The sequence below is a fragment of the Narcine bancroftii genome, chromosome 6, assembly GCF_036971445.1.
Source record: "Narcine bancroftii isolate sNarBan1 chromosome 6, sNarBan1.hap1, whole genome shotgun sequence".
In the NCBI taxonomy this organism is placed as follows: Eukaryota; Metazoa; Chordata; class Chondrichthyes; order Torpediniformes; family Narcinidae; genus Narcine; species Narcine bancroftii.
The window spans coordinates 154,827,604-154,899,692 of NC_091474.1; positions in this window are offsets into that span (position 1 = coordinate 154,827,604).

The following is a 72,089-nucleotide window of genomic DNA, read 5'->3' on the forward strand; positions in this document are numbered from 1 at the left end:
AAAAGGAAGGACTTTATCTAGAGAGCCAGAAGAGTTCAATAGAAACAACTTGCTTTTCTGAAGATTTAATTTATAACCTGGAAATTGACAAAATTGGTGGAGCAGTGACAGAATGGATGGGATCGAATTATTAGAGTCTAAAATATGCAGCAGAAGATCATCTGCATATAAAGAAACTTTATGAACACTCTCACCTTTTAAAATTCCAGAGATGTCATTAGATTGTCCAAAAGTTAAATAGTTACAGGCTAAGAGGACAACCTTGCCTAGTTCTGCAGTAAAGATTAAAGGGTTGGTAAAAATTGGGGCAACAGAAGATAAATATATTGATTTAATCCAATTAAGGGCCAAAATTAGTTTTTTCTAGTACTTTAAATAAAGAGTCCCATTCTACCCCATCAAAAATGTTTCCAGCATCTAATGAAATAACACAGTCGGAAGATAAGTTAGGAGAGTAAAAAATATTTAATAAGTGATGGATATTAAATTGTGAATAATGGTCCTTAAAGAAGGATCTTCAGTTTAAATCTTCAGTTTGATCTTCAGAAATATTAAGAGGCATCATGTTTTATAACCTACAAGCCAATATTTTAGACAAAATATGCATTTGAAAGAGAGAATGGCTTATAAGAGGAACAGTTGGATAAATCCTTATTTTTGGGGGGAATAACTAAATTGAGGCTTCATTAAAAAATAGCAGGTAATTTCTCAACTGCAAAAGATTCAGAGAGAACGGAGCTAAATGGAGAGCCTCCTGCTCCACTCACTTTGCACATATGATTGTGTCGCTCACTATGACAATTACACCATCTAAAAATTTGCTGACAATACCATGGTAGTGGGTTGTACAAAGGAGGGGGATGAGTCAGCATACAGGATGGAGATTGAAAACTTGGCTGAATGGTGCGCCAACAACAACCTTGCACTCAATATCACCAAAATTAAGGAGCTGATTGTTGAATTCAGGAAGGGAAAGCCAGAGGTGTACAATCCAGTGTTCGTTGGGGGATCAGAATTGGAGAGGGTAAGCAAATTTAATTTCTTGGGAATCACTATCTTGGAGGATTTTTCTTGGACTGAACACACGAAAGACTTTGCGAAGAAAGCACAACAGCACATCTACTTCCTCAGAAGTTTGCAGATGTTTAGTATGACACCAGAAACCCTGGCAAATTTCTACAGATGTGTGGTGGAAAGTGTGCTGACCAGCTGCATCACAGTCTGGATTGGGGATTCCAATACCCCTGAGCATGAAGCCCTGCCAAAGGAAGTGGACACAGCCTAGGACATCACAGGCAAAACCCTCTCCACTATCAAGAGCATCTACAGGGAATGCTGCCACCATAGAGCAGCAGTAATCATTAAAGATCCACACCAATCAGCACATGCTCTGCTCTCACTGCTGCCGTCAGGAAAGAGGTAATGTGCCACAAGACTCACATCATCAGGTTCAGGATCAGCTGTTACACCTCCACCATCAGACTCCTCAACAACAAACCCAATCAGGAACTCATTTAAGTACCCTTATTTGTGCACTTTATTGATTGTTTGTATTCCCTCTGTATTGCACAGTCACTTTGTTTACACTTAATATCTGTTTACAGTTCTTTATTTGTTTACATGTATACATTGTGCACTGTTTTTTGTACAACCAGTAAGTGGTAATTCTGGTGCACCCGCAGGAAAAAGGGATCCCATGGTGGTATGTGATGTCATGTATGTACTCTGACAATAAATCTGAAATCTAAATCCTGACTAATTGAAAACTGCTATGCTGTAAACCTTTACTTTTTACCTTCTTTACTGTGCTGGCAGGTTTTTGGAATTATGCACTAGTGAACTATGGACTTTGTTTCTCAGTACTTCAATAAATTATCAATCTCTGCCTTAAATACATGCAATGATTTGACCTCCAAAACCACCTGTGATAAGAAATTCTGCAGATTTACCTCCCTATGGGTAAAGACATTTCTCCACATCTTTGTTCTAAGTGGACACCCTCCAATCCTGAAGTTGGACATACTTGGCCTTAACTTTCCTACCATGGAAAACAACCTTTCTGCACCTACTCTGTCTATTCCTTTCAACATTCAAATGTATCAAAGAGATACTTGTTCATTCTCATAAATTCCATTAGGTACAGGCCAAGAGCTGTCAAACAGTCCTCATATAATAATCCTTTCATTCCCAGAAACATCCTTGTGAACCTCTTCTGAACCCTAATCTAGCACATCTTTTATTCCATGATGATTCCAAAATTGCTCTTAATAATCACTAATATAAATTTTGTTCCTCTTGAATTGAATGGCTGCATTGCATTTGCTTTCTTTCAATGACATAACCTGCAAGTTTACCTTTAGGGTATCTTGCAAGGACTCCCAAGTCCCTTTGCATCTGGGCAGTTTCAATTTTCTCCCCATTTAGCAAATAGTCTGCCATTTTATTTCTTCTAATAAAGTGAATGACCATACACTTTCTGACATTGTATTTCATTTGACACCTCTCTGCCCATTCTCCTAATCTGTACAAGTCTTTCTATGGCCTACGTTTCCTCAGCATTACCAGCTCCTCCACCTACCTTAGTATCATCTCCAAACTTGGCCCTAAAGTCATTCATTCCATAGTATGTGTGGCACCTTGTCGAAGGCCTTCTGAAAATCAAACAACATGACAACCATTGCTTCTCCTTGATCTAGCCTCCATGTCACTTAGTCAAAGAATTTCAATAGGTTTGTCAAATAAGAATTTCCCTCAAGATCTCCCAAACCTCATCCTTGCCTCCAACATCTTACCAAACACTGACATTAGGTTAACTAGTCTATCATTTCCTTTCTGATGCCTCCTCCAATTCTTGAATAGTGGAATGACATTTGCAATTTTCCATTTCTCTTGAAGCCCATCAGAATATGTTGATTCCTGAAAGATCATTACCAATGCCTCCACAATCTCTGCAGCTACTTGTTTGAAACAGAGGGTGCAATCCATCTGGTCCTTAAACCATTCAACTTTATGAAAACTATTTTCCTTGTAATTGTATCTGCACTCACTTCCTTTCCCAGATATCTTTGTACATTTGGTACACTACAAATGAAGAATGATGCAAAATACTCATTTAGCTCCTATGGCATCTCCTTGTCTCCCATTATTATTTCTCTAGTGTCATTTTCTAGTGGCCCTTTATCTACTCTGTCCTCTCTTGCTCTTTATTTTCTTAAAGCTTTTTGTATCTTCTTTGATATTATTTGCTAGCCTACTTTCATGCTTCAATCTCTTTCCTCCTTATAAGATTTCAATTACTTTTTGCAAATTTTTAAAAACTTCCCAATCCTCATCTTCCATGAGGTTTTTCTTCCTTGTACACTCTCTATTTTGCTTTTACATTGTTTTTGCATTCCATTGTCAGTCACAGCTGTGACATTTTTCCATTTAAATAGTTATTCTTTTTTGTCATGTATCTATCCTGCACCTTCCTCATTTCTCACAGAAACTCCACCTATTGCTGTTCTGCCATCCTCCCCATCAGTGCCCCCTTCTAATGCCACTGCCATTCCCCCTATATTCCTCCAAAATACTGAACATTTACTTTCTCCTTGTTACATTTCAAATTGAACTCAATCATATTGTGATCACTTGCCCCAAAGTTTTCCTTTACCCTCAGTTCTCTAATCACCTCTGGTGCATTGCACACACTCAATCCAGTCCAGACAATCGTCAATTGGGCTCATCAAGAAGCTTCTCTTTAAAAATAAAACACCTCATAATCATTCTCCAAATTCTCTCCCTTGAGTTCCAGTCCCAACTTAGTTAAATTCCCTGATGACTCCCACAATATTCCACATCCTGGTGCAGCATACTTCAACAGGGATTTTATCTGAAGGCTGCACCTGGCAATTGGAATCAAGGTGACTGGCAGTTGGATTTGAAAAGCTCAGATCAGCAGCAAGCTGATTGGGCAATAGAGATCAGTAATCCAGGGAATTTATGACACAGGGTGATATTAATTCACTTCAACTCAGTGGTCTAGAGAGAGATGGTACTATTGGCTGGAGTTCCACATAGTACATGCAGCAATGAGTAGGAAATTTACAACTAGCTAGTTTTTTTTTCTACATTGGCTATTCTTTTGATATTAGCCAATAATGTCCATTTGCCCTGGAAATTTCTTAACTCAGCTCATAATGACTCCATAATCTTCTGATCCCATATCACCTCCTGTGGTGGTACACCTCTGGCCTACTGCAGGGGGCAACACCTGTACCTGCAGGAATGTACCGTCGGCCTACTGCTGGGGGCAAGCTCTGTACCTGCAGGAGTGGAAGGGGATAGGACAACACCTGGCCGGCTGTCAACCAGTCGGCCTGAAGGGATCAAGCCCCACCTGGTTGGGTGTCAATCACCCTCTAGGATATAAGCCTGTGCCGGCCTCCCAAAGCTCACTTAGAGTTACTGCAGCTCCACCCAGCCTGGCTCTGTGGAAGTCTTTGTGGATTTAAGCCTGTTGTACAGTCTTTACCTTGTGTGTGTCTGATTCTGGTTAACAGCGACCACACCTTCTTCTCATGATTGATTCCTTACCAACCGGGCCACAGCACCCCCTTTGCTTACTTGCCTATTGTTTTGATATACAGTGTATCCCTGGACATTTAACTCTCAATGACATCCATTCTATGGCACAACTCTGTGATGGCTACAGCATTATACCTTTGAATCTGTAGCTACACTACAAGGTCATTCAGTTTATTTCTTATGCTACATGCATTTAAATATAAAACCTTCAATCCTGTATTTCTTACTTCTTTTGACTCTGTGTCCCTGTTGTATTGTAATGTATTCTACTAGCTACAATTTTTCCCTATCTGTCTGTCTTTGCACACAAACTCCCTCCCAGCTATCTCTACTTGTGTGCTGACTGCCTCTTCACTTTGGGTCCTACTCCACTATATGCATCTAACATGTGTAATTTAGTTGCTTGTGTCTATATGTTGAACATATTTATTGAAGAGAATGTGCTAGATTGCCTTTGACAGTGCTCAGGGTTATAAGAACAGAATTACTGTTTTCTCTGTGGAAGCATTGGTGGGTTTGACTTTATTTGTAGGACACTGAACATTTATTTGACTGTGAGCTAAAGAGGCAATCCACACATGAGCCACTGTTGGAATGGCCTGCTACTAATGCTGAATATAGAAACTTCCAGCATTACATTTAAAGCCTTCTGCTTTCTTTTAGTCTGGAAGAGAGGTGGCAACCTGAAACCTCTCTTGAGTGACCAGCTCACGCATCATGATGTACAATTCCACAGGGTGTCTGCTCTCATATTCATTCAGTCATACTTGGCAACAAATAATCTGTTTTGGACTCACCACTATTTGAAGGAGTATTTTTCATTGACCATTGATTGCAATATGTAACATTCTGTAAGCTGCTACAAGCTATAGCTCTGCAAAACCTATAACACAGGAGAAGTTATAGCTACAAGCAGATTAGCTCAGAAAGAACACGCTGTTCCCAGAAAGAATGATATGAACCCCAGTCGAGTGTAGTTAAGACATCTTTATTGGGCTCACAGCTCTGCTTTTATTCTCAAGCTGATGGGCGTAGTCAAAGCCCTCTCAGCACTGATGGGTGTGTTTGTGATCCGCTTTCCCTAATAGGCCAGTTAAGATCTTTTGGTGGTGGCCATTTGGAGGGCAGTGCTGCAGGCCTCGTGCAGCCTGCTGGATTGTCGCGTTCGTCCTTCATTTTCTGAGGCCCCGTGGGGGAACTGCGAAGGGCTGCCACAGTTCCATTATTTCCAGGATTTACACCATTTAAGTTCGTTTTTTTTCCTGCCATGCATGCAAGACTTTAACTCCTCATATTTTTACATTATATTAGAATTTTTAGCGCATTCGAATAACCTGCCATGAAGTCTCATTCACACTTGTGACATTTGTATCAAATTTCATGTTTCTTATAGCAGTAAGGCTATTATTCCATTGAATAATATATATATTAGAACCTGACAAGCCACTCCAGAAATGAAAATGTGTCTGTATATAATCAGAAAGATGGGTGTGGCCTTATAAAGGAGGGTAGTTGGTAGGAATAACAGCCAAGAATTTAAAGAATCCACATGCAATGGGCTTTGAATGGTCATGCCTTCTAATGCTGACCATCTGGCTTTGACCTGCTCCATTTCACAATTCTCACGCCATTCAAAGATCTCATGCATCTTGTGCACATCATATGCATACATGTGGAAGCCACATTTTTGCATGCTGCACAAAAACATTGAGCTAATATTTACAAAGTTTCTGCAAAGTTCATAGTCTATATCATGTGAATAATTGGAATGAAACATTGGTCTTGTAAAAATGACACCCTGTTTCATTTCTATAATTTTATTGAAAGCACCTGAGAAAATAATGAATAGGGAAACATCCCAATTCAGGTTGATCTAAAAACAATTGCAAGCCCTACTATTTGATACTAAAATGTTTTGTATCAACCAAAGTGGAATCCATTACCAGCTTGCAAAGTTTGGATTAGGCTTTCTTACAAGAATGAATTATGGTTCCAATGCAGAATTGTTTTTTTAAAATTCATATATTGTGCTAAATGTCCACATACTGAGATTGTAATGCTTATTAGGTATATGTAATGATATATTTCTGGAATAGAAATAAATCTGGTGGTGTACACATCAATAGAAAACAAAAATAAATGTATGTCTATCTGAAGACATTAAAATTATTCATGGTCAGCTTTTTAAATTCACCATGCATGTGGGTTTGGAATTCCTATTCAGAGAACAAATTTAGCCTCGATTCTTGTAACAATGTGATATTTTGCACATATTTACAAAGTATTGGTATAAATATTTAAAAGAAATTCTGACATTCCCATTCTCCTAATAGGTCTCCGCATATTATAAGATGTTTTGTAATATGGAGTATATAAAAATATATATATAATATGTGTGTGTTGGGGGTTAGGCGGGGAGGGAGATAATAGAGGGGTTCTTTTTTCTTTATATATTTCACATTTGAAACTGATTTGATAATAATTATAATTTCTTTTGTGGATTTAAAATTTATATTTAAAAAAAAATGTATGTACTCTGACAATAAATTTGAACTTAGAAAAAATATTATAAAGCAATAGGAAGTGTGACAGAATATAGATATATTTTTGGGAGATAAATTGGGAGAGGGCTTTTGGTGTAGCTCACATGCAAACATTTTAAAACAGATCTTATTTAAAATACTGGAGCTCTGCTCATGCTAGACATGATGGGGCCAACAGCCTTTGCAAAAGCTTTGGAGAGTGCCCAAGAGACTTCACTAATGGAATGTTGTTTACAAAAAGGCAACAGATGGCTCCGACAAACTGTATTTTTAAATAATATTCTGTCTGGAGGGGAACTTGCTGTTCTAGAATGGTCATGTGGTTTTGCAAGCAGAGAGAGTCAATCAGTTCTGCAGTTTTACAGTCAGCAGCAGCAGTGCAGCTGTGACTGGAACAGGACAAGCTGGAAAGCTTGTGGAAAACTCCATTTGGAAGATGGGTTGTGAGTGCTTTGTTCAGCCTGGTCAAAGCTCTTGTGGTTCATGCAAGGAGAGGACTGACTGTCTAATGTTTCACTTGAAATAAAGGAATCAAAAAGGCACTCTGTGGTGACCTGAAAGAAAGAGTTTATTGTCTGGAGAACCCTGAGGGGGCAGGTTTCATCATCAAGACATTGAAGTGGCTGATGGAAGTACATCAGTTGTGGATGTCCTGGAACAATGAATCTCTCTCTGAAAACTGACAAGAACCTTCCTTAGCGGTAGCCATTTACCTTTCAAGCGACAAAGCCTGGTGAACATTACAAATGTTAAATTCTGTGCACAGTATAAGAATTGCTTGCAGCCAGTGAACTTGGAGGAATGAGAAGTGAGATTGGACTGTGAATCAAAGAACTTTTCTGAACTTACACACACATTACATACATGTGTGCATAAAATTAGAAGGGGGTTAAGTTAGGTTAGTTAAGTCAATAGTGATAAGTTAAAGTGTGATTCTGTTTTCATGTTTAAAGATAATTAAAAGCAACTTTTGTTTAAGTAACAATTTGTCTTAGTGAATATCTATTGCTGCTGGGTTTTGGGGTCCTCTGGGTTCGTAACAGAAAATAAAAAAGAAAATCATGAAACATTTGGGCTAGGAGTACAGTCAAATTACTTACATACTGTTTTTTCTTATAATTTATACAAATCAACATAATGTTTGTCTTTTAAGTTATATGCTGTTTTAAGTTTCTACATAGCAAATTTCTAATTAGTATATTATATTGGTGAAGCAAGTTATCTCTGAGGGATATCCAGTATCTGATGTGCATATGAAGTCGTAATATTAGATTACCAGTGTCTCCTTGGATATTAAAGATGAGGGTGTAGTGACTACACCAGACACAGTGTTAGTCGGCAAAGACACTTTATTTGGATTTGCCTCCTTTTAAATCCCTCCAGGTCTGGACACCTGGAACTGGAAGTGACATCATCCCATACCTGGCACTCGCCTGCAGGGCACGTGTCTTAAAGTAAAGACAATGGGAGTCCTGCACAATCTTGAAGGTGAGTACCCAACTTCCCACTGTTCCGTGATCCAGCACATGCTTCCCACCCCCCACCCAGTCCAGGCGAGTGATCGGCGACCAGGCCTATAGCATTGCACGGCTGCTCGGCAAGCCGTACAGGCAATGGTTCAGCCCACTGTGCTATGCGCTGCTCAGCCCAGTTCACTACATTCCCCATCACCCCAGAATCGTCGCCCAAAAGAGATGAACTTGCTGTCCGCGCCTTAGTTAGTCCCATTGTCTCCTGGGCTGGGGGCAGTGAATAGGCGTCTAGGGTCCACATGTGTTTGTTTGAGTTTTTCTATATAAACAATTGAGAATGTCCTCCAATGGCTAAAATGTACACAACCCCATCCCTTTTGATCTCGCAGAAAGACCATTATGCAGTCATTGCAATGGCATTCCTGGGGCCTGTCTACACACGAACATAAAGTCATGTTGAGGAGGGATAGAGGCACATGCTGTTTGGAGGTCCCCTCCCAGTTGGTTGGAATCAGTTTTCTTATTGCGACGTGGTGTCAAAACCGGTGAAGCATGTCCAGATCAGAAGGGCAAGAGTTAGATGAGAAGTGAACATCACCTGGTATAAGAGAACTGAACCATAAACCATTTCTGCAGATGACGCTGGCATGTCTTCCTTCAGGGTGGTGCGCACTCCCAGCAGAACCCATGGTAACTCATCTACTCAATTGGGCCTGGTGAGTCGGGCTTTGAGTGTGGTCTTCAGTTGCAGGTGGAAACATTCCACAAGACCATTGAACTGCGGGTGGTACACTGTGGTGCGATGCAGTTGTGTGCCACAAAAGCTCGCAAGGGCAGTCCTTAATGCGGAGGTGAATTGCGTTCCATGGTCTGAGTTGACGTGTGGGAACTCCGAATCTTGACATCCAGTTGGCAATGAAATCTTTGGTGCATTTCTCAGTGTTGCTGGATGGCAATGGGTTGGTCTCTACATGAATTGGTCTAAGACTGTGAGGATGTATCTCATGTTCTGAGACACCGGCAGTAATTTGGCCAGGTCTATATGGGCATGCTCAAAATGGCAGTGCACTGTTGGGAAAGACTGGAGAGGTGCCTTGGTGTGCCGCTGAATTTTTGAACTTTAGTGGTGAGTACACATCTGGGCCCACTGCGCAACGTCTTTCTTCACGAGCTTGATCCTCTGATGGAAGGATGCAACAGGTTGTGAACTTCGTTAAAAAGGCACTGCCTCTGAGACGCTGGGACTACTGGCCTGGGATAGCCCATAGACATGTTGCAAAGCAGACTCGGCCCACCTAGTTGTAGTGCCACATGTTGTATGTCTAGGTTTGTAATGGCAGTTCTGTATGACTAAACATCCAGGTCCATGACCTGTGCACTCGCCAAGTCAGAGATATCGACGCCACGCTGGATATAATGCACTGCCATTCTGGATAGCGCGTCAGCGACCAAATTGTTTTTTCCTGAAACATGATGCACATCCGTAGTGAACTTGGAAATGTATGGCAAGTGGCTTTGGTGCCTGGCTAACCACAGGTCTGATATCTTGCTAAAGGCAAAAGTGAGTGGCTTATGGTCCATGAAGGTGGTGAAATGGCGGCCTTCCAAAATGTATTGGAAGTGTCGTGTGGCCAGGTACAATGCCAACAGCACTTGATCAAATGCGCTGTACTTCATTTCCGATGGCTGTAGGTGGTGGCTAAAGAAAGCTAGGGGATGCTAATGGCCATTGATGGACTATTCGAGAACCACGCCCTCCACTGTATCAGAGGCGTCTGTGGTGAGTGCCAGGGCAGTGGTGGAATTAGGTTGTGCAAGCCTCGCTGCATTGGCCAGAGTGTCTTTGGTGGCTGTGAACGTAAACTCTGCTTCTGTGGTCCAAGTAACGTCTTTGCGCTTTGTGGGGAGGGGTTGAAATAGTGGGCCAAGAATGTCGGCGGCTGTCAGAATGAAACAGTGGTGGAAATTCACCATGCCCAAAAATCTCTGCACTCCTTTAACTGTGGTTAAAGGTTTCAGGAAAACATAAACAGCACCTACTTTGGTGGGTAAGGGAAACACACCTTCTGCCATGATCATGCCCTAGGAAATTGATGGTCATTCTACTAAATTGGCATTTGCTAGGGTTGATGGTAAGTCCAAATTCATCTAGCCATTGGAACAGGCAGTGTAAGTGCAGTTGGTGATCTTGCTCATTTTGACTGGCAATGAGGATGTCATCTAAATACATGTATGCAAATTTCTAAAACCCTGCCCAAAGCATCCATAAGCTGCTGGAACGTTTGAGTGGCATTCTTCAACCCAAGTGGTATCTTGAAGAATTCAAAAACTCTGAAAGGAATAATAATTGCCATTTTGGGTGTCAGCTGGATGGACTTGGATTTGATGAGGTTGACCTTGGAAAAGACATGGGAATTGTGCAGACGGGCAGTGAAATCCTGTATGTGCAGAATAGGGTATCTGTCAGTCGCAGTTATATCATTGAGTCTGTGGTAGTCACCGCAAGGTCTCCACCCATCGGTGTTCTTGGGCACCATGTGTAATGGTGATACCCAAGGGCTGTTGGAATGCCAAATTATACCCAATTCTTCCATGGCTGTAAATTCTGTTTTGGCCTGCTGTAGTTCATCTGGCAGGAGATGACGAGCACTGGCATAAATTGGCGGGCCCGAGGTGTCAATGTAATGGGACACGCCAAGGGCCATTGTCAAGGATTGAATGCAGGAGAGAGCACACTAGGAAATTAATTGAGCAAGGAAGGATAGGTGTCAGTGCATAAAGCATGCACCTGGAGTAGGGATACTCATCGTTTGCTGCTTGTTAAAGGGTATGTTTGGAAAGTAGTGGCATTGTCTAGCTTCTTTCGCTTAATGTCAACTAGCAGGCCTTGGGTCCTTAGGAAATCTGCACCCAAGATGGGCTGTGCGACAGAAGCCAAAATGCAATTCCAACGGAACGCTGCTTTGCCTGTCTTGATTGTGATGCATCACGTGCCAAAACTGGGGATGGAAGTCCCGTTTGCATCTTGAAGGGTGAGTCCCTGTCACTAATGCATCTTTTTGAAGTGTGTTGGTGGGAGCAAACTGAGTTCAGTGCCTGTGTCCATGAGAAATTTGCGCGAAGCTAGAGGAGGCCAATACTCGTGCCAAAACTGGGGATGGAAGTCCCGTTTGCATCTTGAAGGGTGAGTCCCTGTCACTAATGCATCTTTTCGAAGTGTGTTGGTGGGAGCAAACTGAGTTCAGCGCCTGTGTCCATGAGAAATTTGCGCGAAACTAGAGGAGGCCAATACTCGTGCCAGCTGCCGAGGCCACTACTGGTAGGTGGCTTTGTTGTTTCCCGACAACTTTTCAGGCTTGCCACTATCGGCGTGGTAGCCACATGGGGCCACACACCTATGTGCATTTTTCCCCCACTGGCAGTGGTAAAAACACCATTTTCTGTGTCTGTCAGTATGTTCATCCCATTTTGTTTGAACCACAGCTATGGGTGGTGAGAACACAGGCTGTATGTGGGCAGACTTGCCTTGGTATGTGGTAGAGTCTGTCATGTCATGGGGACGGTTGAAATCTATGTTTGCTATTGGTATGGAGATGTGACCTGGAAACTTTTCAAGGAATAATGTCTCTAAAAGAAAGCAATTAGAATGACCGTCTGCTAGCGTGAGCATTTCATTTATTAAATCAGACAAATTCCTGTCACCTAGCCCCTCCACATTCAAAGGCCACATGCTCTGTTTGTGCCTCGTTAACTCCAGAGTGTCCTGGAGGAACTGCTGGAACCTGGTGTATTGATTGTCTGCTGGGGTGGGTGGGGTGGGGGGGGGGGTGTCCAATGAATTCACTTTCTTTAGGTGCTGTAGTGGCATCGAGTGCCCCGATGACTTGCCAGAACTTCATGTCTTCAGTTGTTATTCCACGAAGGCAAAACTGGGTCTCTGCCTGGTTCAGCCGCACTTGAGGCTGGTGAGTCCAGAGAGGGGGCAAGTGAATGCCTACTGTTAACTGCAGCTGTGGCAGTAACTGCTTCTGTTGTTGCATCCATGTTGACTGTGGATTCAAGCTTTGGCTGAATCTTGTAGTTGGGGTCACCAACTGTAGCAACTATTCCAGTGGAGCTACTAAATGAATTCACTAGTCACAATGTTAGTCTGAAAAAGCACCTTTATTTGAATTTGCTTCCCCTTTTAAATCCCTCCCAGCCTGGACACCCAAATTCTAAAGTGACATCATCCCGTGCCTGCCACTCACCTGCAGGGCATGTGTCTTAAAGACACCATCTTGAAGGTGAGTACCCAACTCTCCAGTGTGCTGCGACCCAACCTGCAGCACTGCACATGGTCCCCTGGCCAGGTGAGTGAGCGGCAACCAGGACCCTGGCACCACACCGTGGCTTGGCAAGCGGCATGTGTGATGGTTCAGCCCACTGTGCTATGCGGCCACTTGGGCCATTACTACAAGGAGATTGATAACAGAATTGCCATTTAATGTCAAGGTGAGATGGTTTGAAAATCTCTTGTTGATGAAATTCATTACATTGCACTCCTCCAATGCAAATATTAATTGCTTATCTGTCAAGTTGGTGAACGAGGGCAAGCATGAAATCAATATCAGAGTGTTTAGTCATTTATATTGTACAATGTACATATTCACCAAAAGGTAAGAAATATTCAGCAGGTCAGACAGCATCTATGGGAAGAGAAACAAAAGTCAATGACCTGTCATTTGTTCTGGTGTTTCACCTAATTCTGTAATTACAATGCTATTTTCCTGCCTTGTTAGATGATTGCTGGAGGTAGTTAAGAGTCAACTAATTATTTACTTTTTACTAGCTTTCTAATTAAATAGTAACTATTCAAGTTAAGGACGAAAATACATCTTAACATTCTTGCAATATATTAAAGAGAAAATAAATAAAATTGTCTGTACATATATTTTTCTTTCCTGTTTATTTTGCAAATTCCTAAAATGATGTGACTGAAATGAAAGTTTATAGATGTTGGCTGTTGTAAGGTTCCATTTATTTTGCTATGGCCCCTTTCCTTTATAAAACTATTGGTTGAAGTGTATGTCCTCGTTTAAGAATTAATGCTTAACAGTAATGGGAATGATGTGAAAGGAGACAAACACTGAAACTTCGAGCAGTGTAGAAAAAGTAAAATCCTTATTTAGCATCAGTTAGTCAAATGTTTATCTTCGTATATAGCATACATTGTGTATATTTTACCTTTCTATGCATGAAAATACTTAAGAAATACTTGCAAATATACTGCAATATCTTAAACCTAATACAGTATATAATTTAATGATGTAGGAAAAGATAATGGAGAGATGACTACTGGCATGGTTACTCTGTTATTATGCATGTACAGTAGTTTCAGGGCTTTCCCCTGGTAGATTTGGTACAGTATAAATACAGTACAGGTGTATTAGGATTTTTTGCCACATGGAAGTTGGAGGTAGGATCAGCTGCAAAGAAGCAACTGCTCATTTCTAGCTTCCTTTAACCCAAGAAGGCAGGTAAAAGTCACCAAACTGTTAGTTCAGGAGTCACTTGTCACTTGTAAACCAGACAAAATAAGAGTATATAGTACTCTCCAGGTGCAATGTTCAAATCTGTATTTTTCAATTTCGAATTTGTTCCTGTGCTTGCGATATGCAGTATGCTATTCTCGATTGATGCTGGATGATGGCAACATTGCGGAAGAGTATCACACAACATACTGTCTCATGATGCTGACTCAACCAACCCTCGAACTGGAAGTTGACTGCATTACATTTCTGGCTGGTTTGTCGGTTCTTAAGAGCAAGTTGTTTGTAAATCAGACGTTATAAACTGGGGACTGCCTGTATAAGTACAAAGATATAGTTTATACAGCGTGGTTAGCACTGAATCTTAAATTTAAATTCAGACATGCGGCACAGTTCATGAGCCTATACTGTGGTACAGTTCATGAATCCGTACTGCCCAAATACCCCAATTAACCTACAACCCATGTACATTTTGAAGGATGGGAGAAAACCAGAACATCGGGAGGAAATAAATGCAGAAACTAGAAGAACATACAAACTCCTTACAGACAGTGTCAGATTCGAACCCTTGTTTCTGGTGCTGCAGTAGCATGGTGCTGACCACTATACTAAACATGTCACCCTGAAATGAAACATTTTTGAAAGAATAAAGATGCAATTAACCTTGTCACCCCATCCATTTAGTTCCTTTCTTGATCAATAGCCTTGTAGCTATCTTCTCTTATTATTCCCTATAATAAGATGCTTTAAACCAGTGGTTCCCAACCTTTTTCTTCCAACTCACATACCACTTTATGTATTCCCTATGCCATAGGTGTTTTGTGATTAGTAAGGGATTGCTTAAGGTGGAATGTGGGTGGAAAGAAAGAAATTTGAAAACCACTGTTTTAATCGTGCCTAATTGACTGTTATGTGCACAGTTTCATAACTCGAAAGGAAATGGGCCAATGACAATTTTTCTCAGGCAAAATATTTTGGTAACAATTGGGTCTAGAGCAGTGATTCTCAACCTTCCCTTCCCACTCACATCCCACCTTAAGCAATCCCTTACTAATCACAGAGCACCAATGACATAGAGAATACTTAAAGTGGTATGTGAGTTGGAAGAAAAAGGTTGGGAACCACTGCAGTTTAAACAATTTTGATATCTATATTTACTTGGAAGCATGTTCATTCCAGTTAGTAATTACATAAATGTATTTATTCCTAAATTTACTGGAACAACTGAAAGGAAAATTAAGATTCATAATCTTATCATTAATATTAATGCCAGAATTTAAGTCAATGAACCTAAAATACATTTATCCAAATGTTGGTAATCTTTATTTTCTGAAAAACTGTTGTTCGTTTCCTCATCTTTTAAAGTCAAGTTCTTGTGAACAATAAAAGGAAAGATGGATTGGAAATTGGTGTTAGTAGGAGAGGAAAATAAATTTAACATAGGTCTTGGGTGAGGAAAGATTTGATTAAAAACTTCACGAACAAAGATCATTTTCTTTTACAAAGATTTGAAAACAAAATGGATAAGACAAATAAAGACAGAGCTGCAGTCACTATCTTTACACGTGTATTGAAGTCCTGAGATAGACTTTATCTTGCAATAAGTCATACATTTTATACTTGCTTATTCCTATTTAGCTGCAATGTAGAGACACAAGAGATGGAGACACTGTAATCTGGAGTGAGACAAGGTACTAAATACTTCAGCTATGATATACTTCAGTTGTAGGTGGATTCCAGTGGATGTTGAGGAAAAACTTAAAATCTTTCACCCTGAATATTCCAAAAATAACCACCATGGAATGGGAATTCCCAGCTAAATTACATTTTATAGATTCATGCCATTAGGAGGATTTATTGAACACTACGGAAATAGCAATGAGATGGAAAATGATTTTCATCGTTTTCAATAGTCAGGGGTGGGTGTATTAAGATGTGCATTTTGCCACCCACATGATTCTTGTTGATCAGATTCTCTTTTTGTCTTCATTTTAATCAATACAATGCGTTGGTGGCCTTGGTCTAATTATTAATCTCGTGAGGCAATTCCTCTCAAGGGAGGAAAAAAAGGGTGGGAATCAAGGTTTCAAACATTATTGATATTTGGATTTCATTTTCCGATCATAGTTTCCAGGAAAAAGTGCTGTCAGCTTTTTGAAGTAGGCCACACTACTCGTGCTGATGATACAACATCAAAGTGCTTTGACTGTGCATTCAACTCAAGCAGAAAATATCAGTCCATTAATACTCCAGTGGCTATGTAGCTTAATTTTCAGACTCCGCATGATCATGTATAGTTTAAATTAATTCCTTGCTCTTTTTGCTTCTTGTGCAAAATGTGTAAAAAGTTTGCTCTAAGGATCTAATGATATTTCCTTCAAGAGATAAATGTGCTACTGCGTTGAAATGGAAAAAGTCTTACTGTATGTAATTTGTTATATGCATTTATAGCCTCTAACTCTTAACACTGGAGCATTTCTGAAAATATGCTTTCACTTTTGCTACTTTATCAGTAACTCAATGGCACCTTGCTGACACACTCATTAAATCTGACTTCCTTACCATGATGACTTGGCATCAAATAGCCTAATCCAATGCTGAACCCTCTCTGAATCTTCTCCAGCACTGAGTACTCATTGCTTTTAGTTTGTGCAGAAAATCTGCTCTGCTTTATGGCTGGCAACTGTGTTAATGAAGCATTCATCTTCTCCCAAGCCCTCAAAATCAGCATGTCAGGAGAAATCAACCCTAGTTGTTCAGTAGCCACTGCCTCAGACTGCAGAATGTAACCTGGAGCATGCATGACTTTCTTTTAAACCACCCTCCATTAGCCACAAATGTTATGTGACAGCAGTGCCTTAATTTGCAGCATGTTGGGAAATAGATGATGAATATTTAGATTCTACAACACTGAATGGATTTGGTCATATTTCAGTCTATTGAACTAGCACTGTGTGCAGGAGCACATATGGAGATCCATAGACCATGCCTTTGAGTGTTTTTTGGACTACTTTGGAAATGTTTCTCCATGATGGTTCTGTTTCAATATTTTTATTAAATTCTACAATAATACAAAAGTAGAAGACATATTTATCTAAATATAGAGGTAATATGAAAAAAGGAAATGTACAAAAGAAAGTTTTGTTTAAGAAAAGCTGTTACATATAAACTAAATAACTATGTCATTCACTTGTAAATAAAACTCTCCGTCATCAAGACTGACATATCTGTGCTGCACCACGACGAGTTCACCCATTTTCTCTTTGCTTGCTGACTCACACTGGCTCAGAGTTGAGCTACATTTTGAATTTAAAATTCTCATTTTTATTTTAAATTGTTCTATTGGCCCTCCCCAATTCCCTATCTCGATAAGCCTTAGGGGTAATATGTCCATATGTCTTTGGAATGTGAGACGAAACTGAGGCATCAGGGGGAATCCTACTCTCTGTTAACCAGTTCTCGGTGCACACCAGTATATTTACACCCCCCCCCCACCCCAATACTGTGCAAGAGGCAGTTCCAATATAGTTATCAATATAGTGGAGGAAGAATTGAGGGGTCTTACCTGTGTGGGCTTGCAGCTTGTGTAGGGACCGTTTTCTCTGTGACTGCCCACCAGTCACCCCCTCGCCACCTTCCCTTGTGGCTGCAGGAAGTGCCACATTTGTGCCCATACCTCATCATTGCTCGGGGCTCCAAACGGTCCTTTCAAGTAAACCTCACTTGTGTATCCACAGGAGTTGCCTACTGCATCCAGTGCTCCCTTTGTGGCCTCATCTACATCGGCTAGAAGGATACAGAAGTAATGCGGACAAATAAGATTCATGTGGATAGCAAAAGCATTGCCAGGAACATACAAGTTTGAAGAATTCCCTTTTGTGCTGTACAACTGTGACTTTATGACTTAGAGACTGTGGAAACAAAATTCACAGAGGAATGGCTTCTGGTTATTCTTTTCCCCAAAGGTAGAGATGATCTTTCTTTATCTACTCAAATAAAAGTATTGATTATTTATAAAACTGGGTTAGATAATCTCTGAACTTTCTTTTCTCCATTGAAAAGAGACATTATCCGTTCCTGTTTTCCTGTTGTGAGCACTCAGGAATATTTGGAATTATCCTTGTAATTTTTTCTCGGTGCTTGCCCACTGTATCTATATCTTTAATAAACATAACAGACAGAGATCTATATATAATTCTTAATTGAGGTCCAACCAAGGTTCAATATAAAGCAAAAAAAAACAAAGTTCTGGAGGAACTCTGAGTTCAGCAGAATCTGTTGGAGGAAAGGGATTATTGACATTGTGGTGCATCAGTACTGAGAGTGGAGAGGGAAGATAACCAGGATAAGAGAACAGGTGGAAAAAAAATAAAGCTCGTTAATCTACAAACACAGTGATTGAAATGAAAACACAATGTTGGAGAAACTCACCTGGTCAAACAGGGTACTTTATATAGCAAAGATAAACATTTCAGGCTTGATCCCTTCATTAAGGTATGAAAAAATGTCTGCAGGCACCCAAACAAAATGGTGGGGAGAGGGACAGGGTGACGAGCATAATCCCAAAGACAGCAGGTCTTTGCAGGGTGGGAAGGCACACCAGCAAACAGGGGGAGGAGGGATGATTCTGTGAATAGAGAGGGAAAGGGGGTGGAGAGCTGGAAGAAAGAAGATAAAGGGAATGGGGAGGGAGAACGGAGAGTAGACTAGCAGTAACTATGTAATGCCATCTGGTTGGAGAGTGCCTAGAAGGAAAATCAAGTCCTGTTCCTCCAATTTATGGGTGGTCTCTGTGGGATAGTATGTGAGGTTATGGACAGATGTGAGAGTGAGTGAGTGAGGGAGGAATGAGGTGTGGAATTGAAGTGGTTTACCACTGGGAAATCCTTGTCACTATTGCAAGGAGAATGAAGATGCTCAGCAAAGCGATCTCCCAGTCTATCTAAATATGTCTTAAATATAATGATCGTATGTGATTCCTCCTCCTCTGGCAGTGAGTTCTGAATATCAACAATTCTGTGTATTTTAAAAAAAAACTTCCAAGTAGAAATGTCTATGCATCTCAGTTTCAAATAACTAGCTCCTTATCCTGTAGTTCTGACTCCTTGTTTCAGACTCACCATTCACTGTCCCAATATCCACCCTATCAAGCCACCTTGTATCTTAGATGTTTGAATTTCACACCTCATTCTTCTGAACTCAATCAAATACAAGCCACAACTTTCTTGGATGGATAAACCTCTCATCTCAGGAATTAGTCTTGTGAATCTCCTTTATACTGCTTTTTGGATAAAGGAAGAAAAATTGTGCACATGTGCACATATGTTTTCTCCTTGTACATTATTCCCTTCCTGTGTGCTGTTGCATGCATGCATGAGGCTGGCCTGCCCACTAGTGACTCATCTCCTATTTCTTCTCCCCTTATGACCTGGCCATAAAGGTGGACCTCCCTTCCACCTTCTGGTATTCCTGTACCTGGATCCGCGCCAGCCACAGTCTTGTGTTTATTAAATTGATAGGCTCTATCAATAACCACAAAGTCAAGAACAGGGGAATGATAGGCTTCAATAAACACAAGACATTTGGACAGATATATGGATAAGAAGGGTTCAGAAGGATATGGACCAAATGCAGGCAAATGGGACTCGCCTAGCATACCAATTTGGTCAGCTCAATAAACAGTGATAATTTGAGGAGCAAAACTGTAGAGATGTAGCAGTTAGCTGCAGGAAACAAGGTTGTAATAGAAGGAGATTTTAACTTTCTGCATATTGAGTGGGGTTCCCATACTGTAAAAAGCTTGGTTGGATGGCTTGGAGTTGGTCAAAGGTGTTCAGGAAAGTTTACTAAATTAATATATAGAGGTGCCAACTAGAGCATACTATACTGGATCTCTTATTAGGGAATGAGACAGGATAGGTGACAAAAATGTGTAGGAGAATATTTTGGGTCCAGTGATCATAATGCCATTAGTTTCATTTATGTAGAAGGAAAGGTCTGGTCCTTGGTTTGAAATTCAAATTTTGCAGAAAGGCCAATTTTGAGGAAATGAGAAAGGATTGATAAAGCGTGGATTGGGACAAGTTGATTTCTGGCAAGGATGTGCTGGGTAAGTGGAGGACCTTCAAAGGAGACATTTTGAGAGTACAGAGTTTGTGTGTTCCTGTCAGAATTAAAGACAAGGATAACAGGCACCGGGAACCTTGCTTTTCGAGGGTTATTGGGGATCTGGTTCAGAAGAAGAGAAAGGTGTATAACAGGTATAGGCAATATGGAGCAAACGACGTACTTGAGGAGTATTTATATAAAAAAAAAGCAAGGAAACGACTCAAGAAAGAAATCAGCAGGTCTAGGGAAGAACCAGATAAATAGTTTGTACTCTCAGTTTAGGCTGCCCAGCCTTTTATTTTTGATTTTGTTTATTTTGGTAAATTAGATGGGTTTTTACAATAATTTTTTTTCTCTTTTTTTGAATATTCCAAATTGAGGAGAAAGGGATAATATATACATTGTATTATTTATTTCAATATATTGATGTTTCTTTTTTCTGTTTTTACTATTTGATTCTGCATTCTATTCTCCTCATGTTTTGTTTACTATAATATGTTTAATAAAAAGATTTAGAAAGAAAGAAATCAGGTAGTCTAAAAGAAAACACGAGTTTGCTTTGACTAATAATGTAAAAGAAAATCTAATGGTTTCCACAAGTGTATTAAAAGCAACAGTAAGGGACTAAATTGGACCCTGTGAAGATCAGAGTGGTTGACAATGCATGGAATAAGTGATGGTGGAGATCTTAAATTATTTTTTGCATCAGTATTTACATAGGATCAGTGTTGACGCTGCGCAATTTCTCAGCAAAACGAGGTATAAGGTGCACCTTCCATTGGATAGCCTACAGGTCACCCTTGGGCAAGGTGTAGTACCTGTTTAGTCTCCCAATCAGGGTCATGTGAAGCATGGATTACAGATGGTGGATGGTTTTTACAAGCAGATTCTACAAATTGAAATTTATGGTTATAAAACTAAAAACACTGAGCAGATGAATCTGCGGATCAATGGCCAGTGCTACCTAGCCATTATGGACACTGCAACTGAAGAAGGCAACGGGAAACCAGTATTTTTCCCATCTATAATCATGAACTCAACATTGAGTATGGTCTCAGCTCAAACATGGAGCCTTCAGTGAAGTAGAACAGGGGAGGCAATAACTAAAATTCAGAAGGGCAGAGATCATGAGGGATTGAGAGACATGATTGCCCATGCTGAACAGAAAGACACTTGAATGATTTACTCAGGAAACTAACGGAGTCTAAGGAAGTAAAAGGCTGTGGATGTTGTCTACATACTCTTTAGAAAGGCCTTTGACAAGGCTCTACATGGGAGGTTAATCAGGAAAGTTCAGCTGCTCGATAATCATGGTGAGGTAGTAAACTGGATTCAACACTGGCTTCACAGGAGAAACCATATAATGGTAATGGATGATTGCTTCTCAGACTATAGTCCTGTGACTAGTGGGATTGGTGCTGGGACATTGTTGCTTGTCATCTATATCAATGATCTGGATGACAATGTGGTAAATTGGATCAGCAGATTTGCAGATGATACATAAATTAGAGGCATTGTGGACAGCAATGAAGGCTTTCAAAGCTTGTCGAGGTGGTTAATCCCAGGTGTGAAATGAAGTTATTTGATGCTGGTGTTCGGACAGTGCCCCTTTTCCACTGGACCCTGTCCCAGTAAATTTCCAGTAAGTTCCTGGGACTTGGTGCCCATGAAAAAGGGACTACAGTTGTTGTTTAAGAATCTAATAATGGAGGGATAGCACCTGTTCCTCAATTTGGATGTACAAGTCTTGTGGAAACTATACCTTTTTCCTGAAGGCAGCAACAAGAACTGAGCTGGGTTGTGCATATCTTTAATGATTGTTGCTGCTCTCTGATGACAGCCTTCCATCAAGATGTTCTCGATGGTGGGTATAGTTTTACCTGTGATTTACTGGGCTGTGTCTACTACCTTCTACGGGGCTTTACACTCAGAGGTTTTGGTGCCCCTATACCAGGCTGTGATGCAGCCATTCAGAACATTTTCCATTACATATCTGCAGGAATTTGCCAAACTTTCATAAACTCTTGAGGAAGAAGAGGCACTGACATGCCTTTTTCACTATGAAATTAGTATGCAAGGTCCAGAAAAGGTCCTCTGAGATAGTGAATCCCAAGAATTTAAATTTGCTCACCCTCTCCACCTCTAATCCCCCAATCATCAATGGTTTGTACACCTGAAGTTTTCCCTTCCTAAAGTCTACAATCAGCTCCTTTGTTTCGGTGACAATGAGTGAGAGGTGGTTGTTAGTACTCCATTCTCCCTCCTGTATGCTGACTCACAACCCCTTTTTATACAACCCACTAATGTGGTATTGTCAGCAAATTTGTACAGAGCCATGCAGTTGAAGGTATAAAACAAATAGAGCAGGGGGCTAAGTATGAAGCCCTGTGGTGGTCCTGTACCAATGATGATGTTCTTACTGATTAGGGTCTCAAGGTGAGGAAGTCCAATTACACAGTTGTATGTTGAGCCCCAGATCTTGGAGTTTGCTGATCAGTTTGCTGAGCGAATGCCAACTGTAGTCAATAAGAAGCATCTTGATGTATTTGTCTTTGCTGTCCAAGTGTTCCAGGGTTTGGTTTAGAGGCACCTAGATGGCATCTGCCATAGGCCTATTGCTGTAGTAGGCAAATTGAAATGGAGTCATGTAGCTACTCAGACAGGAGCTGATATTTCAACACCAAACTCTCAATACATTTCACCACTATGGATGTGTGCACTACTGGTCGGTAGTCATTTTGGCAGGTCATCACCTTCTTCTTGGGCATAAGTACTATTGAGGCCTGCTTGAAAAAGGTAGTTACCATGCCCTGCTGGAGTGAGGTATTGAAGATATCCATGAAAACATTGGCCAGTTAATCAGTTATTCAGTACTCAGCTGGGTACTCTGTCCGGAACGAATGCTTTATTTTTTTCACTCTTCTGAAGGCAGCCCATGTGTCATCCTCGAATACTGACAGTAGAGGATCATCAGGAAATGTGGGAGTGTGCAGTGGTTCTTCCTTTTTCTGGTGATCAAATAGGGCATAGAAGGAATTGAGCTTATCTGAGAATGAAGGTTTGGTGTCTCCTATTCCATCGGATTTGGTTTTGGAGCAGGTTATGTAATATGGGCTATGTCATGGCTGTCAGGTATCCTTTGTTATTTCCCTTCTCATCCAGAATCTCCACTTGGCTGAGGAGATGGCTTTCAGTAGGTTGTACCTGCTCCTCGTGTAGTGTTCTGGTTCTCCAGACTTAAATGCCTGAGATCTGGTTCTTAGCAGTTTCTGGATTTTATTCTTCACCTAGCGGTTCTGGATGGGGAAAACACTGAACAATTTGGTGGGAACACACTTATCCACATCTGTTTTGATAAAATCCATAATGGCCCTGATGTAATCATTTAGATCCTCAGCTGAGTTCATAAACACTGCCCAATCTACTGACTTGAGGTAGTCATAAGCCCCTCTTCAGCCTACTGTAACCACCTTCTGACTGTCCTGATCTCTGGATCCTCTCTTTTTAGGCTTTCACTGCATGTCGACAGAAAGAGCACTACTAGGTGATCCAACTTGCCAAAATATAGTCTTGGGAAAGAATAAAAGGCCTTTCCTATCTTTCTATAACAGTGATCAAGTGTGCTGGGACCTCTGGTGATAATTGGGCAGGATTTTCTTGAGACATGCTTGGTTAAATTCACCAACTATGATGATTAATCTGTTGAGGTTGGCCTAATGCTTAATAATGAAGAGCCATAATACATAACCATTCTATATTTTATGCTCATTGCTACTGTCCATGTCTTTGGTAAACACTGATGCAAGTATTCATTTAGTACCTCATCCACTTCCTCTGACTCCAAGCATAAATTTCCACTTGTCCTTAAGTGATCCTATTCTCTTCCTGTTAATGTAAATATAAAGTGCCTTGGGATTTTCTTAATCCTGTTCATCAATAATATCTCATTACCCCTTTTGGCCTTAATGTCTGTTTGAGACCTTTCTATTTCTCTTGGCCCCTGTCTGATTGTAGCTTCCTTAACCTTACAAGTGCATTTTTTTTTCTTCTTGACTAAGTTTAACACCTCTCTCAGCATTGACAGTTCTCTAACCTTACCAAATTATCCTTCCTTTGTATAGGAACATGCTAGGTCTTGGACTCTAATTTGTTGGTGCTTAAAAAAAAAACTGCTGCATGGTAGTTGTGGACTTGGCTGAGTACAGCCGTTCCGATATAAGAGTTTAATATTCAGAATAACAGAATGCAACCCGTCTGCTAATATTACTTCATTTTTATTTAAATTGGATGACATTGCTTTTTGCATTTCCCTATAGTAACATCTAGAAGTTTCAGTTAGTCTGTTGAAATTGTTCCCATACTAAAGAATGTATTAATGAATGTGGAAGGTGTTTAAGAAATGATTAATGCCATATTTGCTGCCTTAATAATCCTCATCTCCTGGATTGCCTCTGTTCCAAACAATTTCTTAGAACATTTCCTAGAAAATGCACAGCATTCTCAGGAAGAAGGATAAGCAGCCAGATATTGTGGTCTATGCAGGGACTAATGACATGAGTAGGAAGGGTGAGGAGATCTCGCAAAGAGAGTTCAGGGAGTTAGGCACTAGGTTGAAGGACAGGATCTTTAGGGTAGTGATCTCAGGATTGCTACTTATGCCACGTGCTAATGAAGTTAGAAATAGGAGAATAATGCAACTTAACATGTGGCTAAAGACATGGCATAGGAGGGAGGGATTCAGGTTTCTGGATCATTCGGCTCTCTTCCAGGGAAGGTGGGACCTGTTCAGACAGGATGGTTTGCATCTGAACTGGAAGGAGTCTTGTATCCTTGTGGGAAGGTTTGCTCGTGCTTCTCAGGTGGCTTTAAACTAGATTTGCAGGGGAAGGGAAACCAGACTGCCAGAGCAGATGGAGGAGGGAAAAGATGTTAAAATTGCATGCACAGTTAGAAGTCAATGGGTTTAATGAGGTGGAAATGTTCTGAGGTGCATCTATTTCAATGCAATGAGTATTGTAGGAAAGGCAAGTGAGTTTGGAGCGTGAATTGGCATGCAGAATTATGACATTGTGGTCATTAATGAAATTTGCTTGCAGGAGGGGCAGGACTGGAAGCTCAATGTTCCGAGCATCCATTGCTTTAGAAGGAATAGATTTGGGGGGGTGGGGAGGTAGTGAAAGGGGGAGGAGTGGCATAGCTCATCAGGTAAAATATCACAGCTGTGGTTAGGCAGGACAGACCAGAGGGTTCATCATCTGAGGCTATATGAGGGGAGTTGAGGAATGGGAAAGGTATGACCACACTCATAGGGTTGTATAATAGACTGCCCAATAGTCAGTGAAAATTGGAGGAGAAAATCTGTAGAAAGGTAACAGACAACTGGAGGAATCATAAGATTGTGATAGTTAGAGATTTTTACTTTCCACATATTGACTAGGGTTCCCATACTGTAAAAAGAATGGATGGCTTGGAGTTTGTCAAGTATGTTCAGGAAAATTTTCTAAGGTCTGGGCCTCGGGTTGAGATTCTAAATTGGAGAAAGGCCAATTTTGAGAAAACGAGAAAGGATCTAGATTGTGTGGATTGGGAGCATTTGTATGTGCCTGTCAGGATCAAAGGCAAGGTCAGAAGGCAAAGGGAACCTTGGTTTGGATCTGGTTTGGAAAAAGAGAGAGGTGTATAACAGATTTGGGCAACATGGAGCAAATGAGGTACTTGAGGGATATACAAATATGCAAGAAAACCTCAAGAATGAAATTGGGAAGACTAAAAGAAGATGAGGTTGCTTTGGAAGACAATGTGAAGGAAATCCCAAGGGGTTCTACAGGTATATTAAGAAAAAAGGGGACAAAGTTGGTCCCTTTGAAGATCAGTAACTTTGTATGGAGCCAAAAGAGATGAAAGAGGTCTTTAATGTTTTTTTTTTCCAAAATCTATATTCACTCAGGAAAAGGGTGCAAATTTGGAGTATTATGTACAGTTTTGGTCACATAACTAGAGGAAATATATCAATAAAATAGAGAGAGTGCAGTGAAAATTAACTTGGATGTTGCCTGGAGTTCAGGAATGGAGTTACAGGTAAAGGTTAAACAGGTTAGGACTTTTATTCCCTGGAGGGTAGAAGAATGAGGGGAGATTTGATAGAGGTATTTAAAGTTATGAGAGGGATAGACAGAGTAAATGTAGATAGGCTTTTTCCACTGGGGGTAGGTGATACACAAACAAGAGGACATGGGTTAAGAGTGAAAGGAAAAGTTTAGGGGAACATGAAGGGGAATTTCTTCACACAGAGAGTGGTGGGAGTATGGAATGAATTTCCAGCTGAATGGTGAATGTGGGCTCAATTTTAACATTTAAGAGGAATGTTGACAGGTACATGAATGGGAGAAGTATGGAGAGCGATGGACTGGATGCAGGTCAATGGGACTAGGCAAAAAAAAATGATTTGACTAGAAGGGGCCTGTTTCTGTGCTGTAATATTCTATGGTTCTAATATAAATTATTTTCTCGGAGCTGGATAAGGTCCTTCACACCATTATTATCTTTCTGTGCAACATGAACAAATAAACAATCTCCTTTTCCTTAGATAGTATCCTTACAGTAATAATAAAAAGTATATGGATCCAGGGATATTTAAACCTGGGTTATATTATTCAAAAACTAATTAGTTTTCTTCGTGGCCTTTCATTCTTACTTTTAACTACATCAGACTCTTGAACCTCCTCTTGGTTCACTAATCATAGACTGCTCAGACATCACCAAAGGACTGTGCACACTTAGAAGTCACTTCTTTGCATTGGGATTAAATTGCATATTTTCATACATCTTATGCATTTATTGGCTCTTAATTTAATTCAATTCGTTTTCTATTATAGTTTTACTGTAGCAAGTAAGAATTTTTGCTACAGAAAAATATTGTACAATGTCTTCTTTGGCTTGGCTTCGCGGACGAAGATTTATGGAGGGGGTAAAAAGTCCACGTCAGCTGCAGGCTCGTTTGTGGCTGACAAGTCCGATGCGGGACAGGCAGACACGATTGCAGCGGTTGCAGGGGAAAATTGGTTGGTTGGGGTTGGGTGTTGGGTTTTTCCTCCTTTGCCTTTTGTCAGTGAGGTGGGCTCTGTGGTCTTCTTCAAAGGATGTTGCTGCCCGCCAAACTGTGAGGCGCCAAGATGCACGGTTTGAGGCGTTATCAGCCCACTGGCGGTGGTCAATGTGGCAGGCACCAAGAGATTTCTTTAGGCAGTCCTTGTACCTTTTCTTTGGTGCACCTCTGTCACGGTGGCCAGTGGAGAGCTCGCCATATAACACGATCTTGGGAAGGTGATGGTCCTCCATTCTGGAGACGTGACCCATCCAGCGCAGCTGGATCTTCAGCAGCGTGGACTCGATGCTGTCGACCTCTGCCATCTCGAGTACTTCGACGTTAGGGGTGTAAGCGCTCCAATGGATGTTGAGGATGGAGCGGAGACAACGCTGGTGGAAGCGTTCTAGGAGCCATAGGTGGTGCCGGTAGAGGACCCATGATTCGGAGCCGAACAGGAGTGTGGGTATGACAACGGCTCTGTATACGCTTATCTTTGTGAGGTTTTTCAGTTGGTTGTTTTTCCAGACTCTTTTGTGTAGTCTTCCAAAGGCGCTATTTGCATCCGGTACCGCACGGATGGCAGTCTCTTCAATCTGAGGCGCCTGCAAGCTCACACCAAGACACAAGAGAAACTTGTCCGTGAACTACTCTTTGCAGACGATGCCGCTTTAGTTGCCCATTCAGAGCCAGCTTTTCAGCGCTTGACGTCCTGCTTTGCGGAAACTGCCAAAATGTTTGGCCTGGAAGTCAGCCTGAAGAAAACTGAGGTCCTCCATCAGCCAGCTCCCCACCACCATTGTACAATGTATATAACAATAAACTCATCATCATATCAACTGAACAGAACACTCCACAATTTCTGTGTAATCTGGTTGGGCTTTGCAATATAATTAATTTATTAGACTTCTCCATTTAGTCTTTAGAATGTGACCTATCCATGTATTTCCATTAGCCTCAGTCATCTGATTTAATTGGTGAACCCTTCAGAGTACCAGTGAGGTTTTTACAAGGCAGCTAAATAACATTTTGGGCTGACACCATAGATCTCCAATTGCATTATCACAGTGTCACAGCGAATCACTACAACAAATTGCAGATTTCTGTAATGATGACTGCATCAGAACAGTTTAGTATCAAGTTTAAGAGCAGTTTGCATTTCTTAACATTGCAGTGTCAATTAGCTTATTGCTCTGGTTATCCATTAAATCTGACCGACGCTTATCTTAAAATCTTTCACCTTAGTTTAATGAATAAAACATTGATCAAATCAAGAAATTATTTTATTTCTAAAACATTAGGCGCTGTTGGATTTCAACAGAGAAATGCTGCTGCTTTTAATGCATGATATAATTGAACCTCCATATCTTCTATTGTTCACGATTGGGAATAAATCAATTAAAATTGGATGACACAAATATAAAATAGAATTGGAGAATGGGCTCTTATCTGGATGGTATATTTTAATATTTTCACAGTCAGCATTATATGCTTTGGTAAGAACGGCTCTGTGCAAATATATATGAAGTTGGTATGATTAGGATGTATGAGTGGAAGAGAGTGGATATTATAGTACAACCTTGATGAAAGGATCATGACTGTTACAAATCAGAGGAAGATTGTGGAGGTGGAGGAAATGACTAGAGAGTGAACTGATATGTCAATTCGACCTTTCTTGTAAAAACCCATAGCGTGGCCATCTGGAGAAGGTCTGGGAAGAATTCAAAGAAGCTGACTCGACTAATTTCTAGTTTGTGCTTGGTATGACAAAATTAGAAAGCTACTGGAAGTTTTTTAAATTAAGGGTTAGGATTTAAGGAGCCACGATCTTCAAAGAAATACAATAATTTGACGGCATGGACTATTTCAGCTCAGTAGGTATTCTGGGTGTAGAAACAGACATTATATGAAAGCAAAGAAAGAGGTTTTTTTTTTAAAAGATAGCTTTTCCTGTTGCACAAATGTGTGTTGCCATCTAATGAATGTGAAGTTTTGTTTTTGCAGTCAACAGGATGAGATTGGGAAACCTCTCCTTTGGAAAGGAAATTATCTGTGGAGACTCTGACATTGAGATCCATTCTTGGTATTCTCAAATGATCAATCCAGATAATTTTCAAATGCTTGATCAATAGCATTTCTGACTTTTGAGAGAAAGAGAATTAGAGGTAAAATAGTGAGCATTAATTCATGTAATGGTAGGGTGAGGGTTAGTACATGTAGTACATGAGTACATGTTCTACTCAATATTAAGCTATGATTAAGTGATGAGTAGCAAGAATGATGATTCCTCTGCCAAGTACAACAATAACCATGAATTGTTACTTCATGTAGAAATGCTTGTGTGGTCCTGTAATCCCAAGAGTAATGCCCTCTGGAGCTATGTTCCTGGTAGAGTCACCCATAGTGAAGGTCAAGATGAGATCCCTGACAAAGAACAATCCAACCAAGGCCTCAACGGTGGTACAGGCAGATGAAGTTACTCTGAACTCAATGGCTGTGAAAATGGATGAAGGCTGCAACAAATCTATCAGCTCCAATTGTCATGGTTTTCATGCCTTTGGAATTAGTTGATTTCTGAAGTATCATGTGCTCTTGGAGTGCAACATCAAGTACACATTAAACAAATACATGCACAGATAGCTTTGCTCTGTGGGTCAATGGAACGAAAGCCATCATCCTTGATTACGAGAGATAGCCACGACAAATATAACCAAACCCTTGCCAATATGAATGTGCATGAATGGTCAGAAAAAGCTGCAGACCAGGGAGTTCAATAGTTAGTTGCCATTAACAGATGTTTCTGTGGTAATTTTCATGCTTCTCAGATGATATGTTGCCTCTCAGGTGCTGACGTCACTGAACATGCCAAGAGGCAGAGACTACGGTCTCAATTTATCAAAGGTAGAGGGAAAATGATAGATTTTAGAGATCAGCAAAAGAAATTAGAGACCGGGCTTCAAAGAATGCAATTTCAGAATTAGAATTTATTATCATGAACATTTCACTGGTTTGTAGATAATTTGTTAAATCCTCTCTGCCTTATTTAGCTTGAGCCCTGGAATTATGATGATGATGTTTCAGTCAAATGGAGTTAAATCATAGCAATAAGAAAGTAATAGAATCAGGAAAAAGAAAAAGCCCCATATGTTAATTAAGAATAATAACAATACATGTGGCCCCTTGTGATAGTACAGATTCTATCACCAATGTGTATATGTACAGATGGACATGTAGGATGACTGTGATTGGCTGAGAGTGTAGCCACACCTACTGGCAGGTCTTAAAGGATTGCTCCTAGCCAGACCAGTTTATTCTGGACTGGTCGACCTACATGTGATATGCTCCAGTCTTTTATTTAATAAAAGGTTTGGTTTGGATCAACAAGTTTTGGTTCTTTCAATGCGCACTACACCCCTCTTAACAAAATAGGTAATCAAAGAGCCCATTATTCATTTTCATTTTCCTTAGACCTAGATCTGTTGTATCAAATATCTCCTTCTGCGCTGGCTTATTCACACAACGATGACATTTACCCACTCCTTTTCCTCTGCAACTCTGCATTCGTTTCAACTCTTCCCAGATCCTTCCACTTATCTATGTGCCTGGGGCAATTTAGAGTGGCCAATTAAAAACCAGCCTTACATTTTTTGAATGTACAAGGAAACTGCGTCACCCAGAGAAAACCAATGTGGTCACAAGGTGAAAGTGCAAACTCAGCATAGACAGCAGTTATCATTGAATTCAAGTAGCCTGCACAGTGAGACAGTATTGTTCCATCTGAGCCACTATCCAGCCCAGTAGATAAATGAGAAATAAATTAGGAAGCAAACCACAATAGACACATTCCAAAAGTCTGCCCATGGTTGGCTGTGCATACAATTTGCAGACTGGTTGTTGATTGTTGTGCTTGACTGACTGAGCCACCTTCCTATAATTGATCAGTTCACTTCCAGCAGTTCTTCTGAATGACTGCAGTTATAGTCGGTTCCGATCCAGAACAAGATTCCCATATAATGGTGGATAATCATTTGAACTGGACTTGGCCCTAATATCCCCTAAATCTCCCCAGGCTGACACAATTATGCAAGCAATTGCGGTAGTTTTTCAATGAGCCTGTCAATATCTTGACAATTTTAAATGCTATTTCACTCTCTGAGTCACACTAACCCTTTCCAATTTGCCATGTTCAAATAATGGCACCAGGTCCGAGACCCATTCTTAAATGGAAGTTCACCATGTACCCACCTAGCTATTATTGACATGAAACCAATCATATTCTCAATATACATGGCTATTCCAGGATCAGGTCTTGTGCATCATTCAATTCAAGCCAACATATGCTTTAAAGTAATCTTGTTTAAAGATCATGGAGTCTCTTGCTTATCTCATCTGCTTGCTCCTAATCTGTTATGACTGAAAAGATTATCAGAAGCAGTTCATCCATGTAATAAAAACATTTGCAACTACAGTACAAGATCTTCCTATCATGTTAGTTAGCACTGGCTGGATATTTCTACAGTAAACTCGCCCATCAAAATGGGAATCACTACAGTGATTTGTAGTCCACTGGGGTGGACCTAATACATAATAATTTAATGCCCTTATACATGAGCATTTTCTATGTTATGCTCCTTGTTACTCTCTGTGTCCTTGTCTTTGATAAACACTGATGCTCTCTCATGCACAATATTTAGGGCTAGGGTTAAAACTTCAATCTTTCAATTTACCGCTGCAGTTCCTGAGTTATTTGTAATGTACACAAGAGTCATTCTTCAATGTAAATTCACCATGCACTTTCACACATAGCAAATACTCAAATCTAGAATAAGGTACCCAGAAATCTATAGCACAGTACAGGTCCTTCAGCCCATATTGTTCTGCCAACCTAATAACCCACTCTAACAATGAATAGAATTTACAGACTGCATAAGCCTCTATTTTTCACAGTTCTATGTATGTAACTGCATCCACCACCATTGCTGGCAGTGCATTTTTTGCACCCACCTCTCACTATGTGAAAAAACATACCTCTTACATTCCCCCACCCCCTACTTAAACCCAAGCACCTTAAAAATATGTTCCCTCATTAGCCATACCGATCAATGTCCATTTGTAACCTTTGGCAACCCTCCAGATTATCCACAATACTTCCCATTTTCATGGCATTTGCATACATACTAATCTACCCTTCCACTTCCTCATCCAGGTCATTTATAAAAATTTCAAAGAGGAGGGCTCCTAGAACATATCGCTGTTGAATGTCAATGAACTCCATGTAGAATACAAACCATCTACAACCACGACCTGCCTTCTCTAATCAATGATATTTTCATGTATCTCATCATGGAGTTATGCAACATGGAAATAAGTATTTCAGCTCAATTTTCACTTGCCATCCAAGATACTTCCTGAACTAATCTTATTTGCCTGCATTTGGCCCATATCCACTAAACATACCTATCCAAATGTTTTTTAAATGTAATTGTACATCTTTTACACTGCATCTAGAAGCTTGTTCCATATACCCACCACCCCCTTTGTGAAAAAATGTGCCCCTTGAGTCCTTTTAAATCATTCCCCTCTCACCTTGTATAATTAGAGTTTTTTTAAAAATCAGAGTTGGAGTCCTAAGAATCATCATAACATTCCCTTTTTTTTTTGACCTCCGTTTTATCTCGGAGGGTAGACTTATAAATGGGGTCAACTACAAGTCCATAACAAGGCTCCTCCCACTTTACTTTCTGCATGGACGCTTATCTTCTCAGCCTCCATCTTAGATGTTCTAATGACTCAATTTTCTGCACCACTATTTCTCCTTCCTTATCATTGGCTTCCCCTCTATCATGGTTTCATGGTTCTCAGCTTTGTCTTGCACTGTTTCTTAGACTTCTTCCCTCATTCCTGCTTCCTTCCAGCCTGAATAAGGCTTGAGTTCCTCTTGCCCTCACCTTTCACCACCTTCTCCCCAACAGATCATCTCCATAATTCTCAATTGCTTCCAATAAAATTCCACAATCAACTCATTGTTCTTTCTTCTCTCCTTTCAGTATTCTGGAAGGTCTGCTCTCTTCGCTAGTCCCTGTTTTACTCTTTCTCCTGATAATGCAACTATTGATGATGCATCAATTGCCCTTTCACCTCCTCCTTTTCCATCTGCCAGGCATGTAAACAGAACCTAGCTCAGTATTTTTCTCTCTACAGATGTTGAGCACTCTACTGGGTATTTCTTATAGATGAGACCTCTTTTAAGCTATTTTCCATCATTTTTATATTAGTAGAACAAATATCAGATGAATAATGCAAATAAGATCCTAAAGAATTGAAAAGAAGTAGGTAAGAATGGGAGAGAGGGGGTATAACAATGGTTGTATAAAACTTTTCAAGAAATTTAAACAGAGTCTTAAAGTTGTCGAGAAGTTTAAAGAGGAACCTCAACAGCTGAAGCAGAACCAACAATGGTGGAGCTATTAAAATATGGCACGGAGAAGAGTCCACAATTTGAGGAGCAGACTGACCTGGAAGGATTTTGGCCCAGAAGATAGGGAAAGTGAAACTTTTGAGAGTATTAAAAACAAAGCTGATCATTATAAATGGGGTCACTCCTGCATTGACAATAATTGTTGACCCAAGAAATACAGGGGTGACTGATGTTGAGCACACTCATGGAGAATGGATGACAACCAGGAAAACATTGGAATAAGCAACATAAGAACATTGGAAACAGGATCCCTTGAGTCAGCTCTGTTGTCCTTTAAGGTCATGCTGCCCTGATCTTTGGCCAGACATTTTTTTACACATTTTCCCATACCCTAGATTCTTCAATTCTAATCCACTTTCTAATTCAATGCACGTGACCAGGTCTGAGTCTAAAAGAGCCCATTCGCTGTTTCTGTCTTTCTAAGAAACTGTTAAACTCAGCATTTTGTGAGCTAATTCTCAAGGTTACATTTGCCAATTTGATTTACCTTTTCTTTATGAAGATCTACAAGTCTCTTACATTTCCTTTGCACAATCCCCTCAAATTTTCTTAATTGACATGTTTTGCCAGCTGCCAGGGGCCTGTAGACAATTCTTACCTGTGTTTCTTGCCCCCTGACATTCCTCCTCTTCTCTAAAATTGATTTATTTCCCCCCATAGCAGGATCCTCCCTCACAAATGTCAAAGCTGGAGGTCTATAAAGCTATAGATGAGATTTCCAGCAGCTTAGGGGGAGGCAATGCCGGAATTGAGCTGTGTCACTTGGGAGGACAAAGTGATATTTATCTAATTTACTCACAATGACTTTGTATCATAGTGGTTGTAGCCAGGGGCAAAATTATCTGATAAAAGCAACATCTTGAATAGTGGAATCTTGCAATGAAATTAACTTCACTGCAAATGCAATGATAATGAGAAAAAAAAAGCTGTCATTTAAAAAATATTATGACAATCATCAGTTTTAGTCATAAGATCCAAAAGATTAATCAGATACTCAAATGGTCAAATTAAATCCCACTTTAATTCTGACAATATCTCAGAGCTGTGTATTTATTTGTTTATTAAAGTTATAATTACCGGTAATAGAGCTTGATATGTGAGCTCAACATTAAGACAGTGTCATCACTGAAAATTCTTTCAGAAAAGCTCTCACTTGGTAGATGCTGTATGATGTCATTTATATTATTTCATAAAATGTAAAATCTTGATGATACCTTTACATAGGAACATAGGAAGTAGGAACAGGAGTAGGCCAAAAATGGCCCATCGAAACTGCTCTGCCATTCAATATGATCATGGCTGATCTAATTTATGACCTAACTCCACCTACCTGCCTTCTCCCCATATCCCCCAATTCCCCTAATACCATAAGATAATATCAAGGGCAGATCTCCATTTCAAATCTATAACTTTATTTTGTCAAGATATAATCATGAACAAATGATTTGATTTTTTTTCATAACTGTTGGGTTCTGGCTATTCATTTCTCTCAAATGTAACTGTGTTATAAGATGCTGACTTTATTAGAATTTGACTTTCCAAAGGTACTGGAGTCATTGTTTCTTTATTTCTTTGCTTCCAGAGGGCATATGTATTTATGTACAGAATTCCAAATCAATTGGCAGAATGTGTTCTGTGTATAGTAACTGTAGTACACATTACTCCCTTTGTTCATACCAGGAAATTGAAGCGACAGAGATCTATGTTTGGAACATTGATCTGTAGTAATACAGGTTGACAATGACTCCTCTGTTCTACTTGATCTTCAATTCTCCTTGAAATGGCTTTATTAAATAATAATAAATTAATTGGTGCTATTAAGGATTAAATGAGAAGTTATATATTGCCTTTTTGCTGTCTGCTCTATCTGTCAGAGTCAGTGGCATTTTAAATTCATGAGGAACAATTTTCCTTGGTAAGTAGCCTTTTCTCTAAATTAATAACAGGGATATCAGTCATCCAAGTTTGCAGATTTGCCCTCCATTTCCTGATATTTTCTGTCTTCAGGTGATCAAGACGTGAAAAGCTTTTCCATAATATTCTCATTCTTTCTGATGAGGTAGTATCAGCTGGGCATCAGTAGAATATCGAGGTCAAATACTACATTGCCGCATGATGCAAGGCATTCTGATTGAAGAGGGTGCGCAAAATCATTGAGAACTAGGAGATGAATTTGTGGAAGAGGAGATGATGGATAGTTGCCTGGAATGTTGTTAGTTGCAGATAACCTATCTGAGTGGGGGGGTTCCAATACCCATTTCTCAGTAAGTCACAGCAATCATTTAAAAGTCTACTCTTTAGTTATAACAATTGTTTCAAATTATCCAATATCTTGTATACCGCACATTCATTTCATGATATTGTCCACCAATACCACACTTGCACCAACCCCCCCAAAGTAACATTCACTAAAAGAAAGGAGCTTGTGACAGGTTATGTTATATTTTATATTGTATATAGATATGTTTTAAAGGAGATAAATTGTGGCAGGTTTTTTTTTAGTGTAGGACACATATAAACACTTCAAAACAGATCTCATTTAAAATGCCAGAGCTGTGCTCAAGCCAGACAGTCCAGGCTCTGAGTGCCTTTGCAAAAACTTTGAAGACTTCACAAGTAGGTGTTAATTGAACATGCTGTGGAGTAATGGATTATTGTTTTGGAAAGCAACAGATGATGAACTCGGAAGTTTAGGTCTAGAGCCGTAGTCTGTCTGAGTGCAGATGGCTGTTCTAAGAGGGTCATGTGGCTTTCTCTGAGTGAGAGAGAGAATACAGTTTACAGTTCACCAACAGCAGCTGGGACTGGAACAGGACAAGATGGCAAGCTTGTGGAAAAAAAACATTTTGAAGACTGGTGTGACTTCTTAGTTCAGCCTGGTCAAAGTCCTTGAGGTTCATACTTGAGGAGAGGACTGGCTGCATAATATTTCACTTGAAATAAAAGAAACAAAAAGGAACTCTGTGGTGTCCTCAAAGAAAGAGGTTATCATCTAGAGAACCCTGAGGGGGCAAGTTTCTTCACAAGGCTGATTAAAAAGGAATCAGTTGTGGGTGTCCAGCAAACAACAAATCTCTCTCTAAAAACCAACAAGAATTTTCCTGAACGGTAACCATTTACCTTTCAAGCACCAAAATCTGGTGAAATTCATAAATACTAAATTCTGTGCACAGTTTAAGAATTGCCTGCAACCAGTTAACTTGGAGGAGCGAGAAGTGAGATTGGACTGTGAAGTAAAGAACTTTTCTAAACTTGCACACACATTACATACACGTGCGCTTATAATTAGAAGGGTGTTGACTTAGGTTAAGTTGATAGTAATAAGTTAAAGTTTGATCCTGTTTTCATGTTTAAAAATAATTAAAAGCAACTTTTGCTTAAGTAACTATTTGTCTTGTTGAATTTCTAATGCTGCTGGGTTTTGGGGTCCTCTGGGTCCATAACACTTGTAATAAATGGAAGACAGGGCCTTAATTATTTGAAATAAATACTGAGAATGCTGTTTTTTCAAAAAAAGTAATGAGGTCAAACAGTGTGTGTCCAGGCGGAAGCAGTCATAACATTACATGTTAATGTCTTCTCATCAGAACCCTTTCAAAGTCTGATTTATTGTCAGAGTACATACATGATATTGTATACCACCCTGAGATTCTTTTCCTGCAGGCCAGGTAGAATTACCACTTATTGGTAGTGCAAAAAAACTGTACACAATGTACACATGACTGCATAATAGAGAGGAGAAAAAAAACAAAGTGCAAAGGTATGAGTTCCTAAATGAGTCCTTGATTGAGTTTGTTGTTGAGGAGTCCGATGGTTTAGGGGTAGCATCTCTTCCTGAACTTGGTGGGGCAAGTCTTGTGGCACCTATACCTCTTTCCTGATGGCAGCAGTGAGAACAGAGCATGTGCTGGGTGGTGTGGATCCTTGATGATTGTTGCTGCTCTCTGATGTCAGCATTCCCTGTAGATGTTCTCTATCGTGGGAAAGGGGACGTCTGTAATGTGCTGTGTTCACTACCTTTTGCAGGGCTTACCCTTGGGGTCTTTGGTGTCCCCATTACCAGACTGTGATGCAGCCAGTCAGCACACTTCTGTAGAAATTTGATAGGGCTTCTGATGTCATATCAAACCTCTGCAAACTCCTGAGGAAGTAGAGGCACTGATGTGCTTTATTCATTATACATTACTGTGTTGGGTCCAAGAAAGATCCTCCAAGATTGTGACTCCCAGCATTTAAATTTTCTTACCCTCTCCAGCTTTGATCTCCCAATGATCACTGGATTGTGCACATCTGGTTTTCCCTTCTTGAAGTCAACAAGCATCTCCTTGATTTTGGTGACATTTGAGTGCTAGGTTATTGTTCATGCACCATTTGGCCAGGTTTTCAATGTCCCTCCTGTACGGTGACTCATTTTTTTAAATCCAACCCACCACTGTGGTATTGCCAGCAAATTTGTGAGTGGAGCTTTTGTTGTACTGAGCCACACAATATAGTGAGTAGGGTAGTGGGCTAAGAATGCAACCCTGTGGTGCCCCGGTACTGATGGAGTTTGTGAAGGAGATGTTCTTACAATCCACACTGATTGTAGTCTGGAGAAGAGGAAATCAAGGATCCAATTATACAGTGGAATGTTGAGTCTCAGGTCCTGAAGTTTTCTGATCAGTTTTGAGGGGATGATGGTGTTAAATGCTGAGTTGTGGTTGATAAAGATCATCCTGATCTATGCACCTTTGCTGTCCAGGTGTTTCAGAGCTTTGTATAGAGCCAGTGAGATGGCATCTGCTGTAGACCTGTTGCTATGATAGTCAAATATGAATGTATTCATGTCACTGTGCAGACAGGAGCTGATATGCTTTAACACCAGCCTTTCATAACACTTCATCACTGTTGAAGTGAGTGTCACTAGTCATTTAGGCAATCTTCTTGGTTTTAATACAATTGATGCCTATTTGAAACAAGCGGGTACTGTTCTCTGCTGGAGTGAGATGTTGAAGATATCTGTGAATACATTGGTAAGTTGGTCAGCACAGAACTTTAAAACTTGGCTGGGTACTCAGTCCAGACCAGATGCTTTCCTTGGATTCACTCTTCTGAAGTCACTTATTTATTTCAGTATATTCCTACAAAAGTAATAATGAAAGAGAGTGAATTCTCATTAATTAATTAATCCCACAGTTTATAATATATTCACACTAATGCTAATAAATCAAAGTGATAAAATACTGCAAGCTGAAAAGTTGCTTGAAGAAACTGAAGCAAAATAGTTAACATATTGCAATAAAGTTCTGATAATCCTCTAAATGATTTGTTGGAAATAATAATGATTTGTTCTCTGGCTTTTTGGATGCTGATTTCCATGCCCAGTTCAGTACAGCATTTGTTGTTTTCTCCACTCCTTTAGATGCACCTGGTTCTGATTCCTGCACTCCTTGAAAGTTAGCAATCCTATTCCCTTGGTCCCTATCAACACCCTGGAACTTACCTGATGTGGTGAAAAATCTATCATACGAATGTGTAACACATTAAAATAGAAGTGAAATAAGAGTGTTGGAAGAACAATTAATAATCCAATCTAACATGACCAAATCCTGTGCCTGCCAGACTCATAGAATTTTATTTTGTTACAAAGTCTGCTGGTGTGTCCTGTCCATCCAGTCACCTATTGGTATGAGTTTTTTAGTTTCTGAGAATCGTGCTGCTTGCATGTGGACTAACTACAACGTGCATCTCTAATGGAACAAGTATGTTGTGGAATTTATAACTATTAGTCTCTTTTGCAATTTTTCCTTGTTTATTGAAAGTTGGAAGATAAAACAATTGATTATTACCATAGATAATTTCTGTGAATAACACTTTATAGAAAATATTTGCAATGTGCTGAAATGAAAATTAAAAAAATTGATTTCCCCTTGAATTTCTTTTACAGTTAAATGGAAAAATAGAATGGATCTGAAGGGGAAAATGGGCGCCAGTCTTGTATTATCCAATAGTGTTTTTTTAAAATTATTGAGCATTGAAATTAACATATGCTACCTTAATAATAATTTAATTGAAGTAAAACATGAAAGGCTGCAAATAATTTAATTGTTTTATTTATATGTTTGCAATATATGCTGCTGTTAAATCAAAAATTAATAACTCATTCAAAGCTAATGTAAATATAGCCCACTAAAAACCAAATTCCATTTTAGAATTATTCCTTGCTTTGCCGTCTTTAAAAATGTTCAGCCTGTGTTTACTTGTTTATAAACATTAGCTTTCAGATCAAATGATGCTAAGATTTCAATAATAAAAATTAAATTATTAGATGACATTGGTAAAATGTTACATAGGTTCATTATTTTTGACACACACAGAAATAAAACAATGTTACCATCTGTAACCTTCTGGCATACATAAATCAATATACATTTTTAATTTTAGGTAGTATATTTCCACAGCCAGAAACCCATAGACCTACAGTTAATGTTTCCTTGAAAGGATACCTGCTAATTAGCTATGCTATAAATAGATCACAAACAAGCAGTTTAAGGACTCAGGGAAGGTGAAAATACTAGGGATAAGTTGCTTTATTTTCAGAAGGTACGACATAATCTGATTATGTTTGCTGAACGTTTCTATCAAATCATCATTTTATCTTAATCAAATCATTGACTTCCCATCCATTGACACCAATTGATAAAGTCTCAGTTCATCTTGTCTTCGTCATTTCCACTTGTCACATTCAGTAATACTTCTAATCTGATACAAGGAAATACATAGAACTTCCAGCATTTCACTTAAGTCCAGTCTTTTTATGATCAGCTTATTATAAAGTTCGATGTTCATAGAAACCGTGATGACCTTCTGATACAGGGTTAAAGACCAGAAGGATTCCTTATGATCACAATTGTAATTATTTAGCTGGTTATCAGGCACTGGGTCATTGATGAGAGGTAAGTGGTGATTCTTTATCTGAAAGACTAATTCAGAAGTTTTACGATTCGTTCTCATTCTTTAAAGCTCATTAATTCCCAGAGAAAATTCAGAGAAGGGGCAAAGCAAATAACCAAAGACCCGTCAACACCCTGGAACTTACCTGGTGTGGTGGAAAATCTATCATACGAATGTGTAACACATTAAACTAGAAGTGAAATAAGAGTGTTGGAATAACAATTAATAATCCAATCTAACATGATCAAATCCTGAGCCTGGCAGACTCATGGAATTTTATTTTGTTACAAAGTCTGCTGGTGTGCCCTGTCCATCCAGTCACCTATTGGTATGAGTTCTTTAGTTTCTGAGAAACCTGCTGCTTGCATGTGGACTAACTACAACGTGCATCTCTAATGGAAAAAGTATGTTGTGGAATTTATAACTATTTGTCTCTTTTGCATTTGTTCCTTGTTTATTGGAAGATAAAACAATTGATTATTACCATAGATAATTTCTGTGAATAAAACACTGTATAGAAAGTATTTGCAACGTACTGCAATGAAAATTTTAAAAATTGATTTTTATCAATTTATTTCACTTAAGTTATTGCTAGTTATTGTGTCCAAAAGAGTCCGAACATTTGAAAAATATAAACTAGTTCAAATTTGAGTTCATTATCATCTGATTGAACATATTCAACCCAAAGAAACAGCAATGCTCCAGGCCATGGTGCAAATACAAAATCACACAGTATGTAATGATCATATAAATAATTAAAATACATATTTATAAATATTTTGGATGGATTACAGAGTTACAGAATATAATTCATCAATCTTATAGCCTGTATCAAGAAGCTATTACCTAGCTAGCAGGGAAATTTGAGAAATAGAAGGCAGTGAATTAGAATTATTGGCCATTTTCTAGTTGCTGGGCAGAGGCAAATGATAATCTCCAAGGGACTGGAATTGGGCTCCAGCTTTCCACTACGTGTATTTGGAAGTAAAATGGAACCTAGAACACTACAGCACAGTACACATCCTTCAGCCCACAATGTTGTGGTGACCTATGAAAACGTATCACACAACGATCAAACTTTTCCCAACCACACCCATAACCCTGATGTAGATCAAGAAGAGCTGGAAGTGAAGACACAATGTGCTCTGCTGGGTCCTACTGTACATGATTTAAATGAGTCAATGGTGGTTTCTTTTAAATCCTGCAGCCATGAGGTCTATGTCCAAGATGGTGGTGCCTGATCTGTGCAACGTACTGGGAGTTCAGTAGACTGATGCTGGACATCTGAAGTGGGGAGAACCCCTACTTCTTCCCCCCTCCATTGAAAAGGAAAATTATAGAAGACCACCCCTTAGGATGGTGACCACGGCAGCAGATCAGCAAGAGGTTTAGCAAATGAAGGACCCTTATAGGCTGCAGACTACTGGTGAGTGCCTTCTGGGAACCAAGATTGAACAGGGTGCTGAGGGCAAGAAGGACTCCTGATTTTACTGGAGGTTTGGATCTGAAGCATGGATTGCAAATGGTTTAAACTGGAGTCTGCGGCTGTAGAGACTGAAGACTCTCCTTTCCTTCACTTTTTCCTATTGTTAGGGATGCTGGGCAATCTGCCTGCTGCTCGTTTGTTTGCCTTACAGCAGACAAAAGTAGAAGTATGACGTATTTTTAATATGTTATTACATGACAATAAAAGGAAGCTCTGTACCTTTGAACCTTCTATTTATCTTACATCCAGGTGCCTATCTAAAAGTCTTTTCAATATCACTATTATACTGGCATCCACTACCGATGCAAGGCATTTTCACACACCCACTCCTTCTTTGGCTTGGCTTCGCGGACGAAGATTTATGGAGGGGTATGTCCACGTCTGCTGCAGGCTCGTTGGTGACTGACAAGTCCGATGCGGGACAGGCAGACATGGTTGCAGCGGTTGCAGGGTAAAATTGGTGGGTTTTTCCTCCTTTGTCATTTGTCAGTGAGGTGGGCTCTGCGGTCTTCTTCAAAGGAGGTTGCTGCCCGCCAAACTGTGAGGCGCCAAGATGCACAGTTGGAGGCGAGATCAGCCCACTGGTGGTGGTCAATGTGGCAGGCACTAAGAGATTTCTTTAAGCAGTCCTTGTATCTCTTCTTTGGTGCACCTCTGACACGATGGCCAGTGGAGAGCTCGCCATATAACACGATCTTGGGAAGGCGATGGTCCTCCATTCTGGAGACGTGACCCGCCCAGTGCAGTTGGGTCTTCTACTCACTGAGTTAAAAACATACATCTGACATCTTCCCTAAACTTTCCACCACTCACCTTAAATAGATGTCATATATAAAACAGAGAAGAGCATTTTCTACTTAGAAAGGATGAGTGGTAAGGGTTATAAAGATGTAGTGTCTGCAGCGAACTAAACAGATGATCTCATTAAGGAAATCAATATTGTGCTGTAATAATAAGCATAATTATTTGGATGACATACTTCAGATGGGCATTAAAGTCCTAGGCCTCAAAGAAGAGCTGTGGACTTATCCCAGGTGCCCTGGCCAATTTTTATTCCTTAATCAGCATTACAAATACAAAATGATCAAGTAGCCTTGTGAGAGTTTGCTGAACACAAATTGCTTGCAGCATTTTCTGTATTAAAACCACTTAAAACAACCATTTCATTGTGCATTAAGTATTTTGGGTGCAGCCGAGATAGGTAAACTGGTTGACCGTTTTGAGTTTTGTGTGCCCGATGGAGATGTGGGGGGGCTGGTAGTCATGGTGGGGAGCTGGCTGATGGAGGACCTCAGTTTTCTTCAGGCTGACTTCCAGGCCAAACATTTTGGCAGTTTCCGCAAAGCAGGACGTCAAGCGCTGAAGAGCTGGCTCTGAATGGGCAACTAAAGCGGCATCATCTGCAAAGAGTAGTTCACGGACAAGTTTCTCTTGTGTCTTGGTGTGAGCTTGCAGGCGCCTCAGATTGAAGAGACTGCCATCCGTGCGGAACCGGATGTAAACAGCGTCTTCATTGTTGGGGTCTTTCATGGCTTGGTTCAGCATCATGCTGAAGAAGATTGAAAAGAGGGTTGGTGCGAGAACACAGCCTTGCTTCGCGCCATTGTTAATGGAGAAGGGTTCAGAGAGCTCATTGCTGTATCTGACCCGACCTTGTTGGTTTTCGTGCAGTTGGATAATCATGTTGAGGAACTTTGGGGGACATCCGATGCGCTCTAGTATTTGCCAAAGCCCTTTCCTGCTCACGGTGTCGAAGGCTTTGGTGAGGTCAACAAAGGTGATGTAGAGTCCTTTGTTTTGTTCTCTACACTTTTCTTGGAGCTGTCTGAGGGCAAAGACCATGTCAGTGGTTCCTCTGTTAGCGCGAAAGCCGCACTGTGATTCTGGGAGAATATTCTCAGCGACACTAGGTATTATTCTATTTAGTAGAATCCTAGCGAAGATTTTGCCTGCAATGGAGAGCAACGTGATTCCCCTGTAGTTTGAGCAGTCTGATTTCTCGCCTTTGTTTTTGTACAGGGTGATGATGGTGGCATCACGAAGATCCTGAGGCAGTTTACCTTGGTCCCAACAAAGCTTGAAAAACTCATGCAGTTTGGCATGCAGAGTTTTGCCGCCAGCCTTCCAGACTTCTGGGGGGATTCCATCCATACCTGCTGCTTTGCCACTTTTCAGTTGTTCGATTGCCTTATATGTCTCATCCAGGGTGGGAACCTCATCCAGCTCTAGCCTTAGGGGCTGTTGAGGGAGCTGGAGCAGGGCGGAATCTTGGACTGAGCGGTTGGTACTGAAAAGAGATTGGAAGTGTTCTGACCATCGGTTGAGGATGGAGATCTTGTCGCTGAGGAGGACTTTGCCGTCTGAGCTGCGCAGCGGGCTTTGGACTTGGGGTGAGGGGCCGTACACAGCCTTTAGAGCCTCGTAGAAACCCCTGAAGTCGCCAATGTCCGCGCTGAGCTGTGTTCGTTTGGCGAGGCTAGTCCACCACTCATTTTGGATCTCCTGGAGTTTGCGCTGAAGATGGCTGCATGCGCGACGGAGGCTTGTTTCTTCTCTGGACAGGACGGCTTTGTAAGGTGAGCCTGGTGGGCAGCTCGCTTCTTTGCCAGCAGCTCCTGGATTTCCTGGCTGTTTTCGTCAAACCAGTCCTTGTTTTTCCTGGAGGAGAATGCAAGGATCGACAATGAGATAGACAACAGACTCGCCAAGGCAAATAGCGCCTTTGGAAGACTACACAAAAGAGTCTGGAAAAACAACCAACTGAAAAACCTCACAAAGATAAGCGTATACAGAGCCGTTGTCATACCCACACTCCTGTTCGGCTCCGAATCATGGGTCCTCTACCGGCACCACCTACGGCTCCTAGAACGCTTCCACCAGCGTTGTCTCCGCTCCATCCTCAACATCCATTGGAGCGCTCACACCCCTAACGTCGAGGTACTCGAGATGGCAGAGGTCGACAGCATCGAGTCCACGCTGCTGAAGATCCAGCTGCGCTGGATGGGTCACGTCTCCAGAATGGAGGACCATCGCCTTCCCAAGATCGTATTATATGGCGAGCTCTCCACTGGCCACCGTGACAGAGGTGCACCAAAGAAAAGGTACAAGGACTGCCTAAAGAAATCTCTTGGTGCCTGCCACATTGACCACCGCCAGTGGGCTGATAACGCCTCAAACCGTGCATCTTGGCGCCTCACAGTTTGGCGGGCAGCAGCCTCCTTTGAAGAAGACCGCAGAGCCCACCTCACTGACAAAAGGCAAAGGAGGAAAAACCCAACACCCAACCCCAACCAACCAATTTTCCCTTGCAACCGCTGCAATCGTGTCTGCCTGTCCCGCATCGGACTGGTCAGCCACAAACGAGCCTGCAGCTGACGTGGACTTTTTACCCCCTCCATAAATCTTCGTCCGCGAAGCCAAGCCAAAGAAAAAGAAGTATTTTGGGACACCTTGACATTGTGAAAGACACTTTATAAATGCAAGTCTTTCATTTTCACAAGGTATTTTCAGCAGTTAAAAAATAGCTAGAATTATCTCAAAACTAATTTGGCAAACATTTGATATAAGGACTACAAAGAGGAAGATAGATATTTTCACAATTTAGCCACATTGTCTTAGTGTATTCAACTGGATAGCAAAGCTTTCTGTTTTCTGTACTAATGATGTGATACATCCCATTCTCAACAAAGTGGGTCATCCTTCTGGATGTTTTGAAAAAAGATTACCATTTTGTTTATTACTTTCCAAGGTTAGATTCCATTGGAAATTTACACCTGCCACAAAGAAGAGACATCTCAAGAGTGCAGTAAATAAAAAGGATTAGTAGCACAGAATACAAACAGACCTCTCACAAAAAAACAATTAATAAAAATGTGTAGGTAATTTAAACAGAGCAGAATCAATGAAGAAGTTTAATGATATAATAAAATCCTGATCTTCATCCAGTGGACTAAACTTAAATTTTGTAGAGGTCTCCATTTCTCGAATAGCAGATGTGGCCCACGTTTCAATGCTTGCACGTCTGGTTTGTATATTGGGCAGCTTGGTTTGGAATGATTTGATCTGATGTCTTCTTTTGCTGTACTTTTGAGTGCAGTCACTGTTTAAACACCAGATGGTGATCTACCCTTTGAGCATAAAACCCCCAAGACTGAAACCGTGATATTGATGTAATCATTCCAAATGTAAACATGTCATTAATAGTGATTAACATTTTCATACATTTCCTCACCATTCTGATGATGAAAATGTGATATTTTATGTCCAGAGTTTATCCTGCAGAAGCAGATTTTATTTTTTCCAGAAAAAGTGAAGTTGAAATGATAAGTTCTGAAACTTCAGGTATCTCATCTACTTAGAATTTTCTGAATTGAATCATGAGTTTCAGCAGCTCAAGACCACAGGCACCAATCACTCTGTCATGGCTAGCACCAAGCTCGCAATATCTGTCACATGACCTCTTCCAACATTTGCAGCAATGGCCAGCTCTCTCTTAAAATAAGCAGGTATAAGTGCTGATTTACCAACCATACATAAATGTGGACTAATGGACATTTGCTAAGATCATGAACAAAATAATCGGTGTTGCCTGGATACAATACACTTGATGTTGTGGTTGCTAATAACATTATTTCAAATCTTACAGAATTAATTCAATCTTTTGTTCCCAATTTATGTCTCCCAGCATTAGTCAAATTAGTTTCCAATAAATTTCAGAAAATAAATGATTGACTACTAATATCAACACATGCAGGTGTCTTTCCTCATCTCACATCATCTGATTTGGAAGTACATGACGGCTCTTTCATCATTCTAATGAATCCAAGTCCTGGAATCCCCATCCAACAGCACTTAGTCATTTCACCAGAAAGACTGCAGTAGATCAAGGATTAAGGGGGTAATAAAAGGGGGAGGAGTGACATTGCTCATAAGGGAAAATATCACAGGTTTGCTCAGGTAGGTGGAACTGAGGAATAGGAAAAGAATGACCACAATCATGGGGTTGAATTATAGAATACCCAATAGTCAGTGAGAACTGGAGGAGCAAATCTATAAAGGTTTGATTATTGTCACGTAATATGCAGAAGGCAGAAAGTCACCACTTTGTCCATCACCCTTCACAGAAATGAGGCCCCAGCAAGGAATGAACTCACAATCCCTGATTTATATGACCAGTCTTCTAACCACTGAGCTATCAGAGCAGACAGCTGTAGAAAACATAAAGTTGTGATAATAGGAGATTTTAACTTCCCACATATTGATGAGGACTCCCATACTGTAAAAGAGGTGGATGGCTCGGAGTTTGTCACATATTTTCAGGAAAGTTTTCTAAATCAATATATAGAGGAACCAACTAGGGAGAATACAATGCAAGATCTCCGAAGGTAATGAGACATAACCGGTGAAAGACACGTGTGTAGGGAAATATTTTGGGTTCAATGATTGTACTATCATTAGTTTCAAGTTAATTATGGAGAAGGATAGGTCGAGGCCTTGGGTTGAGGTTATAAATTATTGAAAGGATAATTTTGAAGAAATGAGAAAGGATCTAGAATGAATGGATTGGGATAAATTGTTTTCTGCAAAGTTAAGTGGGGAAACTTCAATTTTGAAATTAGAGAGTTTGTGTGTTTCTATTAGGACCAAACTGCATGAGTTTTTCATGCTCAGCTGGGACCAAGGAAAGCTGCCTCAGGACCTTCGTGATGCCATCATCATCACCCTGTGATGAAATCACAAGGCGAGAAATCAGACTGCTCAAACTACAGGGGAATCACGCTGCTCTCCATTGCAGGCAAAATCTTCGCTAGGATTCTCCTTAATAGACTAATACCTAGTGTCGCTGAAAATGTCCTCCCAGAATCACAGTGCGGTTTTCGTGCAAACAGAGGAACTACTGACCTGGTCTTTGCCCTCAGACAGCTCCAAGAAAAGTGCAGAGAACAAAATAAAGGACTCTACATCACCTTTGTTGACCTCACCAAAGCCTTTGACACCGTGAGCAGGAAAGGGCTTTGGCAAATACTAGAGCGCCTCCCATGCCCCCCCAAGTTCCTCAACATGGTTATCCAACTGCACGAAAACCAACAAGGTCGGGTCAGATACAGCAATGAGCTCTCCGAACCCTTCTCCATTGACAATGGTGTGAAGCAAGGCTGCGTCCTCGCACCAACCTTCTTTACTATCTTCTTCAGCATGATGCTGAACCAAGCCAATAAAGACCTCAACAATGAAGACGGTGTTTACATCCGGTACCGCACGGATGGCAGTCTCTTCAATCTGAGGCGCCTGCAAGCTCACACCAAGACACAAGAGCAACTTGACCGTGAACTACTCTTTGCAGATGATGCCGCTTTAGTTGCCCATTCAGAGCCAGCTCTCCAGCGCATGACGTCCTGTTTTGCGGAAACTGCCAAAATGTTTAGCCTGGAAGTCAGCCTGAAGAAAACTGAGGTCCTCCATCAGCCAGCTCCCCACCATGACCACCAGCCCCCCATATCGGGCACACTGAACTCAAAACGGTCAACCAGTTTACCTACCTCGGCTGAACCATTTCATCTGATGCAAGGATTGACAAAGAGATAGACAACAGACTTGCCAAGGCACATAGCACCTTTGTAAGACTACACAAAAGAGTCTGGAAAAACAACCACCTGAAGAAACACACAAAGATCAGCGTGTACAGAGCCGTTGTCATACCCACGCTCCTGTTCGGCTACGAATCATGGGTCCTCTACTGGCATCACCTACAGATCCTAGAACGCTTCCATCAGCGCTTTCTCCGCTCCATCCTCAACATTCATTGGAAAGACTTCATCATCAACATCGAAGTATTCGAGCTGGCAGAGTCCGCAAGCCTCGAATCCATGCTGCTGAAGACCCAACTGCGCTGGGTGGGTCACGTCTCCAGAATGGAGGACCATCGCCTCCCCAAGATCGTGTTATATGGCGAGCTCTCCTCTGGCCACCGAGACAGAGGTACACCAAAGAAGAGGTACAAGGACTGCTTAAAGAAATCTCTTGGTGTCTGCCACATTGACCACCATCAGTGGGCTGATATCGTCTCCAACCATGCATCTTGGCGCCTCACAGTTCGGCGGGCAGCAACCTCCTTTGAAGAAGACCGCAGAGCCCACCTCACTGACAAAAGACAAAGGAGGAAAAACTCAACACCCAACCCCACCCAACCAATTTTACCTTGCAACCGCTGCAAGCATGCCTACCTGTCCCGCATCGGACTTGTCAGTCACCAACGAGCCTGCAACAGACGTGGACATACCCCTCCATAAATCTTCGTCCGTGAAGCCAAGCCGAAGAAATGCAAAGCAACCAGACATCTGGAGCCTTAGTTTTCAAATTATATTGGGGATCATATTCAGAAGAAGAGAGAAGTGCTTAGCAGTTATAGGCAACATGAAGCAAATGATGTACTCAATGAGTATAAAATGCAAGAGAAAACTTAAGAAAGAAATTAAGAGAACTAAAAGAAGACATGAGATTTCTTTGGCAGACAAGGTGAAGGAAAATCCTAAGGGTTACTCCACGTATATTAAGAGCAAAGAGATAATAAGGGACAAAATTGATCCCTTTGAAGATTTGAGCAAGAAGAGCTAGAGGAGACCTTACATGGTTTTTGTTTTTGCATCAGTATTTACTCAGGAAACTAACAGTCTAAGGAAGTGAGGTCATCGAACCTATACAGATAAAACAGGTGGAGGTGCTTGCTGTCTTAAAACAAATAAGGGAGAATAAATCCCTTAGGCCTGACAACATATTTCCTTAGACCTTGAGGGATGCTAGTGTAGAAACTGCAGGGGCTCTAGCAGAAATATTTAGCCACGGGTGTGGTGCGGTGCTGGAGAACTGGAAGGTAGATTACGTTGTTTTGTTGCTTAAAAATTGCTCCAAAAATAACCCTAGAAATTATAGGCCGGTGCGCCTGGCGTTAGTAGTAGGTAAATTATTGGAAGTTGTTCTTGGGATCAGGTATACAAGTATTTGGATAGCCAGGGACTGATTAGAGATAGTCAACATGACTTTATGTATGGTAGGTCATGTTTAACCAATCTTATAGAGTTTTTCGAGGAGGTCACCAGGAAAGTTGACAAAGGAAAGGCTGTGGATGTTGTCTACTTGGGGTTTAGTCAGGGCTTTGACAAGATTCCACAAGGGAGGTTAATCAGGAAGGTTCAGAAGCTAGGTATTCATGGGGAGGTAGTAAACTGAATTTGTCCTTGGATAGGAAACACAGGAGAAGCCAGAGTGTGGTAGCGGATGATTGCTTCTCTAACTGGATCCCTGTGCGTCAGGGATCAGTGCTGGGACCATTGTTGTTTGTCATCTATATCAATGATCTGGATGATGATGTGATGAATTGGATCAGCAAATTAGCAGATGTCTCAAAGATTGGACGTATTGTGGACATCAAGCAAAGCTTTCAAAGCTTGCAGAAGGATCTGGACCAGCTGAGTGGAAAATGGCAAATGGAATTTAATGTAAACAACTGTGAGCTGTTGCATTTTGGAAGTTAAATGGTAGGGCACTGAGGATCACAGAACCCAGGGATCTTGCGATAGAGATAAATAATTATCTAAAAACGGCTTCAGGTTTGTAGAGAGCTTTTGGCATATTTACCTTCAAAATCTAAGTATTAAGTATAGGAGTTGCAATGTTATAGTAAAATTGTATAAAACATTATTGAGGCCAAATTTGGAATATTATCTGCAGTTTTTGTCACCTCTTTGAAAGATATCAATAAGATTGAAAGCATGCAGAGATTTACTTGAATGTTGTCCCGATTTCAGGAACTAAATTAGAGGAGGAGGTTAGGACTTTATTCCCTGGGCCATAGTAGAATAAGTGAAGAATTGACAGAGATAATTTAACATTATGAGGCATCTAGACAGAATAAATGTAGGTAGACATTTTCCACTGAGGGTAGGTGAGATAGAAACCTGATGTCAAAGATTAAGGGTGAAAGGGAAAATGATTAGAGGGAACATAACTGGGAACTTCTTCACACAGAGTGTGTTTGGAGTATGGAACAAGCTTCCAGCTGAAGTGGTAAATGCAGGCTCAAATTTTAAATTTTAAGAAGAATTTCGAAGGAAACATGGTTTGGAGGTGTATGGAGGGCTATGGTTGAGGTTGAGGTCAAGGTCAGTGGGACCTGAGAAAATAATAGTTTGACACAGACCAGAAGGGCCAAAGGGCCTGTTTCTGTACTGTAATGTTCTATAGTTCTATGGAAACAGTTCATCACTATCTTTCTATGGAGAATCAGAGACTGACGATAGATGTTTTCACACTGCAGCCGAGTGGCGACCCTACTTGGAGCTGGTGTAATTTCCGGGAATGTAGGACCTCCTGGGCCTTTCACACCAAAGTCCAAATTCCCGGGAATGTGCCCCCTCCAGCAATTTAGGGGAATCCTGTCCCCAACTGATGACACATTACACACAAGAATAATTTCCCCCCTCATCTGTCAGTCGCCAGCCCACCCGTTCACTCCCTCCCCTCCCACCCCGCCGTCCAATCGTTCAGTCAGTCAACCCCACCCCCCATGCTTTAGATCTGCTTTGACACGTTGCAACAGCAGCACAATGAGGGATGAAGATTCACTTTGTTTCCCATAATCCCTCATGGTGCTGGAACCACTCTGGGAAATACTGAGCAGTTCCTGCTGCAAAGGATTATTGTTAACGAGGACAACCATTCGTCCCACGTTGTGCTGCTCTTGCAACGTGCTGAAGCAGCCCCGATGTCAGGAAGTTTGAATCTCATGAAGCTACCCCTGCTTGGTCATTTGCCTTTTCACACCACGGGGAGCGTGGTCCAAGTTTGGGGCTCTACTTTCTAGGTAAAGTCATAGACCAATTTAAAATTCCCGGGTCGACCTTTTCACACAGATTCATAGGAGGGTTCATGGGAAAAAATTCCAGGGAATCTTCATTTTGCACTGTGATGTGAAATGACCTAATGATTGTTATCCTTGCCAGTAAAGCTCAGATCCTACATGAATACAGAAGGAGAATATCACTTGTGAATGATCAAACCATTATTTTTACATCCTAATCATTAACGAATCACTTAAAATGAGAAGACCAAAACACTATATACAATAAAATGTTTTAAACAATAAAGGAATATTGGAAACAAAAGATTATCAACAAAAGTTTTTGTATAGTAAAACATTTGATAGGAAAATAATCTTTCAACAAAAGTAATGGCAGAAAATATCCTTTTGTAACAAACTCAGGATAGTTTGTACTTCTACACATGCTAACAATCAAGGTCTGAATGAGAATAAATCTGATATTGGGGTATCTGGCTCTCTGCTCCTTTCACTACATTATTTGTGATCAAAGAGATAAAAACCCACAGGAAGCACTCAGCAGGTCAGGCAGCAATTGTGGACAAAGAAACGATGAATGTTTCAGATCCAGGACCCAGGGTCAGAACTGGGAAAGTTAGAATCTGTAGCAGCGGGATGGGAGGAACAAATAAAATTTCTTTGATAGCATTTTGCTGTATGAAACAATGTGGTGGATAAAATCAGATTAGCCTTTTTAGAGTGTGTAATGTATTAATAGGAACAATACAGGGCATGCCTAAGAGGCCAAATGGTATCAGATTAGATTTCTTTGTGTGTGAATTAAGCATCCACAGTTGTTTTGAACTCAGAGAGGATCTAGTTCTTCAGCTTTATACCAAGAAATGATGGATTTTAAGTAGGAATTTAATTTATTTGCATGGGATTGTTGACTCTATGAGGAAAAAAAGTAGTACAGATAATATCTTAATTCTCTTAGTGATTAATATCAAACTATAACCTACAGGCTTTTACTAACAAATCAGAGATCTGAGTTCAAATTGACCTAAGCCAGTTACTGAAATTTACATTTTGAAATTTTAAAAGAAAACATTCTTAAGATGATCACAAAACTGATGAATGGCCATCTCATTCACTTGAAGTTTTCCTTCCTCACATGGCTTCACCCAACATGGACTTGCCATCCTGCTTGATCTTGAAATGGTAAAACAAGCTTGGAAAACAATATCCAGATCTTAAATAAAAGATGTATTTTTTAAAATTGTTTATATTTAACTTTTTAAAATTTAACAATTGTATATTTTACAAATTATTTATATCTATTTGAACTGCTTAAAAATGTCTCTATCAGAAATTTTCATAGATTATTCATAGGCCTCACAGTAACATGAAACTGATGATCTTGAAGAGAATTCTTCCATTGCTTGCTTTGGTCTAGGTGTCTAAATATTGGGCTGTGATTCTCAAATTGCCATTGGGCTTCTGATTTACAGATGAAAATATGGGGCCTGGGACTTGAGAAGAAAATCCCCATTAAAACAAAATACCATAAATTTATCTAACAAGATTAAGAAGATAGTTCAGTGCACTCAAAGGTTTGTGGTAGTAAACAAGATGTCTGTAGATGCTGGGGTCTAGTGTAGTACACAAAAGTGCTGAAGAATCTCTGCAGGCGCAGCAGGCCAGAGATAGTAAAAGGCAGTCAAAGTTTCAGGCTTGGGCTCTTCTTCGGGAGTCTTTTTTTTGGGGGGGGGGGGCTTTGTAATGAGGATTATGGAATTTTAACCATATTAAAGGTCAATTTAACCAAATCTTTTCACTGCTTAAATGAGAAGTGCTCAGTGAGATGAGGAGCTCCCACAAAATGCTTGGATGACCTACATTGGATACAAAAGTTGTAAAACATCTTCTCATCTTATTTTTTTAATTGTCATGGATCAGGATTTTGATTGAAAAAAAATCCAGATGGAAGAAACTATTATTATCTTTCACTCCCCCAAGATTGTCTGGAGTGCAGCTTGCAGTTTTAGGAGGGTCATGTGGTTTTGCCAGCAGAGAGAGTAAAGCAGGCTTTCTATGTGTATGAGGGAGAGAGAGAGAGAGAGAGGAAGGGAGAAAATTAAAATATATAATTTAAAACCCATTCCTTGCTGTAAAGCTGCAGTGTTGCCCAGTGGTTGGGGTGTTACTCAAAATGGCAGGCCACAATTCTTAATCCCCATGTTCTAATGATGGTGCAAGATTTTCTTATTTATGCCACAACATAGTCACACTGAAACAATGTTTAGAAATGACCTTCCCACTACCTGCAGTTACCCTGAAGAAATCCTGATTGCAATTTATTGCATTACACAAATGGAACGATGCAATTACACTGGAGATGATTCTGTGATGTTTCTTTCATTGTAAGAAAGAAACTTGGGTTCTTTTAAAACAACTATACATTCAGGGTCAGCATCAGAACAAATCTAATCGAGGGACATTAGGGCAAACGTTGTGGGGGAGTGGCACAATTTGATGTTCAAAAACTTGCTCAGCAGGGGAGGAGGGATGGTGTCATGGTGCCCTTCTATCATGAACTTCCTCTGTGCACTGCCATCACACTTCCCCCACCTCCGAAGAAACAGATCAAATGCACTGCTTAGATCACATGGAGATTAGTGACTCTAGCGATGCTAGTAATGTGGGTTGGGGGCACAATAACTCATTGCGTGGGGGGGGGGTGAATGATCATAAATGCCCCCTCCCTTGGTGCTGGCCGTATATACTTTGTTGGCTATAGAACTCATTCACGACTGTACGGAGGCATCTCCTTGAATCCAACCCAAGCTGCCACAAACTAGTCTTACTCCCTCTATTGGTTAGAAGGATCACAAGCATTCTATCATTACATCCCCTTTCCATGAGATGTGTAATCTATCCACATGACACACTAATACAGTATTCATTTCATTTTAAAGTTCAACACAAATGTAAACACAATATCAGCAGCACGATATATTTATGTGTGCAGTACTTTTTTCTTTGAGAGGTTAAGTCTGTCAGGTGCTTTGATAGCGCATGTGGATCTTCTTAACACTGCTGCTTGTGTTGGCTCTTTTGGTCCACTACTTTCTAGCACTGGTGGTGATTCCTCTGTTGCTGTAGGACTCCAAAACCCAGCAGCAATAGATATTCACCAAGACAAATGGATACTGAAACAAAAGTTGCTTTTAATTATCTTTAAACATGAAAATAGAATCACACTTTAACTTATCACTATTGACTTAACCTAAGTCAATGCCCTTCTAATTCTAAGCACACGTGTAGGTAATGTGTGTGTAAGTTCAGAAAAGTTCTTTGATTCACAGTCCAATCTTACTTCAAACTCCACCAAGTTCACTAGTTGTTGGCAATTCTTATAGTGTGCACAAAATTTAACATGTAAAAAGTTCACCAAGCTTTGGTACTTGAAAGGTAAATGGTTACCACTCAGGAAGCTTCTTGTCAGTTTTCAGAGAGAAATTTGTTGTTCCTGGACACAAACTGATCCCTTTTAATCAGCCACACCAGTGTCTTACTGAAGAAACTTGCCCCATCAGGGTTTTCCAGATGATAACCTCTTTCAGGTCACCACAGAATTCCTTTTTGCTTCCCTTATTTCAAGTGAAACATTAGACAGCCAGTCCTCTCCTCTTGTATGAACCACAAGAGCTTTGACCAGGCTGAACCAAGCAAATGGGATTTTTCCACAAGCTTACCAGCTTATCCTGTTCCAGTCCCAGCTGCCGAAACTGCAGAACTGAATTCTCTCTCTCTCTCTCTCTCTCTCTCTCTCTCCCCCTCATACACATAGAAAGCCTGCTTTACTCTCTCTGCTGGAAAAACCACATGACCCTCCTAAAACTGCAAGCTGCACTCCAGACAACCTGTGGTTCTGAACTACTCCTCCGATCTCTTTCATCTGTTGCTTTTCAAAACAACAATCCATTAGTGAAGTCTCTTGTGCACTCTCCAAAGTTTTGCAAAGGCCCCCAGGAGCCACCCTGTCTGGCTTGAGCAGAGCTCTATTATTTTAAATTAGATCTGTTTTGAAGTGTTTGTATGTGACCTATACTTTAAAAAAAAACTATAATTTATCTCCCAAAAACATATTTATATTAAATACAAACACAACATAATCTGTCACACTGTGCAGGCTAGATCCTCTCTATTTGTTTGTTCCTGCAGTGTCTCTTGCATTTTCAGCAGGCTCTTTTGATTCCTCCTCAGTATTTGAACATCCTCTGTTCTGACAGTGTCAGATCTTGGATTTACTTCCTCCGGAACAGTGCCATTTTTGCCCCAAGTGTTAGAATCTGAGTCTCACTATGTCATATTGTCCAGTGGCCCTAAGCTTCTTGCTGACTTGTCATAGTTTGCTTTTTGTCTCCATTGCAGACACTTTTTTTTCCATTTGACATATGTTCTTGTTTGAGTTTTGTGACATTCCTCCTATTTTGAGTCGCCTCAACCTTGAGCCCGTGTGTCATCACCGAATTTCTGAACTTTGAACTAACTGCCTTCCCAGAATTGAGCCATGAGATGTAGTGGCTTGGGGTAGTCCACACACACTAATATATTCATGCATAATTAAAGTTTAAGCTAGATAATTGTATATAAATTTAGTTAAGTTAGTTAAATTAGAATAGGTAATATAATTGTTAATTAATAATTAAAAATATTATTTTAAACATAACACCTAGGCTAATTTTTATAGCTGCTGTTGTGTATGTTACAGTCTTCATGGTAAGAAATCGTGGTGTGTAGTCTACATCCTATTAGAAGCTCAGTGGGTGACAGGCCATGTTTAAGTGGCAAAGCTAGCTCAATAGAGGTAGATATGAATTTGAGACACTGTTTAATGCTTTTTTGAGCAACTCTTTAACTATGTGAACTCCTTTCTCTGCTTTATCGTTTGACTGTAGATGCAGCAGACTTGAAATCACATGTTGGAAATCATATTCGGGAATTCTCTACAGCTGTAGCATAGTCCATTGTCACTGTAGACTATTTGAAAAATTCCACGTCTTACAAAGATTGATCTCATATACATGATCACACAAGTAGCAGACAGATTAGGAAGCAACTCAATCTCCAGATAGTTCAATAGATAGTCAATAACCAGCAAGTAATTCTTTCCATCCTTGTGGATCAGATCAGTCCCAACTTTCTGCCTTGGTTCTGCTGGTACGTCAGTTATTATCATGCTTTACGTGATGCCTACTTTACATGATGTTTCAACAGGTCTCATGAAACCATCCTGTCAACATCAGAGTTTATCCCTGGCCAGCAAACAGCAGTTCTGGCCCTCCTCTTGCATTTGTCCATTTCAAGGTGCCCCTTGTGCACCCTTTTCAGTGTCTCTTTTCACTATGATTGAGGAATGATAATTTTGCTCTGTCTGAGTAGAAGCACATTAACGGCACTCAGTTCAGCTCTGATGTTGTAGTATGGCTGACATTCACCTTTAGGCCAACCTCATTCAGATTGTTGATGACCTTCTGTAGAACTGTGTCCTTTTCTGTTTCAGCTATGATCTGCTTGGATTTCATGTTAGATATGGGAAGAGATTCAGTGATCAGATTCACATGGAGATTCATATCTGTCTATCTGGAACTCTCATTGTGTGTGTTCACTCTGGATTACTGCCCTGGATAATGCATCAGCTAACACAGTAACTTTCCCTGGTGTGTTCACCAATTCAAAGTAATAACATTGTAGCTTTATCATCAGTCTTTGAATTCTCGGCGACATTTCACTGAAATGTTTCTTGATTGTGGCTATTAATGGCTTGTGGTTTATCTCTGCCATGAATGTTGATAGAACATACACATAGCTGTGGTATTTCTCAAGTCCATAAACCAGTCCTGGACTCTCTTTCTCAATCTGTGCACATCGACATTCAGATGTTGTCATCATGCTTGATGCATATGTATCTGGCCTGCAATGTTCTCCCACAGCCTGAAGTAGTACAACACTTATTCCATCTTTTGAAGCATCCATAGATATTTTTGTCCTCGATGCGTCAAAGAATACCCAAAGCACTAGTTCTGTAGTTAGAATGGTCTTCAGTCGTCCCCATTCTTCATTGTGGTTTTCTGTCCACTAGAATTCACATTTGTCCTATAACAACTTCCTCATGTACTTTGTTTTGGAAGACAGGTTTGAATTTACCAATGAAATGGATCATTCCCAGCACTCTCAATATGTCTTTTTTTTTGTTAGAGGGAGTGAGCATCTCTAGAATTGCTTTCAACTTGCTCTTGTCTGGCTTCACACCTGACTCTGACAGTTCATCTCCCAGAAATGTGATTTCCTTCACACCAAACTGAAATTTTTCTCTGTTTATCTTTAACCCATACTTCTCAATGCATTGTAGCACTTTGATGAGCCTCTTGTGTGGATCCCCCTGGGATCATGTCATCATGTACACACGTACCCTATTTATACCTTCTATGATGTGCTCTATTGTCCTGTAGGACACTTCTGGAGCTGAGGAAATTCTCAGACAGGAGTATCGGCCAAGTGGTGTATTAAATGTACAGTATTTTGTGCTATATTCATACAGTTTTAATTGCCAGAAGCCCAGGGATGCATCCAATTTGGTGAAAAAAATTTCACCAGCTATCTCATTTGTAATTTAATCCCTGGTTGGAATATGATAATGCTCCCTCTTTCTATTGGCTTTCAGGTCTTTTTGATCCATGAACACGCATAGCTCACTGTTCTTCTTTTTGACGGACACTATGGAATTCACCCATTCTGTGGTATCCTCCACTTTCTTTCTGTCCCCTAGTGACATCATTCGGTCGAGTTTCTGGTTGAGTTTTTCTTTTACCGGCGCTGGAACCCACATCGGGGCATGCACTACTTGCTGTGCATCCTCCTTTAACTCTCTTGGATAGGTGAATGGTAGAACTCCAAACTCCTTGATGTCTGGAAATTGATCCAGTATTTCCTCCACATTGTTCCTTGTATTGGCACTGTTAATGTGGTACATCCTCTTAACTTGACTTAAGTTTTCACATGCTTTGTCACCAAGCAGTACTGTGAACCTGAGGTCCTGAGGTGGTGCTCTTTATCTTTAACATTCACCTTGAGTTTACATGTAGCTTTCATGTCAATGGTTTGTCCATTGTATCCTTTCAGCTGTCCGGGATTGCATGGATGTATGGCTTTATCTTTATTGCCCTGATGTTGCACTCACAGATCAAATTGACCTTTGTGTTCAGCTTGAAAGGAATATTTGTTCCATTTGTATGTCATGACACTGTCCACTTGTCCTGCTCAACTCTGTTCACATAGTTGGCTCTTCAGTGTCTGTTGGTTTAGAATCTTTCTGCACTACCATGCCCATGAGGTGTGCATCACTGAGAGCAGCTCCTTCTACAGTTTGTTTTGGAAAAACATTGCTTTGCATACTGATTCTGCCCTTTACAATTATTACAGACTTTTCCAAGGCAGTCCTTGTTTCGGTGCATGTTGAGGTGCCACATTGTTTACCATTGTATGTCTCTCCATCTTTTTGTTGTTTCCTACATCACAATTTTTTGTTTGCATTTATGGATATACACACTGTGGCTACAGCTATTCCTTAATTTTTACTTGCTTTTACACTGTCACCGAACTTTTTCGCATGCTGCAGAGCTAATTCATTTGCATGATATATCTTCCCAGCTCCAGCTAATGTAAGCTCAGTCTCTCACAGAAACCTCTCTCCTACTTTCTTATCAATAATTCTGAATACAATTTGATCACAGATCATTGAATCTTGCAACGATCCAAAATTGCATGTCCTTGCTTTTAGTTTTAAGTTTGTTAAGAAAGTATCTAAGTTCTCTCCCAGCAGCTATGTGCGCATGCAAAATACGTACCTTACAAATGTTTAATTTTTCTTTGGTGTACAGTATTCATCAAATAATCTCTTATGTAGTCGAACCTGCCCTCATCTTCTGCCTTGGCAAAAATAAATGTGTTGAAAACCTCTAGTGCTTGAGTTCCTGCCGTGGTAAGTAGCAGTGCAATCTTCTGAGCATCAGGTTTGCTATCAGTCCAATGGCTTGTAGGTACAACATGAATATTTGTTTGAACAACCCCCACACATGGTTGACATTTCCAGTCCAATTTACATCATTAATAGTCTTTACACTCTCCATATTTCTGTTGATAATGACTGATATACACTCTGCACATTCCTGGTGTTTCTTCCATTCCTGATGTATCTTCCACTCCTGGTACCCTGTGATGTTTCTTTTATTACACAGAGCCATGTACACAGCACATTTACAGAGTAATTTATATTGAAAAGGAAGATTAACTGTCACCAAGCAAGGGCAGCAGAAGAGCTCTCCTATGGCTATCCTTCAGGAGCCTAATGGCAGCAGAGAAGAAACTGTCTTTCAGCCTGTTGGCACATGCTTTCACACTCCTATGCCTTCTCTCTGAAAGGCGGATGGATCTTTCACTATGTTGGTTGCTTTTCCAAGGCAGTGAGATATGTAGATGAAGTCCATGAACAGGAGGGAAGATTTTGTTATGAGATTACTATCTGGAATAGGTGAGTTATCTCAGAAGGAAAGATTGGACAGGCTAGGCTTCTGGAGAATAGAATGTTAGAGAAATCCTGACTGAAATGTACAAGATCCTGAAGGGTATTGACAAGGTGGATGCAGAGAAGATGTTTCCTCTTATGGAAATAGTGAATTGCCCTTTATGAGGGGTAATCGTTTTCACTCAAAGATGTCAGTGTTTGGAATTCTCTTTCTCAAAGAAGTGGATTCAGAATCCTTGAACATTTTTGGCAAATGTAGACAAGGTACTTGATAAGCAAGGGGGTGAAATGTCACTGGTGATGAAAAGGAATGCTTAAGTTGAAGTTATGAACGAAAGAGCCATGATCTTGTGCAATAGCAGAGGGGTTGAATGGCCTGCTTCTGCTTGAAATGTTTACATGAAAATTGAAAAGGTTGAAATTATTGAATTTAAAAGTGAAACCTAAAGACGAGTATGCCTAGATAGAATATATACTGAGGTTTCTCAAGTCCATATTGTGCTTCTTGCAACAATGTAAGAGGTCTAAGTACAGAAAAACAGTGGAACTTGGATGTAGAATTAAAGAGATGCTTTCATTCTAACTTACAGTAATTGCTTTCTTCTGTGCCTCACTCTCTCCATTCTTTCCTGTTCCATCTCTTTCCCATTCAGATGTTGGATGTTTGACCTGAGAAGTTAGCTCTTCCTCTTTCCACAGATCTTGCAGATCTGCTTCTACCTCAAAGTGCCCTTCATTCAGAAAGTTTCCAACCCAAAATGCCGACCATTCACTTGTAATCCTACTGATCCTGCTTGACCTACTAAGATCCCCCAGCAGATTTGTTTATGCCCATGCATGTATGTGAATGCTCGAATCTTGTGGGAGTTGATAGGAATGTGGGGAGAATAAAAAATCTTGGATTAATGTAGGATTAGTGTGAATGGGTAGTTGATAGACAAAATGGTCTTGGTGGGCTGAAGTGCTGGTTGTATCTCTCAATAGTCCCTTTCACACTTGCCAGTGATCCCAGGAATCAAATGTCAATCGGCCTTTAAAGTTACAAGTGTGAAAGCAAAATCTACTCAACACCTGTGTCAGAAGACATCATCTCACACCGGGAATTGTCGGCCTCGACCATTAGTACAATATCTGGCGTCTCCAGACGCCAGTGTTGAGATCAGGCAAGTGTGATCAGGCACTTCTTATTAAAGGTAGAACAGACCAAATGCCGAGGATAAAAACTTGCATGTCTGAAAGCGTTCAGTGTTCCAGTTAGGAGTGGTCTAATGTGAAAGGCCAAACCCCCATTCCTATCTTGGGACACTGAATGGCTGATTTACTGGGATGCAACTGTGAAAGGGGCTTATGACTCCAATCTTTACCATAGTGACTTTTGCCCAGGGAGAAATCGCAAGATGTAGCTATCTTATGGGCTTAATGGAAGCAACATTTTTGATTTTGGTATCAGTCATACTTTAAATGACCCTAAGTTCCCGTCAGCTTAATTTGCTTGTTTCTTTTACAGTTGAACATTAGTGTGGCTCTGTTAATCTATATAGGAGGTGAGCATACAACTGTGAGAAAAATATGTTTTTGCAGAGAGCACTCTTGTATAAAATATATGTGGATTAGTGTTCACCTTTTTGCCCATGTAAATCTTCTTATTAGTCTGGAAACAATCCTGAATAATGCTTAAAAAATATAATCCATTTAAAATAGATTCATGATGCTTCTAGCAACAATACTGAAAAATAAATTTGATACAAATGCTATAATTTTCATGCTGTAGGGTGGAGATGAATTTAAAGAAAAAAAATGTCCAGAACACATTGAAACAATGCAGGATTTTCCTTGCATGCTGAAAGGAAAGATAAATGTCTTGTTTTAAAAACAATGAGTGTACCTACAAAATTAAAGGTCAAAAAACGTGAGGGAAATGGAATGGAGTTGGAGTGAATGAATGGGATGGAATGAGTGGTGATTTCTGGAATAAATGTTTCTAATCCTCTTGCAGTTTTATAATAGCTGCTCACCTTCAGATATTTTCCTCTTTAATAGGCATCTTTATTGTCAGGCTGGGCATGTGTGTAAGGAAAAAAAAGTTGTATCACAAGTCAATGGTTGTATTGAGAGCAAATCTTTTGTATTGGGGTGATGCAGGTTGTATGGGGGAAGGGGAGGGTAATGATGGTGATCAATTGCAGAGGTGATTGGGAATGCAGGTGGAGTTGGTGTAAGAGAATACAAGTAGCCTTTACTAATACCCTTTTTTGTTTGTTCATGGGATTTAAATGTTTTCAGCTGGGCCAACACTGGCTGACCATTCATAAATTGTCCTTGAACTGAGGAGCTGACAAAGCCATTTCATAGCACAGTTAATCATTAACAACATTGGAAGTCATAAAGTCTGATATACAAACATGATTTGACGTTCCCTGTTCTGAAGTGGTAATGCAAAGGCACATTGAACAGGCATTTATCCTTCTTTGCCAATTTCACCTTCCTACATCCAACTATTGTGAAGAACAGAATCCCAATTGAAGCAAAACCATGCATCTTTATTAAAGTGCTTAAGTTGCCATCCTTCCTGCTATGGAAACACAAGAGACTGCAGATGGTATAATCTGGAGTAAATCGCTGGAGTAACTAGCCAGTTGAGCAACATATGTGGAAGTAAAAAGAGAGTCAATTTTTGAGTTGTGACCTGCAGTTTATTCCTAGCATCCTTTCTGCTGTGAATGGATTAGTTTCCCAGCCCTCAATCTGCCTTCCCTTAAACCAAAATATGGTTTAGATTTTTATTTTAATCCCAGTTGAACTAATCCTTTTGTTTAATCATTTAGAACTTATCTCCAAAAATACAAAAAATAATAAAATTATCTAGCCAAGAGTTTCAACTGTACTTTAACCATTTTTATTTAAAGGGCACATTTATCCCATGAGGAGACATAAAGCAGACTGGACTCTCTCTCTCTCTCTCTTCACCATAGTGAATATTTTGAATTCTCTGCTCTAGAGTTTGTGAAGGCTTATTTCCCGAATATGTTTGAGAGAGACTGATAGACTTGGATAACCAAGGGATGTGGGGTTAGCACAGAACGTGGCACTGAATATATCGAAGATGCAGCTCAATACATTTGAAGATTATTGGCCTGTTGCATGAAGATGGAGTAGAAGTCAATAATAAGCCATAACTATTTAAAGCAGACTAAAATGATCAAGTCCACATTGGTTCCTGTTTCTTATTTTTGCTGAGCTATTACATGATCCTTTGATTCACCACATTGCTGCCTTCCATTTCTGTTTTAAAATAATTTAATTAAAAAATATATTTTTAATTAAATTAGAGATACAGCATATTAACAGTCCATGCTGCCTGCAAGCTTGTCATCCAAGAACACCCATGTGACCAATTAACGTACTAACCCTGTACGTCTTTGGAATGTGGGAGGAAGCTGGAGCACCCAAAGGAAGCCCACAAAGGTCACAGGGTGTACATACAAACTCCTTCCAGACAGCACCAGATTCGAGCCTGTGTCACTGGTGCTGGAATAGTGTTGCGCTAACCTCTGCAATAACCATGCTGCTCTAAGGGATTATTTTCTCTGCAATACATATATTCATTCCATCAACCTCAGTGTAGCTGTTCACTCTCAGGTTCTTTTCCAAATGGTATTGTACATAATAAATGCTATATTGCTTCTTAACTGCAGTCATCTTATCCCACTGAACTGATTGACACCCACACCATTAGTCTTTTTTTTCTGTACCCACAATGTAAGGTCTATCAAGGAAATTAAAAGCAAACTGCTCCAGTACTTGCTCTTCCTTTCACAGTGACTCACAACATAAACCCAGCCTTCACTCTGAACTTTCTTTGTGCAGCCTCCAATTCAACCAAATCTTAAGGAGCATTGTCGTATAATTTTTAGGAAGACGTCTGAACACTTCGTTTTCAGATAATGATTTGCGTTTTCAATTTTGCTTCACTCTCTTTGATTTCCCACCCTGTTCCTTCTCCTGACTCCTGTTTGCTTTCTATTTTGAATTGTTTGATTTCCATTTTGCCTTTCTTAGACCTTGCACAGCTTAATTGATGATTAGTGCATGATACAGCACATTTTATCTCTTTTCAGCTTTCATGGTCTATTAAACTTTAACTTGTTCCATTGCATTAACAATTGTCAAACTGTACCTGTCAAAGTTAGTAATTACAACACAGAAGGAAGGCACTCAGCTAATTCACGTGAAGCTGCCTACTCTAATTCAATTCCACTACCTTTTCCACATCTCCTTTATCTACTTAGCCTTTTCACTTTAAAACATTTTTGTAGGCAAGTGAATTGATTTGTGTGTAGGTGAGAATTAAATTCAGTAATAGCACAAATTCTTGCGAAAATTGCTCCTATGTACTTATGTTCCTATGTACTTCTATGTTTCAACCAGGTAGCTTGTATATTGCTGCTAATATATGCTAATCACTCAAATGGATCATGTTTCAGGTTTAATGCGATATGCCATGACTTTTCAAGTCTTTATCCAGGCCTTTTGGAAACGCGTTTTGAGAGAAATATGAAAAAGTCAATGACTGTGATAAAAAATACATGAAAATACTCCAGCAAATTCTCTTTTATAGTAGTGCTTTGGATTGACAGCACAAAAGGGTTTGTTCATTTTAAAAACACTGAATTACTGGAGTAACTCAGCAGATCTCGCAGCATCTATAGGAGGTAAAGATATAACCGATGTTTCACGGTATCTTGAAGAAGGGCTCAGGCCCGAAACATGGTTATTTATTTTTACCTTCTATAAGCGCAGTGAGACCTGCTGAATTCCTCCAACATTTCTGTGTTTTCACTATCAGCGCAGGATCTTCATACATTTGTGTTTCACTCAATTTGTTCATTTTACATAGTTATGAATATATAAAAGGGAAATCATGTTTGAATCATCCTTTGGGTTTCTTTGATCATGTAAGCAGGAATGCAGATGGGGAGAATCAGAAAATGGAGTGGATTACAGACCTATCAATCAGGTCCCTTACATGAGATTGGAGAACAAGGCTGAGGTAAGCTAATGTGGATAGAGGGCTGGTAAACAGATAGAAAGCAACGAATGTGAATTAGTTTTATTTAGATTGGCAGATGATGCTGCAGGAATCATTGTACAACTGTTGTACGTACAACAGGAATCTGTGCTTAAGTCCCAACTATTTACAATCTATATAAACATATTTGCTGATTGTTATATTTTCACATTTGTAAATGACATGAAACTAAATTAGATAATGAAAGGGTTTCAAGGGGGGGTAAGAAACTCACTTAAGTGAATGGGCAACATGGGAGAATGTGTAGCCATCTTTCTCAGATTCCTGTTTGTTTTCTATGTGGTCAATGTGGTTGAGGCTTTGGTGCCTCTGAACACCTCCACCAAAGACTGTTCCAACTGCACCTCTGCAGAGGCAGACCCTCATGTCAAGCGGAAGCAGTGCAGTGAGAATTGATTGCTTTGAGTGGACTCTCATCGTCAGTCTTATTTACCAGGCAGACTTCAGTGTTAACATTCTACTAGGGAACACCTTAGAGTTAATTAATGTGCCATTGTAAGGTCAAGCCATCTATCATCCTGAATAAAGTGACTAAAATGCTCCATTTTGAAAGTGCTCAGCTGTGGACAAGTCTTGAACAAATTTAAACAATTTCTCCCTATCAGAGACAAATATGGAAGATAATAATATTGAGCATTAATTATGCTGTAAAATTCTCCTGACATCCATGTTTTCTTGCTTCACCTCTGCACTTCTAACACCATGAATCTCTTGTGTTTTAAGCCTCAATAACCACCTTTGTTAAAATCAATGAACCCTTGCTCATCAATCCAAGATATTCCCTTCTCTAGAACACCTTAATAATCCCTGAATTTCCAAAGCAACAATGGTCTTTTGATCTTTGCTGGTGAGATATAGAGATCAGCTCCCTTTAGTTTGGAAAAAAAATTAGTTGATGCAGAAATACTCTCAAAGGATCCCATTCCCAAATTTTAATATATCACCCTCATAAATCAGGACACAATAATTTGTTCTCTGAATTAATTAAGCTTTTGGGAATCCCAGTATCATTTTTTTCTATTGTTGAATCGATCCAGATCTGTGCAAGTTCATAAGTAAGATCATATATTGACCTGTAAATTAACCTTGTTGACCTTCATGAATTATATACCATTAAATAAATATGTTCTTTGCTACTGGTCACCAGGAATTATGGCTAAACATTCCTGAGGGAAGGATTCTGGTGCACTGATGCAAATGTGATGAGATGCAACTCCTAACCCAGAATCTCAGATGGTCAATAAAGTTTGGTACCCCACAAGAAATTTTATTTCATTAACTGCATATCCAAGAGATTACAGATTCTGGAATCTGGAACAAAACACAAATTTAACGTGTCAAATAACATCCGTGAGAAGAAAACAATTGTCAACATTTCGGGCCAAAACCCTTTGTTAAGACTGAGAGAGTAGAGGGAAAATTGCCGGCATAATGAGGACACTTTGGGAGGGGTTGGACCGAGGACCAGAAAGAAATTGGTGAACCAGAAATGATGGACAGTCAGAGGCAATTGATTGACAGGTTCAAGACAAGGGGGGGGGGGGTGGTGGGGGGTGGAGAGAGAGAAAACAAAAGGGTCAGATGGAGAAAGATGAGTCAAATAGGGTGGAGGAGGTGGTAAGTGGAGACAAAGGCGACTGGTGCTGGATCTGCTAAGAAGAGCATGTGAAAAGAATGGTATAATGAGAGAACAGATGGAATCAGTGAGGGGGAAGAGAAGAGGGAGAGAATCCAGTATAGAAATGTGAGTGTAAGTGGATTAGAACCAAGTGGATGAGAATGGGTGGGTGTGGGTGGGAAAAGGGACATAAATGAGGCGGAATTGAAAGGGAGAAGAATACAAGTAAGCTTTGAAGAAGAGATAGAGGACATTACCTGAAATTGGAAATTTTACTGTGCAGCATACTGCACAGGCAGAATATCAGGTGCTATGCTTTTAGTTTTTATTGGGCTTTGCTCTAACAGTGGAGAAGGCCAGGTTGATGTGGGAATGGGACGGTGTACTGAAAGGACAGGTAACCCAGAGCTCAGGATGGCCATTATAAGTGCACAGATACCCCTTGAAATGGTGTCCAAATTTGCACTTGGTCTCACCGATGTAAAGAAAACCATATCAGGAGCACCAAATGCATTTGATGGAGTTTATGTTCATATGACCCCTTTCTCACCCACTGTCACTGTCGAAACCATTCTCCTCCCAATCCCTTTTCGGCTCTATCCTCTTCCAACCACATGTTGCTCATTAGATTCTTCTCCTTCTCCCCCACCACGTTTGCTTCTATCTGGTCTCTCTTATCAGGCATCTGGCAGTGAATTGCCTCTGTCTATCATCCTTCACTTCTCCCTGGTTCACCCAACTAGTACCTGTCTAAACCCTCTCTCTCCAACCTCATTCTATTGGCCTTCTCTACTCTACATTTAAGGTTTTAATGAAGGTTCTGGTCTGAAACACTGACAATTTTTTAGATGCTGCTCAACCCACTGAATTCCTCCAGCAGTTTGAGTTTTGCTTCTTTTAATTCATCTTTGCTATAGGTAACCTTATAATTGGAATATTTTAGACATTAAATCAACTGTTGCAGTTCAAGCTGGCAGTGAACTAATGCTCTTGATATATCACAAACGTGAAACCATTAGACTGTCAGGAAAAAAAAAAGATTTGTGCTCTTCAGGTATAAAAATTTTTCGCAAATGAGGGTCCTGACTGAAAATGGTGACTAGCCATTTCTCTCCTCAGATGCTATCTGACTTACTGAGTGCCTCCAGCTTCTCATTGTCTGCTCAAGATTCCAGCATTTACAGTTCTTGCATTTTTCTAATTAATCATTCTTACCTAATTTAGCATTATGTCAACCAAACTGTTCATGGGTAATTGGGGATAGACTAGTGATGCCAACATCCTTTGAGTAAATAGAAACAATCCTTTCTTCTTGCCTTTCATCATTATCCCTTTTAATACATTGTCTTTTCTGCTTCCAAATAATTACTGACCCTTTTGCTCACCTGCCTTGTTTTTTTTTCTTTTCTTGTATTTTAAAATGTACCATCTTTTTTTGTGCTATCTTAAACATATTTCTCTCACACATGTCTTCTTCTTTTCCTTATGATTATTTCCAGCATTTCTTTCTGATTCACCACATCTTTAGGAGTGAGAAGAGAAGTCACACAGTGTGGAAATGGGCCCTTCGACCCATCACATCCACACTGGTCATCGAGCACCTGTCTTCATTAATCAAATTTTTCCTCTTGCATTCCGAATAACTTCCCTGCACACTAATTCCCCTATGACCCACCTGCACTAGGAATAATTTATAATAGTTTATTGGGATGTGGAAGGTAACAAAGTCACATTTTGGAGAATATGGAGCGGCCATAAGATCAGGAATGATCCAAGAAGGCAACACCCTAACTGTTGTGCCACTGTCACTGATTGGCACATCAGAAGATGTGCAATCATGGGACTACCTGCCTTTTGGATAAGGTACATTAGGACGTAATTGTTCTGAGAGTTACTTTGGTATAGAACTGTCCATACAGAGGAGCTGAGTTATTAATTGATGCACTGCAGATAAAATTGATGTGCATTGTGGTAACATGAGTAAAATAATCAATATTCTAACAAAAAGAAATATCTGGAAATGTATTACTCCTTCCTGGAAACAGTAGCTCTAATGTGATATTTAAGCCTTATCCATTTAGAGCTTATTCAAGATTTAATAATAAAATCAATAACAACATCCCATCTGCACCATGAAGTTCATGGATATTCTGGCATCCTGAAAATCAGCCAAATCTATCTGCTGTTAGTGATAATTTTGCAATATATGGAATTTTTTTTTCAAATATTGCGAGGTCTGAAATATGTTAGGAGTGAACTGGGCTTGTTTCAGTCTCTTGCTGAGGTTTGATCCGATGACTCTGGTCAAATTAACTTGCTGGCAGATCTGAAACAGAGCTTGCTATCAAAGTGTCAGAAACAAATGGAAAACTGGCTGAGATCCAAATCATATCTCAAATGAGTATTTGTCAGAAAAACAAAAAGAATCTGAAATATTGTGGGAGGTCTGAAACTGAAACATTTCTGCTGGAACTGACCAGATTTGGATGGTTTTGATTTTTGAGACAGGTATTTTAATCAGGTAAAATATAAGCATAATATAAAAAACATAAATATTAAGCTGTCAAAGCAGTCATGTTAAATATGAATTAGGCTTTGTTGAGAATATCAGCTAATCCAAATTGTCTTCGGTTATGCTTGCTTTCATGGATATTTTTAATGTTTTCCCTCAAAAATTAGGGATGTAATTAACAAGAGGACTGTCCTTGCAATGCTACCACACAAAGCTTGATCCACCTTTGAAGCCAATGCTTCCAATGAGCTCTGGGCCTTAAATGGATGCCAGGCTCAGGATTTACATAATTTCAGTTGGTTCATGTGTTTATCCACTTAACATAAAGTCCAGTATGAATGTGAAGAAAGAGAGAGCAATGATGAGAGAAGCACCAGTTAGTCTTATGGAAATAAAATATTTGCTCCTGTTAACACACAAATAAAAATAAGCTTATTTTTCTAATATACTACACAGTAAAACACAGATATATTATCCAGTTTTACAGACAGCAACTTTTCTGAGGATCACTGTTTCAGTAGACTGCACCCAGGTATTTTATGTTCTATGCATTGCTTCACAGATGCTGCTGATCACCCGAGTATTTTCAGCACTTTGGGTTTCTTGTAAGGTCTTCTACTGAGCTACTGCTCTGCATTAAAAGGTTTCAGTCTTTAAATCCAATGACTGAGGATCAACAATTAATGCTTGATGCATTGACTTTAATAAAATATCTGCGAATGTTCTTGAAGATGCCTAGGTTAACCATGGGGAAGAGAATCCGTCTTGGACTTCGTAGGACTCGTCACTGGGCAACTGCAGGTTCTCCCACATTTACATGCAGTTTTGATTACCACAGAATCAGTTTCCATTTGATCAGCTGCTGGGAAATGACATTGCCAAAACCTTTACCCAGCAAAATCAGGCCAATCTCTCTATGTTCAGTGAGTTGTTCAGTGGGTGTTCAGGAAAGTTTCTTAAATAAACAGATAAATATCCCAACTAGAGAGAGTGCATTACTGTTGGGGAACCAGATCAGGTAGGTGATGGAAGAATCTGCAAAGGAACAATTTAGATCTAGTGTTTGTAATTATGGAAAAGGATAGGTCTTTTCCTTGGGTTTAGATTCTAAACTGGAGATCTCAGAAAAGATCTAGCAAGTGTGGATTGGGATAGGTTGTTTTCTTGTCAAGGTATGCTTTGTAAGTGGAAGGCATTAAAAGTGGAAATTTTGAGAGTACAGTGTTGGTATGTTCCTGACAGAATGAAAGGTAGAGAGATATTGAGGACCTGGTTAAGAAGAAGAAAGAGCTACCTGACAGGTATAAGCAGCAATGAACAAATGAGGTACTTGAGGAGTATAAGAAATGTAAGAAAATACTTAAGAAGGCAATCAGTAGGGCTAAAAGGAAGATACGAGGTTGCTCTGGTTGACAAGGTGAAGGAAAATCCCACAGGCTTCTACAGCTATATTAAGACCAAAACAATAGCAAGGGACAAAATTGGTTCTAGAAGACCATTATGGTCTTCTTTGCATGGAGCCAAAAGCAATAGTTGAGATATTAAATGGAATTTTTGCAACTGTATTTAGTCAGGAGATAGAAACGTCATCTATCAAAGTGAGGCAGAGTGACAGTGAGGTCGTGGACCCTGTGCAGATGAGAGAGGAGGAGGTGCTTGCTGTCTTTTTTTTTAAATTTTTTTATTTTTCACACCATAAATCACATTAACCATGCTACACACTTTTTCCTTTTCACACATATACAGTGCCATTTTCTCCCCCCCCTCCCTCCTCCCATCCCACCCTCCCTACCTCCCCCCTCCCGTCCATTTAAGGTATAAAATCTAGGATACATTAAACCAGTCAGACAATGTTGTCATTCAATAAAAATACACCAGAAATTCTACTGAGTCCATTCTTTTCATTTCCTTTTCTTTCCGTTAACTTAGGTAATGATTGTCCCCGGTAGGTTTTCGCTATTGTATTTAATGTAAGGCTCCCATATTTGTTTGAATATTTCAATATTATTTCTTAAACTATATGTTATTTTTTCTAATGGAATACATTTATTCATTTCTATATACCATTGTTGTATTTTCAAATTATCTTCCAATTTCCAGGTTGACATAATACATTTTTTTGCTACGGCTAGAGCTATCTTAACAAATCTTTTTTGTGCATCCTCCAAATCAATTCCAAATTCTTTGTTTTTTATGTTACTTAGGAGGAAGATCTCTGGATTCTTTGGTATATTGTTTTCTGTTATTTTATTTAATATCTGATTT